Source organism: Eurosta solidaginis, chromosome 1 (genome assembly GCF_040869045.1).
Source record: "Eurosta solidaginis isolate ZX-2024a chromosome 1, ASM4086904v1, whole genome shotgun sequence".
Taxonomy (NCBI): Eukaryota; Metazoa; Arthropoda; class Insecta; order Diptera; family Tephritidae; genus Eurosta; species Eurosta solidaginis.
Window position 1 is genome coordinate 18148892 of NC_090319.1, and position 72089 is coordinate 18220980.

Below are 72089 nucleotides of genomic sequence, written 5' to 3' on the forward strand. Positions count from 1 at the left end.
TGTCATTTAGTTCTTTTTTTTACTCAATTACAAAAATAAAATGCATTAGACAGAAAACAAAATTTTAAACAGATAACTTGATAAGCAGGCTAACGTGAATAGCCCATATATTAAATTTTCTCCTTGCGGACGGGGCCGCGGGTAAAGGCTAGTATCTAATCTAATCTAATCTAATCTAATATCTAATATATATTATAAATGGGAAAGTTTGGATGTTAAGATGTTTGGATGTTTGGATGTTTGGATGTTTAGATGTTTGGATGTTTGGATGTTTGGATGTTTGGATGTTTGGATGTTTGGATGTTTGGATGTTTGTCCAGACGTTTGTCTTTGTGACTCAATAACGCAAGAACGGCTGGACCGATTTTGGATGAAATTTTGCACACATATAGCCAATAGTCTAGAAGGATCTACTAGCTATATATTTTTCAAAAGGGGCGTGGTCCCCGCCCCCTAGGAACAGTTATAATTTAATTATTATATTTTTTCGTCTTTGCGACTGAATCACGCCAGAATGGCTACACGGATTTTGATGAAACTTTGGACACAGACAGTAGTCTACTAGAGAAATTTTTTTCGAACATGGAAAGAGGGGTGGGGTCCCACGACCCCTTCGAGAAATTATTTTTCAATAATTTTTACACATTATAACTTTACGTATACTGGCCTTCACCAATATCACAGACTCAAGGGGTCAAATAAGTCGAGGGCTTACAAAGTAAGCAGTGACACCCTCCGCCCGCCCCCCCCCCCCCCTTTATCCCCCTCTGGTGTAAAATCTATAAATTGTTATAACTCAATATAAATTTTCTCCTAAATCAATAGTTTTTGGTATCTGGTACATACAGAACGAGATCTAGACAATTTTGGAGGAACGATCAGTGGTCCTCTCCTCTACTCCCGCCATCCGCCATCCATCAATTGTTTTTATTAGCACGCTTTTATTAGCTTTAACTGTATGTTTCTATGTAACTTTTTATTCGCTCCAATGCGCCTGCTGCCTTATTAACATGTTTTTATAATTAGCTTCACCTTATTTGTAATCCCGTAAGGGTCATATCCGGACCCTCGGGATCATTTCTGGATGGTTTTCGGGATCGGTCCGGGATTACGCCGGGGTAATTTCGGGACTTTTTCGGGACTATTTCGGGATCATTTTGAGACCCTTCCGGGATCATTTCTGTATAGTTTTCGGGATCCGTCCGGGATCCCGTCGGGGTTATTTTGGGACATTTTCGGGACTATTCCGGAATCATTTCGGGACTATTTCGCGATCATTTTGGGACCCTTCCGGCATCATTTCTGGATGGTTTTCGGGATCCGTTCGGGATCCCGTCTGGGTACTTTCGGGATCATTTGCGTACTTTCGAGAGATAAATTCTTGATGGTTTCGGGGATCATTACGGGACTTTTTCGGGGTCAGTTTGAGTCCTTTCCGTAATCATTCCTGGATGGTTTTAGGGATCCGTCCGGGATCCCGTCGGCGTCATTTTGGGACTTTTGCGGGATCATTTGGGGTCTCTTCCGGCATCATTTCTGGATGGTTTACGGGATCCGCCCGGATCCCGTCGGCGTCATTTTGGGACTTTTGCGGGATCATTTGGGGTCTCTTCCGGCATCATTTCTGGATGGTTTACGGGATCCGTCCGGGATCCTGTCGGGGTCATTTTGGGACTTTTGCGGGATCATTTGGGGTCTCTTCCGGCATCATTTCTGGATGGTTTACGGGATCCGCCCGGATCCCGTCGGCGTCATTTTGGGACTTTTGCGGGATCATTTGGGGTCTCTTCCGGCATCATTTCTGGATGGTTTACGGGATCCGTCCGGGATCCTGTCGGGGTCATTTTGGGACTTTTGCGGGATCATTTGGGGTCTCTTCCGGCGTCATTTCTGGATGGTTTACAGGATCCGTCCGGGACCCTGTCGGGGTCATTTTGGGACTTTAGCGGGATCATTTGGGTCTCCTCCGGCATCATTTCTGGATGGTTTACGGGATCCGTCCGGGATCCTGTCGGGGTCATTTTGGGACTTTTCGCGACTAATACGGGATCATTTGGGGTCTCCTCCGGCATCATTTCTGGATGGTTTACGGGATCCGCCCGGATCCCGTCGGCGTCATTTTGGGACTTTTGCGGGATCATTTGGGGTCTCTTCCGGCATCATTTCTGGATGGTTTACGGGATCCGTCCGGGATCCTGTCGGGGTCATTTTGGGACTTTTGCGGGATCATTTGGGGTCTCTTCCGGCATCATTTCTGGATGGTTTACGGGATCCGTCCGGGATCCTGTCGCGGTCATTTTGGGACTTTTGCGGGATCATTTGGGGTCTCTTCCGGCATCATTTCTGGATGGTTTACGGGATCCGTCCGGGACCCTGTCGGGGTCATTTTGGGACTTTAGCGGGATCATTTGGGGTCTCCTCCGGCATCATTTCTGGATGGTTTACGGGATCCGTCCGGGATCCTGTCGGGGTCATTTTGGGACTTTTTCGCGACTAATACGGGATCATTTGGGGACCCTTTCGGCATCATTTCTGGATGGTTTTCGGGATTCGTCCGGGATCTCGTCGGGGTAATTTGGGGACTTTTTCGGTATCATTTGGGGGCTCTTCCGGCATCATTTCTGAATGGTTTTGGGATCCGTCCGGGATCTCGTCGGGGTCATTTGGGGACTTTTTCGGGATCATTTGGGGGCTCTTCCGGCATCATTTCTGTATGGTTTTCGGGATCCGTCCGGAACCCGTCGGGGTCATTTCGGGACTTTTTCGCGACTAATACGGGATCATTTGGGAACCCTTTCGGCATCATTTCTGTATGGTTTTCGGGATCCGTCCCGGATCTCGACGGGGTAATTTGGGGACTTTTTCGGGATCATTTGGGGGCTCTTCCGGCATCATTTCTGGATGGTTTTCGGGATCCGTCCGGGATCTCGTCGGGGTCATTTGGGGACTTTTTCGGGATCATTTGGGGGCTCTTCCGGCATCATTTCTGGATGGTTTTCGGGATCCGTCCGGGATCCCGTCGGGGTCATTTCGCGACTTTTTCGCGACTAATACGGGAACATTTGGGAACCCTTTCGGCATCATTTCTGGATGGTTTTCGGGATCCGTCCGGGATCCGGTCGGGGTCATTTCGGGCCTTTTTCGCGACTAATACGGGATCATTTGGGAACCATTTCGGCATCATTTCTGGATGGTTTTCGGGATCCGTCCAGGATCCCATCAGGGTAATATCGGGACTATTAGGGGATCATTTGGGGACCTTTCCGGCATCATTTCTGGATAATTTTCGGGATCCGTCCGGGATGCCGTCGAGGTCATTTCGGGACTTTTTCTCGACTAATACGCGACGGGATCATTTGCGGAGCCTTTCTGCATCATTTCTGGATAGTTTTCGGGATCCCGTCAGGGTCATTTCGGGACCTTTTCGGCAACATTTAAGATTGGTTTTCAGGATTCGTCTGGGATCCCGTCAGGGTAATTTCTGCACTTTTCCGAGACTATTTCGGGATCATTTTGGGACCCTCCCAAGATCATTTCTGCATGGATTTCGGGATCTGTCCGGGATGCCGTCAGGGTAATTTTGGGACTATTAGGTGATCATTTGAGGACCTTTCCGGCATCACTTCTGCATGGTTGTCGGTATCCGTTCAGGATCCCGTCGGAATAATTGCGGGACTTTTTCGGGATCATTTGGGGTCCCTCCCAAGATCTTTTCTGGATTGTTTTTTGGGATTCGTCCGGCATCCCGTCGGGGTCATTAGGGATGCGTTCGAGATCCCGTCAGGGTCCTTTCGGGACTTCTTCGGGACTATATCGGGATCATTTCTGGATGGTTTACGGGATCCGTCCAGGATCCCTTAAGGGTAATTTCGGGACTATTAGGTGATCATTTGAGGACCCTTCCGGCATTATTTCTGGATAATTTTCGGTATCCATTCGGGATCCCGTCGGAATCATTGCGTGACTTTTTCGGAATCATTTGGGATCCCTTCCGGCATCATTTCTGTATGGTTTTCGTGATTTGTCCGGGATCACGTCGGGGTTATTTCGGGACCTTTTCGGGGCTAATACGGGATCATTTGGGGATCCTCTATGGGTCGTTTAGTGACTTTTTCTGTTTTATTTCGGGATCATATGGGGTCCCTGCCGGCATAATTTCTTGATGGTTTGCGGGATCCATCAGGGTCATTTCGGGACCATTTTGGGATCATTTGGGGACCCCTACGAGGTCATTTCTGGATCCGTCCGGGATGCCGTAGGAGCCATTTCGGGATTTTTGGTTACTTTTCCGGGATAGTTTTTGGACCCTTCCCGGATCATTTCTGGATCTGTGCGGGATCCCATCTGGGTCAATTCCGCGCTATTTCGGGATCGTTTTGGCACCCTTCCGGTATCATTTCTGTATGGTTTTCGCGATCTTTTCTGGAGTATGTCGGGTTCATTTGGGGACTTTTTCGGGATCATTTGGGGGCTCTTCCGGCATCATTTCTGTATGGTTTTCGGGATCCGTCCGGGATCCCGTCGGGGTCATTTCGGGACTTTTTCTCGACTAATACGGGATCATTTGGGGACCCTTTTGACATCATTTCTGAATAGTTTTCGGGATCCGTCCGGGATCCGGACGGGGTCATTTCGGGACTATTTCGAGATCATTTGGGGTACCTACCGGCATCATTTATGGATGGTTTTCGGTATCCGTGCGGGATCTCGTCGGAGTCATTTGGGGACCTTTTCGGGGCTAATACGGGATCATATGGGGATCCTCTAGGGGTCGTTTCGTGACTTTTTGTGTATTATTTCGGGATCATATGGGGTCCCTTCCGGCATAATTTCTTGATGGTTTGCGGGATCCATCAGGGTCATTTCGGGACCATTTTGGGATCATTTGGGGGCCCCTCCGAGGCCATTTCTGGATCCGTCCGGGATGCCGTAGGAGCCATTTCGGGATTTTTGGTTACTTTTCCGGGATAGTTTTTGGACCCTTCCCGGATCATTTCTGGATCTGTGCGGGATCCCATTTGGGTAATTTCCGAACTATTTCGGGATCATTTTGGGACCCTTCCGGAATAATTTCTGTATGGTTTTCGCGATCTGTCGTGGATCCCCTCGGAGCCATTTCGGAACTTTTTCTGGAGTATATCGGGATAATTTAGGGACCCTTCCTGGGTATTTTCTGAATGGTTTTTGAGATCCGCCCGGGAGCCCGGCATGGTCATTTCGGAACCTTTTCGGGATCATTTTGGAACACCTTCAGGGATCATTTCTGTGTGGTTCTCTGGATACGTCTAGAATCGTGTCGTTGTCATTTCTGGTTTTTTTTGGGAATATTCCGGGAACTTTTTGAGACCCTTTCGGGGCATTTCTGGATGGTTTTCGGGATCCGTCCGCGATAGCGTGGGGGTTATTTCGTAGCTTTTTCTGGATAATTTCGGGATCATTTGGGATCCTATCAGGTTATCAGCTCATTTAGTTCTTTTTTTTACTCAATTACAAAAATAAAATACATTAGACAGAAAACAAAATTTTAAACAGATAACTTGATAAGCAGGCTAACGTGAATAGCCCATATATTTAAATTTCTCCTTGCGGACGGGGCCGCGGGTAAAGGCTAGTATATTATAAATGGGAAAGTTTGGATGTTTGGATGTTTGTATGTTTGGATGTTTGGATGTTTGGATGTTTGGATGTTTGTCCAGACGTTTGTCTTTGTGACTCAATAACGCAAGAACGGCTGGACCGATTTGGATGAAATTTTGCACACATATAGCCAATAGTCTAGAAGGATCTACTAGCTATATATTTTTCAAAAGGGGCGTGGTCCCCGCCCCCTAGGAACAGTTATAATTTAATTATTATATTTTTTCGTCTTTGCGACTGAATCACGCCAGAATGGCTACACGGATTTTGATGAAATTTGGGACACAGACAGTAGTCTACCAGCGAAATTTTTTTCGAACATGGAAAGAGGGGTAGGGGGTCCCACGACCCTTTCGAGCAATTACTTTTTAATAATTTTTACACATTATAACTTTACCTATACTGGCCTTCACCAAAATCACAGACTCAAGGGGTCAAATAAGTCGAGGGCTTACAAAGTAAGCAGTGAAACACTCCGCCGCCCCCTCCCCCCTTTATCACCCCCTCTGGTGTAAAATCTATAAATTGTTATAACTCAATATAAATTTTCTCCTACTTCAATAGTTTTTGGTATCTGGCACATACAGATCGAGCTCTAGACAATTTTGGAGGAACGATCAGTAGTCCTCTCCTTCTACACCCGCCATCCGCCCTCCTTCAATTGTTTTTATTAGCACGCTTTTATTAGCTTTACCTGTATGTTTCTATGTAACTTTTCATTCGCTCCAATGCGCCTGCTGCCTTATTAACATGGTTTTATAATTAGCTTCACCTTATTTGTAATCCCGTAAGGGTCATATCGAGGCCCTTCCGGGATCATTTCTGGATGGTTTTCGGGATCGGTCCGGGATCCCGCCGGGGTAATTTCGGGATCATTTGTGTACCTTCGAGAGATAAATTCTTGATGGTTTCCGGGATCATTACGGGACTTTTTCGGGGTTGTTTGGAGTCCCTTTAGGCATCATTTCTGGATGGTCTTCGGGATTCGTCCGGCATCCCGTCGGGGTCATTTCGGGACTTTTTCGCGACTAATACGGGATCATTTGGGGACCCTTCCGGGATCATTTCTGTATAGTTTTCGGGATCCGTCCGGGATCCCGTCGGGGTTATTTTGAGACATTTTCGGGACTATTCCGGAATCATTTCGGGACTATTTCGCGATCATTTGGGGACCCTTCCGGCATCATTTCTGGATGGTTTTCGGGATCCGTCCCGGATCCCGTCGGGGTACTTTCGGGATCATTTGTGTACCTTCGAGAGATAAATTCTTGATGGTTTCCGGGATCATTACGGACTTTTTCGGGGTTATTTGGAGTCCCTTTAGGCATCATTTCTGGATGGTCTTCGGGATTCGTCCGGCATCCCGTCGGGGTCATTTCGGGACTTTTTCGCGACTAATACGGGATCATTTGGGGACCCTTTCGGCATCATTTCTGGATGGTTTTCGGGATCCGTCCGGGATCTCGTCGGGGTAATTTGGGGACTTTTTCGGGATCATTTGGGGGTTCTTCCGGCTTCATTTCTGGATGGTTTTCGGGATCCGTCCCGGATCCCGTCGGGGTCATTTCGGGCCTTTTTCGCAACTAATACGGGATAATTTGGGAACCCTTTCGGCATCAATTCTCGATGGTTTTCGGGATCCGTCCGGGATCTCGTCGGGGTCATTTGGGGACTTTTTCGGGATCATTTGGGGGCTCTTCCGGCATCAATTCTGGATGGTTTTCGGGATCCGTCCCGGATCTCGTCGAGGTAATTTGGGGACTTTTTCGGGATCATTTGGGGGCTCTTCCGGCATCATTTCTGGATGGTTTTCGGGATCCGTCCGGGATACCATCGGGGTCATTTCGGGACTTTTTCGCGCCTAATACGGGGTCATTTGGGAACCCTTTCGGCATCATTTCTGGCTGGTTTTCGGAATCCGTCCGGGATCCCGTCGGGGTCATTTCGGGACTTTTTCGCAACTAATACGGGATCATTTGGGAACCCTTTCGGCATCATTTCTGGATGGTTTTCGGGATCCGTCCGGGATCCCATCAGGGTAATTTCGGGACTATTAGGGGATCATTTGGGGACCTTTCCGGCATCATTTCTGGATAATTTTCGGGATCCGTCCGGAATGCCGACGAGGTCATTTCGGGACTATTTCGGGATCATTTGGGATACCTACCGGCATCATTTCTGGATGGTTTTGGAATTCGTCCGGGATCCCGTCGGGGTCATTTCGGGACTTTTTCTCGACTAATACGGGATCATTTGCGGACCCTTTCGGCATCATTTCTGCATAGTTGTCGGGATCCGTTCGGATGGTTTTCGGTATCCGTTCAGGATCCCGTCGGAATCATTGCGGGACTTTTTCGGAATCATTTGGGGTCCCTCCCAAGATCATTTCTGGATGGATTTCGGCATCTGTCCGGGATCCCGTCAGGGTCATTTAGGGATGCGTTCGAGATCCCGTTAGGGTCATTTCCGGACTACTTCGGGACTATATCGGGATCATTTCTGGATGGTTTACGGATCCGTCTAGGATCCCTTAAGGGTAATTTCGGGACTATTAGGTGATCATTTGAGGACCTTTCCGGCATCACTTCTGGATGATTTTCGGCATCCGTTCGGGATCCCGTCGGAATCATTGCGGGACTTTTTCGGGATCATTTTTGGTCCCTTCCGGCATCATATCTGGATGGTATTTGGGATTCGTCCGCCATCCCGTCGGGGTCATTTCGGGACTTTTTCTCGACTAATACGGGATCATTTGGGGACCCTTTCGGCATCATTTCTGGATAGTTTTCGGGATCCGTCCGGGATCCGGACGGGGTCATTTCGGGACTATTTCGGGATCATTTGGGGTACCTACCGGCATCATTTCTGGATGGTTTTCGGGATTCGTCCGGGATCCCGTCGGGGTCATTTCAGGACTTTTTCGGGATCATTTAGGGTACCTTCCGGCATCATTCCTAGATGGTTTTCTGGATCAGTCCGGGATCCGGTCGGGGTCATTTCGGGACTTTTTCTCGACTAATACGGGATCATTTGGGGACCCTTTCGGCATCATTTCTGGATGGTTTTCGGGATCCGTCCGGGATCCGGTCGGGGTCATTTCGGGACTTTTTCTGGACTAATACTGATCATTTGGGAGTCCTTCCGCCATCATTTCTGGATGGTTTTCGGGATCCGTCCGGGATCCCGTCGGCGTCATTTCGGGACTTTTTCGGGATAATTTGGGTTCCCTTCCGGCATCATTTCTGGATGGTTTTCGAGATTCGTCCGGGATCCCGTCGGGGTCATTTCAGGACTTTTTCGCCACTAATACGGGATCGTTTGGGGGCCGTTTCGCCATCATTTCTGGATGCTTTTCGGGATCGGTCCGGGATCCCGTCATGGTCATTTCGGCACTATTTGGGGATCATTTGGGAACCTTTCCGGCATCATTTCTGGATAGTTTCCGGGATCCGTCGGGGATCCCTTTAGGGTTATTTCGGGACTATTAAGGGATCATTTGAGGACCTTTCCGGAATCATTTCTGGATTGTTTTCGGTATACGTTCGGGATCCCGTCGGGGTCATTTCGGGAGTTTTTCGGGATCATTTGGGTTCCTTTTCGGCATCATTTCTGGATGGTTTTCGAAATTCGTCCGGGATCCCGTCGGGGTTATTTCAGGACTTTTTGGCCACTAATACGGGATCATTTGGGGGCCCTTTCGCCATCATTTCTGGATGGTTTTCGGGATCCGTCCGGGATCTCGTCATGGTCATTTCGACACTATTTGGGGATCATTTGGGAACCTTTCCGGCATAATTTCTGGATAGTTTCCGTGATCCGTCGGGGATCCCTTCAAGGTCATTTCGGGACTATTAAGAGATCATTTGAGGAACTTTCCGGCATCATTTCTGGATAGCTTTCGGGATTAGTCCGGGATCCCGTCGGGGTCATTCCGGGACTTTTTCTCGACCAATACCGGATAATTTGAGGACCTTTCCGGCATCATTTCTAGATGGTTTTTGGGATCAGTCCGGGATCCCGTCGGGGTAATTTCGGGACTTTTTCTCGACTAATACGGGATGATTTGGGGACTTTTCGGCATCATTTTTGGATGGTTTGATCCGTCCGGGATCCCGTCAGAGTCATTTCCGGCATCACTTCTGGATGATTTTCGGCATCCGTTCGGGATCCCGTCGGAATCATTGCGGGACTTTTTCGGGATCATTTTTGGTCCCTTCCGGCATCATATCTGGATGGTATTTGGGATTCGTCCGCCATCCCGTCGGGGTCATTTCGGGACTTTTTCTCGACTAATACGGGATCATTTGGGGACCCTTTCGGCATCATTTCTGGATAGTTTTCGGGATCCGTCCGGGATCCGGACGGGGTCATTTCGGGACTATTTCGGGATCATTTGGGGTACCTACCGGCATCATTTAAGCATGGTTTTCAGGATTCGTTCGGGATCCCGTCAGGGTAATTTGTGGACTTTTCCAAAATTATTTCGGAATCATTTTGGGCCAAAATGATTCCTGTATGGATTTCGGGATCTGTCCGGGATCCCGGCGGGGTCAGTTAGGGGGCCGTTTGAGATCCCGTCAGGGACATTTCGGGACTTCTTCGCGACTATTTCGTCATCATTTCTGGATGGTTTTCGGGATCCGTCCGGAATTCCGTCGGGGTTATTTCACGACTTTTTCGGAATCATTTTGGGTACCTTCCTTCATTATTTCTAGATAGTTTTGGGGATCCGTCCGGGATCCCGTCGGGGTCATTTAGGGACTTTTTCGGGGACAATACGGGATCATTTTTGGACCCTTCCGGCATCACTTCTGGATGGATTTCGGGATCTGTACGGGAACCCATCAGGGTAATTTCGGTACTTTTTCGGGACTATTTCGGGATCATTTGGGGACCACTCAGGGGTCATTCCATGACTTTATCTGTATTATTTCGGGATCATTTGAAGACCCTTCCGGCATCAATTCTTGATCGTTTGCCGGATCCATCAGGGTCATTTCGGGACCATGTTGGGATCATTTCTGGATCCGTCCAGGATACCGTAAGATTCATTTTGAGATTTTTTTTGTTACTTTTTCGGGATAGTTTTGAAACCCTTCCGGGATCACATTTGGATCCGTGCGGGATTCCATCGGGGTCATTTTCGGCCTATTTCGGAATCATTTTGGGACCCTTCCGGAATCATTTCTTTATGGTTTTCTCTATCCGTTGTGGATCTCTCGGGGTTATTTCGGAACTTTTTCGGAGCTTTTTCTGGACTATGTCGGGATAATTTAGGAACCCTTCCTGGATGGTTTTTGAGATCCGTCCGGGAGCCCGTCAGGGTAATTTCGGAACTTTTTCGGGACTATTTGGGGATCAATTTGGTACCCTTCAGGCATCATTTCTGTGTGGTTCTTGGATAAATCTAGAATCGGGTCGTTGTCATTTCGGGTTTTTTTGGGACTACTTCGGGAACTTTTGGAAACACTTTCGGGGCGTTTCTGGATGGTTTTCGGGATCCGTTCGCGATAGCGTCGGGGTCATTTCGTGCCTTTTTCTGGATAATTTCGTTATCATTTTGGGATCCTATCAGGTTATCAGCTCATAAAGTTATTTTTTTTACTCAATTACAAAAACAAAATGCATTAGACAGAAAAAAAATTTTAAAAAGATAACTTTATAAGCAGGCTAACGTGAATAGCCCACATATTTCATTTTCTCCTTGCGGACGGGGCCGCGGGTAAAGGCTAGTATATTATAAATGGCAAAGTTTGGATGTTTGGATGTTTGTCCAGACGTTTGTCTTTGTGACTCAATCACGCAAGAACGGCTGTAACGATTTGGATGAAATTTTGCACACATATAGCCGATAGTCTAGAAGGATCTACTAGCTATATATTTTTCAAAAGGGGCGTGGTCTCCGCTCCCTAGGAACAGTTATAATTTAATTATTCTATTTTTTCGTCTTTGCGACTGAATCACGCCGAATGGCTACACGGATTTTGATGAAATTTGGGACACAGGCAGTAGTCTACTAGTGAAATTTTTTTCGAATATGGAAAGAGGGGTGGGGGTCCCACGACCCTTTCGAGAAATTATTTTTCAATAATTTTTACACATTATAACTTTACGTATACCGGCCTTCACCAATATCACAGACTCAAGGGGTCAAATAAGTCGAGGGCTTACAAAGTAAGAAGTGACACCCTCCGCCCGCCCCCTTTATCTCCCCCTCTGGTGTAAAATCTATAAATTGTTATAACTCAATATAAATTTTCTCCTAAATCAATAGTTTTTGGTATCTGGTACATACAGAACGAGATCTAGACAATTCTGGAGGAACGATCAGTGGTCCTCTCCTCTACTCCCGCCATCCGCCCTCCATCAATCGTTTTTATTAGCACGCTTTTATTAGCTTTACCTGTATGTTTCTATGTAACTTTTTATTCGCTCCAATGCGCCTGCTGCCTTATTAACATGGTTTTATAATTAGCTTCACCTTATTTGTAATCCCGTAAGGGTCATATCGAGACCCTTCCGGGATCATTTCTGGATGATTTTCGGGATCATTTTGGGACCCTTCCGGGATCATTTCTGTATAGTTATCGGGATCCGTCCGGGATCCTGTCGGGGTTATTTTGGGACATTTTCGTGACTATTCCGGAATCATTTCCGGACTATTTCGCGATCATTTGGGGACCCTTCCGGCATCATTTCTGGATGGTTTTCGGGATCCGTCCGGGATCCCGTCGGGGTACTTTCGGGATCATTTGCGTACCTTCGAGAGATAAATTCTTGATGGTTTCCGGGATCATTACGGGACTTATTCGGGGTTATTTTGGGTCCCTTTAGGTATCATTTTTCGGGATCATTTGGGGCTCTTCCGGTATCATTTGTGGATGGTTTTCGGGATCCGTCCGGGATCTCGTCTGGGTCATTTGGGGACTTTTTCGGGATCATTTTGGGGCTCTTCCGGCATCATTTCTGGATGGTTTTCGGGATCCGTCCGGGATCCCGTCGGGGTCATTTCGGGACTTTTTCGCGACTAATGCGGGATCATTTGGGAACCCTTTCGGCATCATTTCTGAATGGTTTTCGGGATCCGTCCGGGATCCCGTCGGGGTCATTTCGGGACTTTTTCGCGACTAATACGGGATCATTTGGGAACCCTTTCGGCATCATTTCTGGATGGTTTTCGAGATCCGTCCGGGATCCCATCAGGGTAATTTCGGGACTATTAGGGGATCATTTGGGAACCTTTCCGGCATCATTTCTGGATAATTTTCGGGATCCGTCCGGGATGCCGACGAGGTAATTTCGGGACTATTTCTCGACTAATACGGGATCATTTGGGGACCCTTTCGACATCATTTCTGGATAGTTTTCGGGATCCGTCCGGGATCTGGACGGGGTCATTTCGGGACTATTTCGGGATCATTTGGAGTACCTACAGTCATCATTTCTGGATGGTTTTCGGTATCCGTCCGGGATCTCGTCGGGGTCATTTGGGGACCTTTTCGGGATCATTTGGGGCTCTTCCGGCATCATTTCTGGATAATTTTCGGTATCCCATCAGGGTAATTTCCGGACTATTAGGGGATCATTTGTGGACCTTTCCGGCATCATTTCTGGATAATTTTCGGTATCCGTCCGGGATGCCGACGAGGTCATTTCGGGATTATTTCGGGATCATTTGGGATACCTACCGGCATCATTTCTGGATGGTTTTTGGGATTCGTCCGGGATCCCGTCGGGGTTATTTCGGAACTTTTTCTCGACTAATAGGGGAGCATTTTCGGACCCTTTCGGCATCATTTCTGGATAGTTGTCGGGATCCGTTCGGGCTCCCGTCACGGTCATTTCGGGACTATTAGGGGGTCATTTGAGGACCTTTCCGGCATCATTTCTGGATAGTTTTCGGAATCCTTTCGGGATCCCGTCAGGGTCATTTCGGGGCTTTTTCGGGATCATTTAAGGATGGCTTTCAGGATTCGTCCGGGAACCCGTCGGGGTAATTTCTGGACTTTTCCGAGACTTATCGGGATCATTTTGGGACCTTCCCAAGATCATTTCTGGATGGATTTCGGGATTAGTCCGGGATGCCGTCAGGGTCATTTTGGGACTATTAGGTGAGCATTTGAGGACCTTTCCGGCATCACTCCTGAATGGTTTTCGGTATCCGTTCAGGATCCCGTCGGAATAATTGCGGGACTTTTTCGCGATCATTGGGGTCCCTTCCGACATCATTTCTGGGTGGTTTTTGGGATTCGTCCGGCATCCAATCGGGGTCATTGCGGGACTTTTTCTCAACTAATACGGGATCATTTGCGGGCCCTTTCGGTATCATTTCTGGATAGTTGTCGGGATCCGTTCGGGATCCCGTCAGGGTCTTTTCGGAACTATTGGGAGATCATTTGAGGACCTTTCCGGCATCATTTCTGGTTAGTTTTCGGAATCCTTTCCGGGTCCCATCAGGGTCATTTCGGGACTTTTTCGGCATCATTTAAGATTGGTTTTCAGGATTCGTCCGGGATCCCGTCAGGGTAATTTCTGGACTTTTCCGAGACTATTTCGGGATAATTTTGGGACCCTCCCAAGATCATTTCTGGATGGATTTCGGGATCTGTCCGGGATGCCGTCAGGGTCATTTTGGGAATATTAGGTGATCATTTGAGGACTTTTCCGGCATCACTTCTGGATGGTTTTCGGTATCCGTTCAGGATCCCGTCGGAATAATTGCGGGACTTTTTCGGGATCATTTGGTGTCCCTTCCGGCATCATTTCTGGATGGTTTTTGGGATTCGTCCGGCATCCCGTCGGGGTCATTTCGGGACTTTTTCTCGACTAATACGAGATCATTTGCGGGCCCTTTCGGCATCATTTCTAGATAGTTGTCTTTTCAGAACTATTAGGAGATCATTTGAGGACCTTTCCGGCATCATTTCTGGATAGTTTTCGGGATCCTTTCGGGTTCTAGTTAGGGTCATTTCGGGACTTTTTCGGGATCATCTAGAGATGGCTTTCAGGATTCGTCCGGGAACCCATCAGGGTAATTTCTGAACTTTTCCGAGACTATTTCGGGATAATTTTGGGACCTTCCCAAGATCATTTCTGGAAGGATTTCGGGATCAGTCCGAGATGCCGTCAGGGTCATTTTGGTATTAGGTGATCATTTGAGGACCTTTCCGGCATCACTTCTGGATGGTTTTCGGTATCCGATCAGGATCCCGTCGGAATCATTGCAGAACTTTTTCGGGATCTGTCCGGGATCCCGTCAGGGTCATTTAGGGGTGCGTTCGAGATCCCGTCAAGGTCATTTCGGGACTTCTTCGGGACTATATCGGGATCATTTCTGGATGGTTTATGGGATCCGTCCATGACCCCTTAAGGGCCATTTCGGGACTATTAGGTGATCATTTGAGGACCTTTCCGGATTCACTTCTGGATGATTTTCGGTATCCGTTCGGGATCCCGTCGGAATCAATGCGGGACTTTTTCGGAATCATTTGGGATTCCTTCCGGCATCATTTCTGGATGGTTTTCGGGATTTGTCCGGGATCCCGTCGGGGTTATTTCGGGACCTTTTCGGGGCTAATACGGGATCATTTGGGGATCCTCAATTGGTCGTTTCGTGACTTTTTCTGTGTTTTTTCGGGATCATTTTGGGACCATTTCGGCATAATTTTTTGATGTTTTGCCGGATCCATCAGGGTCATTTCGGGACCATTTTGGGATCATTTGGGGACCCTTCCGAGATCATTTCTGGATCCGTCCGGGATGCCGTAGGAGCCATTTCGGGATTTTTTGTTACTTTTCCGGGATGGTTTTTGCACCCTTCCGGGATCATTTCTGGATCTGTGCGGGATCCGATCTGGGTCACTTCCGGACTATTTCGGGATCATTTTGGGATCCTTCCGGAATCATTTCTGTATGGTTTTCGCGATTCGTCGTGGATACCCTCGGAGCCATTTCGGAACTTTTTCTGGAGTATGTCGGGATAATTTAGGGACCCTTCCTGGATATTTTCTGGATGGTTTTTGAGAACCGCCCGGGAGCCCGTCAGGGTCATTTCGGAACCTTTTCGGGATCATTTTGGAACACCTTCAGGGATCATTTCTGTGTGGTTCTCTGGATACGTCTAGAATCGTGTCGCTGTCATTTCGGGTTTTTTGGGACTATTCGGGGAACTTTTGGAGACCCTTTCGGGGCATTTCTGGATGGTTTTCGGGATCCGTCCGATAGCGTGGGGGTCAGTTCGTAGCTTTTTCTGGATAATTTCGGGATCATTTGGGATCCTATAAGGTTATCAGCTCATTTTACAAAAATAAAATGCATTAGACAGAAAACAAAATTTTAAACAGATAATAAGCAGGCTAACGCGAATAGCCCATATATTTAAATTTCTCCTTGCGGACGGGGCCACGGGTAAAGGCTAGTATATAATATAAATGGCAAAGTTTGGATATTTGGATGTTTAGATGTTTGGATGTTTGGATGTTTGTCCAGACGTTTGTCTTTGTGACTCAATCACGCAAGAACGCCTGGACCGATTTGGATAAAATTTTGCAAACATATAGCCAATAGTCTAGAAGGATCTACTAGGATCTAATTTTCAAAAGGGGTGTGGTCCCCGCCCCCTAGGAACAGTTATAATTTAATTATTATATTTTTTCGTCTTTGCGACTGAATCACGCCCGAATGGCTACACGGATTTTGATGAAATTTGGGACACAGACAATAGTCTACTAGCGAAATTTTTTTCGAACATGGAAAGAGGGGTGGGGGTCCCACGACCTCTTCGAGCAATTACTTTTTAATAATTTTTACACATTATAACTTTAAGTATACTGGCCTTCACCAATATCACAGACTCAAGGGGGAATATGGTTCGACACGAATTTAAATTAGCACGAGCATATAACTAGATCGAAGCTTAAGTTAATACCGCTAAATTTCGCAATATATAGAAGTAGAAATAATATACCCAGAAAACAATTGTGGCTATTAAACGATGCGTACTTTATGTCACGTTTAACGTATTTAAACCCAGTCTGGAGCAGATGTGCAGAAAATGAGATAAATGAGTTACAAATACTTCAAAACAAAATAATAAAAAATATCCTGATACTACCTAGAATAACTCCCACTATCAGGCTTTATGAAAATAGGTTAGACGTTTGTTTAGGCCCAATGCCTAACTTTTATCTGATTGACGGCGCCCCTCCCTAACGTTTTAATAATATTTCCAGCCACCCACACTCACGCCGCATTTGTGTGCATGCATGCACATGCATGCGTTTCATACGCATGCACGTGTGTGTGCGGGTTGTCAGCACCCATGCACGTATATGTGGGGGCTGTTGTGTGTGTGGCTTGTTTTCCCCTCCTTAATACCAGAGGACTTTTTCGCGGCTTAGCGGTTGTCCTCAACGGGATAACCGGTCTCTTTCTCGATTGACCGCCAACCAGCACACATCGCAAGGATCACCATCGTCACTTAAAGCACCAAGGTAATATTGTAACCACAGTGTATATTTTCCTTCACTCTAAATTAAATATTATATTATAACGAGGAAATTCCTCTTTGTGTTCTTATTTATTTCTTTTGAGCGCACCATCCACTCCAAGATCGACCCTTGTGCGCCTACCCACTGCCGGTTTACGACGCACTCAGGCCGAACAATGGTCCTTCGAGCCGGATCACTGGCTCGTATGGAAGTTTCATTAGACGACTAAGCCGTCTAAGGGGGGAGTATGTTTAAGCGACTTAAACTATGAACATTTTTCGTTCGTTTATTTCAGTAGCCATTGAGTGTGCTTGTAATTCTCAACTGGTTAGTGAAATATTCTAAAGACATAGTTTGAGGTTTTTAATTAAAATCGAGGTTCTTCGGATGGTGTGCTAATACATCAGAGCCCAGTGCTCGCCTCCATATCACTCTTTGAAGGGGTTCTTCAAATAGAAGATGAGGTGGCTCATTAGAGCGAAACCTCAGAGTGCCCAACGCTCGCCCCAAATTAAATAAATAGAGGTTCTTCGGATGGTGTGCTAATACATCAGAGCCCAGTGCTCGCCTCCATATCACTCTTTGAAGGGGTTCTTCAAATAGAAGATGAGGTGGCTCATTAGAGCGAAACCTCAGAGTGCCCAACGCTCGCCCCAAATTAAATAAATAGAGGTTTTTCTTGTAGAAAATGGGGTGCCAATACCTCAGAGCCGTCCCGTGCTCGCCTCCATATCACATTTTAAAGGGTTCTTCAAATAGAGGATGAGGTGGCTCAGTAGAGCGAAGCCTCAGAGCCCCCCAGTGCTCGCCCCCACATTAAATAAATAAAAGGTGTACTGATGCTATGCATCCTCCCATGACTTAAACACACCAATAACACTAAAACCACCCAACTCAATAAATGGAATACATTAAATCAAAAACCCCATAAACTCAATACAGTCCATTAATAATAATAATTTATAAATTTAAAAAAAGGAATGCTTGGTGGGAGTTGAACCCGCAACCCCGGGCGTTTGGTCGGGTACGTCAGCCACTGTGCCACGACTCATACGCTTACAAGCACATAAAATTACTCATTTATAACTCTTATTAAACTGCTCGCCCTCAATTGCCCAAAGCTTAGACAACGTTAGAAAATAAAGTATTCTACAGACACTGCTTATTGTTTTCAAAATCAAAAACAATCTGATTAAACATAGTCTTGACTTAAATTTCGCAGGAAATCTAAGCTATAACTTTAGAAATACTCTGTATATAAAAACTTGTTTTTTCCGTACTCAAAGAAGCACAAATTTAATTCGTAGCTATGGTGCTAGAATGTTTAATAAATTGCCCGACAATGTTAAAACATGTTCCAATTATTTGCATTTCAAGAGGCAAGTTAAAAGCCTCTTGTTACTAGATTATAACTTTAGCCTGTAAAATACAAATATATGTAATTTTTATACTCAGTTGAGCAGAGCTCACAGAGTATATTAAGTTTGATTGGATAACGGTTGGTTGTACATATATAAAGGAATCGAGATAGATATAGACTTCCATATATCAAAATAATCAGGATCGAAAAAAAATTTGATTGAGCCATGTCCGTCCGTCCGTCCGTCCGTCCGTCCGTTAACACGATAACTTGAGTAAATTTTGAGGTATCTTGATGAAATTTGGTGTGTAGGTTTCTGAGCACTCATCTCAGATCGCTATTTAAAATGAACGATATCGGACTATAACCACGCCCACTTTTTCGATATCGAAAATTTCGAAAAACCGAAAAAGTGCGATAATTCATTACAAAAGACCGATAAAGCGACGAAACTTGGTAGATGAGTTGAAGTTATGACGCAAAATAGAAAATTAGTAAAATCTTGGACAATGGGCGTGGCACCGCCCACTTTTAAAAGAAGGTAATTTAAAACTTTTGCAAGCTGTAATTTGGCAGTCGTTGAAGATATCGTGCTGAAATTTGGCAGGAACGTTACTCTTATTACTATATGTACGTTTAATAAAAATTAGCAAAATCGGAGAAGGACCACGCCCACTTTTAAAAAAAAAATTTTTTTAAAGTAAAATTTTAACAAAAAATTTAATATCTTTACAGTATATAAGTAAATTATGTCAAGATTCAACTCCAGTAATTATATGGTGCAACAAAATACAAAAATAAAGGAAAATTTTAAAATGGGCGTGGCTCCGCCCTTTTTCATTTAATTTGTCTAGGATACTTTTAACGCCATAAGTCGAACAAAAATTAACCAATCCTTTTGAAATTTGGTAGGGGCATAGATTTTATGGCGTTTACTGTTTTCTGTGAAAATGGTTGATGTCACGCCCGCATGGCCGTTAACACGATAACTTGAGCAAAAATCGATATATCTTTACTAAACTCAGTTCACGTACTTATCTGAACTCACTTTATCTTGGCATGAAAAATGAACGAAATCCGTCTATGACCACGCCCACTTTTTCGATATCGAAAATTACGAAAAATGAAAAAAATGCCATAATTCTATACCAAATACGAAAAAAGGGATGAAATATGGTAAGGTAATTGGATTGCTTTATTGACGCGAAATATAACTTTAGAAAAAACTTTATAAAATGGTTGTGACACCTACCATATTAAGTAGAAGAAAATGAAAAAGTTCTGCAGGGCGAAAAAAAAAACCCTTAAAATCTTGGCAGGTATTACATATATAAATAAATTAGCGGTATCCAACAGATGATGTTCTGGGTCACCCTGGTCCACATTTTGGTCGATATCTGGAAAACGCCTTCACATATACAGCTACCACCACTCCCTTTTAAAACTCTCATTAATACCTTTAATTTGATACCCATATCGTACAAACTCATTCTAGAGTCACCCCTGGTCCACCTTTATGGCGATATTTCTAAAAGGCGAACACCTATAGAACGAAGGCCCACTCCCTTTTAAAAATACTCATTAAAACCTTTCATTTGATATCCATATCGTACAAACAAAGTCTAGAGTCACCCCTGGTCCAGAAAGGCCCACTCCCTCTTAAAATACTCATTAATTCCTTTCGTTTGATACCCATATTGCACAAACGTATTCTAGAGTCACCCCTGGCCCACCTTTATGGCGATATCTCGAAAAGGCGTCCACCTATAGAACTAAGGCCCACTCCCTCTTAAAATACTCATTAACTCCTTTCGTTTGATACCCATATTGCACAAACGAATTCTAGAGTCACCCCTGGTCCACCTCTATGGCGATATCTCGAAACGGGGTCCACCTATAGAACTAAGCCCCACGCCCTTTTAAAATAATCATTAACACCTTTCATTTGATACCCATATCATACAAACAAATTCTAAAGTTACCCCTGGCCCACCTTTATGGTGATATCTCGAAAAGGCGAACACCTATAAAACGAAGGCCCACTCCCTTTTAAAAATACTCATTAACACCTTTCATTTGATAACCATATCGTACAAACAAAGTCTAGAGTCACCCCTGGTCCACCTTTATTGCGATACCTCGAAAATGCGTCCACCTATAGAATTAAGGCCCACTCCCTCTTAAAATACTCATTAAAAACGAATTCTAGGGTCACCCCTGGCCCACCTTTATGGCGATATCTCAAAACGGCGTCCACCTATGGAACTAAGGATTACTCCCTTTTAAAATACTCATTAACACCTTTCATTTGATACCCATATCGTACAAACGAATTCTAGAGTCTCCCCTGGCCCACCTTTATGGCGATATCTCGAAAAGGGGTCCACCTATAGAACTAAGCCCCACGCCCTTTTAAAATAATCATTAACACCTTTCATTTGATACCCATATCATACAAACAAATTCTAAAGTCACCCCTGGTCCACCTTTATGGCGATATCTCGAAAAGGCGAACACCTATAAAACGAAGGCCCACTCCCTTTTAAAAATACTCATTAACACCTTTCATTTGATACCCATATCGTACAAACAAAGTCTAGAGTAACCCCTGGTCCACCTTTATTGCGATACCTCGAAAATGCGTCCACCTATAGAATTAAGGCCCACTCCCTCTTAAAATACTCATTAACTCCTTTCGTTTGATACCCATATTGCACAAACGAATTCTAGAGTCACCCCTGGCCCACCTTTATGGCGATATATCGAAACTGCGTCCACCTATGGAACTAAGGATTAGTCCCTTTTAAAATGCTCATTAACACCTTTCATTTGATACCCATATCGTACAAACGCATTCTAGAGTCACCCCTGGTCCATCTTTACGGCGATATCTCGAAAAGGCGTCCATCTATAGAACTTAGGTCCACGCCCTTTTAAAATACTCATTAATACCTTTCATTTGATACCCATATCGTACAAACGCATTCTAGAGTCAACCCTGATCCACCTTTATGGCTATATCCCTAAATGGCGTCCACCTATAGAACTATGGCCCACTCCCTCATAAAATACTCTTTAATGCCTTTCATTTGATACACATGTCATATAAACACATTCCAGGGTTTCCCTCGGTTCATTTTCCTACATGGTTATTTTCCCTTATGTTGTCACCATAGCTCTCAACTGAGTATGTAATGTTCGGTTACACCCGAACTTAACCTTCCTTACTTGTTTCTTATATGTTTTTTATAAAAAAAAAATTAAAAAAAATAAAAACACAGTGAATAAGTATGTTAAAATAATTCGGCGGTGTACTTAACGCAGTTGACAGCGTAGGCAGCAAGTATGCATACATGTTAAGCTATCTTCTCATACAAAATGTATTTTTTTCGAGAAAACATTGTATTATTTTTAAAATACGCCATCAATAAAGAAAACAAGTAAGGAAGGCTAAGTTCGGGTGTAACCGAACATTACATACTCAGTTGAGAGCTATGGAGACAAAATAAGGAAAATCACCATGTAGGAAAATGAACCTAGGGTAACCTTGGAATGTGGTTGTATGACATGTGTATCAAATGGAAGGTATTAAAGAGTATTTTAAGAGAGAGTAGGCCATAGTTCTATGGATGGACGCCATTTAGGAATATCGCCATAAAGGTGGACCAGGGCTGACTCTAGAATTTGTTTGTACGATATGGGTATCAAATGAAAGGTGTTACTGAGCATTTTACGAGGGAGTGGGCCTTAGGTCTATCGGTGGACGCCCTTTCGAGATATCGCCATTAAGGTGGACCAGGGGTGACTCTAGAATGTGTTTGTACGATATGGGTATCAAATGAAAGGTGGTAATGAGTATTTTAAAAGGGAATGGGCTTTAGTTCTATAGGTGAACGCCTTTTCGAGAAATCGCCATAAAGGTGGACCAGGGGTGACTCTAGAATATGTTTGTACGATATGGGTATCAAAGGAAAGCTGTTAATGAGTATTTTGAAAAGGAGTGATCCTTAGTCCATAGGTGGCCGCCGTTTCGAGATATCGCCATAAAGGTGGACCAGGGGTGTCTCTAGAATGTGTTTGTACGATATGGGAATCAAATGAAAGGTGTTACTGAGCATTTTAAGAGGGAGTGGGCATTAGGTCTATAGGTGGACGCCTTTTCGAGATATTGCCATTAGGGTGGGCCAGGGGTGACTCTAGAATGTTTGTACGATATGGGTATAAAACGAAAAGTGTTACTGAGCATTTTAAGAGGGAGTGGGCAATAGGTCTATAGGTGGACGCCTTTTCGAAATGTCGCCATTAGGGTGGGCCAGGGGTGACTCTAGAATGTGTTTGTATGATATGGGTATCAAATGAAAGATGGTAATGAGTATCTTAAAAGGGAGTAATCCTTAGTTCTATAGGTGGACGCCTTTTCGATATATCGCCATAAAGGTGGACCAAGGGTGACTCTAGAATGTTTGTACGATATGGGTATCAAACGAAAGGTGTTACTGAGCATTTTAAGAGGGAGCGGGCATTAGGTCTATAAGTGGACGCCTTTTCGAGATATCGTCATTAGGGTGGGCCAGGGGTGACTCTAGAATGTGTTTGTACGATATGGGTATCAAACGAAAGGTGTTACTGAGCATTTTAAGAGGGAGTGGGCATTAGGTCTATAGGTGGACGTCTTTTCGAGATATCGCCATTAGTGTGGGCCAGGGGTGACTCTATAATGTTTGTGCGATGTGGGTATCAAACGAAAGGTGTTACTGAGCATTTTAAGAGGGAGTGGGCATTAGGTCTATAGGTGGACGCCTTTTCGAGATATCGCCATTAGGGTGGGCCAGGGGTGACTCTAGAATGTGTTTGTACGATATGGGTATCAAATGAAAGGTGGTAATGAGTATTTTAAAAGGGAGTAATCCTTAGTTCTATATGTGGACGCCTTTTCGAGATATCGCCATAAAGGTGGACCAAGGGTGACTCTAGAATGTTTGTACGATATGGGTATCAAACGAAAGGTGTTACTGAGCATTTTAAGAGGGAGTGGGCATTAGGTCTATAGGTGGACGCCTTTTCGAGATATCGCCATAAAGGTGGGCCAAGGGTGACTCTAGAATGTTTGTACGATATGGGTATCAAACGAAAGGTGTGACTGAGCATTTTAAGAGGGAGTGGGCATTAGGTCTATAGGTGGACGCCTTTTCGAGATATCGCCATTAGGGTGGGCCAGGGGGACTGTAGAATGTTTGTACGATATGGGTATCAAACGAAATGTGTTACTGAGCATTTTAAGAGGGAGTGGGCATTAGGTCTATAGGTGGCCTTTTCGAGACATCGCCAATAGGGTGGGCCAGGGGTGACTCTAGAATGTTTGTACGATATGGGTATCAAACGAAAGGTGTTACTGAGCATTTTAAGAGGGAGTGGACATTAGGTCTATAGGTGGACGCCTTTTCGAGATATCGCCATTAGGGTGGGCCAGAGGTGACTCTAGAATGTTTGTACGATATGGGTATCAAACGAAAGGTGTTACTGAGCATTTTAAGAGGGAGTGGGCATTAGGTCTATAGGTGGACGCCTTTTCGAGATATCGCCATTAGGGTGGGCCAGGGGTGACTCTAGAATGTGTTTGTACGATATGGATATCAAATTAAAGGTATTAATAAGGGTTTTAAAAGCGAGTGGCCCTTAGATGTATATGTGAAGGTGTTCTCGCGATATCGACCAAAATGTGGACCAGGTGATCCAGAAAATCATCTGTCGGGTACTGCTAATTTATTTATATATGCAATACCACTAACAGTATTCCTGCCAAGATTCCAAGGGCTGTTGATTTTGCCTTGTAGAACTTTTTCATTTTCTTCTACTTAATATGGTAGGTGTCACACCCATTTTACAAACTTTTTTCCAAAGTTATATTTTGCGTCAATAAACCAATCCAGTTACCATGTTTCATCCCTTTTTTCGTATTTGGTATAGAATTATGGCATTTTTTTCATTTTTCGTAATTTTCGATATCGATAAAGTGGGCGTGGTTATGGTCGGATTTCGGCTATTTTTTATACCGAGATAAAGTGAGTTCAGATAAGTAGGTGGGCTAAGTTTAGTAAAGATATATCGGTTTTTGCTCAAGTTATTGTGTTAACAGCCGAGCGGAAGGACAGACGGTGGACTGTGTATAAAAACTGGGCGTGGCTTCCACCGATTTCGGCCATTTTCACAGAGAACAGTTACCGTCATAGAATCCATGTACCTACCAAATTTGAGAAGGATTGGTAAATTTTTGTTCGACTTATGGCATTAAAAGTATTCTAGACAAACTAAATGAAAATGGGCGGAGCCACGCCCATTTTGAAATTTTCTTTTATTTTTGTATTTTGTTGCATCATATCATTACAGGAGTTGAATTTTGACTTAATTTACTTATATACAGTAAAGATATTAAATTTTTTGTTAAAATTTGAATTAAAAAATTTTTTTTTTTAAAAAGTGGGCGTGCTCTTCATCCAATTTTGCTAATTTTTATTTAGCACATATATAGTAATAGTAGCAGCGTTCCTGCCAAATTTCATCATGATATCTTCAACGACTGCCAAATTACAGCTTGCTAAACTTTTAAATTACCTTCTTGTAAAAGTGGGCGGTGCCACGCCCATTGTCCAAAATCTTACTAATTTTCTATTCTGCGTCATAACGTCAACCCATCTGCCAAGCTTCATCGCTTTAATTGCCTTTGGCAATGAATTATCGCATTTTTTCGGTTTTTCGAAATTTTCGATATCGAAAAAGTGGGCGTGGTTATAGTCCGATATCGTTCATTTTAAATAGCGATCTGAGATGAGTGCCCAGGAATCTACATACCAAATTTCATCAAGATAGCTCAAAATTTACTCAAGTTATCGTGTTAACGGACGGACGGACGGACGGACGGACGGACGGACGGACATGGCTCAATCAAATTTTTTTTCGATCCTGATTATTTTGATATATGGAAGTCTATATCTATCTCGATTCCTTTATATATGTACAACCAACCGTTATCCAATCAAACTTAATATACTCTGTGAGCTCTGCTCAACTGAGTATAAAAAATAAATAAGTCGAGCAGTGACACCCTCCCTCCCCCCCTTTATCAACCCCTCTGGTGTAAAATCTATAAATTGTTATAACTCAATATAAATTTTCTCCTAAATCAATAGTTTTTGGTATCTGGCACATATAGATCGAGATCTAGACAATTTTGGAGGAACGATCAGTGGTCCTCTCCTTCTACTCCCGCCATCCGCCCTCCTTCAATTGTTTTTATTAGCACGCTTTTATTAGCTTTACCTGTATGTTTCTATGTAACTTTTCATTCGCTCCAATGCGCCTGCTGCCTTATTAACATGGTTTTATAATTAGGTTCACCTTATTTGTAATCCCGTAAGGGTCATATCGAGACCCTTCCGGGATCATTTCTGGATGGTTTTCGGGATCGGCCCGGGATCCCGCCGGGGTAATTTCGGGAATTTTTCGGGACTATTTCGGGATCATTTTGGGACTCTTCCGGGATCATTTCTGTATAGTTTTCGGGATCCGTCCGGGATCCCGTCGGGGTTATTTTGGGATATTTTCGGGACTATTCCGGGATCATTTCGGGACTATTTCGCGCTCATTTAGGGACCTTTCCGGCATCATTTCTGGATGCGTTTCGGGATCGGTTCGAAATCCCGTCGGGGTATTTTCGGGATTATTTGCGTACCTTTGAGAGATAAATTCTTGATGGTTTCCGGGATCCTGCCGGGGTCATTTTGGGACTTTTTCTCGACTAATACGGGATCATTTGGGGACCCTTTCGGCATCATTTCTGGATGGTTTTCGGGATCCGTCAGGGTCATTTCGGGACTATTTCGGGATAATTTGGGGTACCTACCGGCATCATTTCTGATTGGTTTTAAGGATCCATCCGGGGTCGTTTCGGAACTTTTTCTCGACTAATACAAGGTCATTTTGGGACCCTTTCGGCATCATTTCTGGATGGTTTACGCTATCCGTTCGAGATCGCGGTCATTTCGGGGCTATTTCTGAATCATTTGGGGTTCTTTTGGCATCATTTCTGGATAGTTTTAGGTATCCGTCCGGGATCCCGTCGGGGTCATTTCGGGATTTTTTCGGAACCATTTGGGGTCCCTTCCAGCATCATTTCTGGATGGTTTTCGGGATCCGTCCGGGATCCTGGCGGGGTCTTTTCGGGACTTTTGCAGGATCATTTGGGGTCTCTTCCGGTATCATTTCTGGATGGTTTTCGGGATCCCGTCAGGGTCATTACGGGATAATTTGGGGTACCTACCGGCATCATTTCTGGATGGTTTTCGGTATCCATCCCGGATCCCGTCGGGGTCATTTCGGGACTTTTTCGGAACCATTTGGGGTCCCTTTCGGCATCATTTCTGGATGGTTTGCGGTATCCGTTCGGGATCGGGGTCATTTCGGGGCTATTTCTGAATCATTTGGGGTTCTTTTGGCATCATTTCTGGATGGATCCCGTCGGGGTCATTTCGGGACTATTTCGGGATCATTTGGGGTACCTACCGGTATCATTTCTGGATGATTTTCGGTATCCGTACGGGACCACGTCAGGTTGATTTCGGGACTTTTTCGGGATCAGGGTAATTTCTGAACTTTTCTGAGATTATTTCAGTATCATTTTGGGACCCTTCCAAGATCATTCCTGGATGGATTTCGGGATCTGTCCGTGATCCCGTTAGAGTCATTTAGGGATCCGTTCGAGATCCCGTCAGGGTCATTTCGGGACTTCTTCGGAACTATTTCGGGATAATTTTTTGGTGGTTTTCGCGATCCGTCCGGGAGCCCGTCTGGGTCATTTCGGAACTTTTTCAGGGCTAATACAGGATCATTTGGGGACCCTTACGGCATCACTTCTGAATGGATTTCGGTATCTGTACGGGAACACATCAGGGTAATTTCGGGATCATTTGGAGACCCTTTAGGCTTTTTCTGTATTATTTCGGGATCATTTGGGGACCCTACCGAGGTCATTTCTACCCTACCGAGGTCATTTCTGGATCCGTCCGGGATGCCGTAGGAGTAATTTCGAGATTTTTTTGTTACTTTTTCGGGATAGTTTTGGGATCCTTCCGGGATCATTTCTGGATCCGTACGGGATCCCATCGGGGTCATTTCCGGACTATTTCGCGACTAATACGGGATCATTTGGGGTCCCTTTCGCCATCATTACTGGATGGGTTTCGGGATCCGTCCGGGATCTCGTCAGGATCATTTCGGGACTATTTGGGGATCATTTGAGAATCTTTCGGGCATAATTTCTGGATAGTTTCAAGAATCCCTCGGGGATTCCTTCATGGTCATTTCGGGACTATTTCGGGATAATTTTGGGGTACCCACTGGCATCATTTTTGGATGGTTTTCGGGATCCGTCCGGAAGCCCATCTGGGTCATTTCGGAACTTTTTTAGGGCTAATACGGGATGGTTTGGGGACCCTTCCGGCATCACTTCCGGATGCATTTCGGGATCTGTGCGGGAACCCATCAGGGTAATTTCAGGACTTTCTCGGGACTATTTCGGTATCATTTGGAGACTCTTTAGGAGTAATTTCATGACTTTTTCTGTATTATTTCGGGATCATTTGGAGGACCCTTCCGGCTTCAATTCTTGATGGTTTGCCGGATCCATTAGGGTAATTTGGGGACCCTTCAGAGGTCATTCCTGGATCTGTCCGGAATGCCGTAGGAGTAATTACGAGACTATTTTGTTACTTTTTCGGGATAGGTTTGGGACGCTTCCGGAATCATTTCTGGATCCGTGCGGGATCCCATTTGGGTAATTTCCGGACTATTTCGGAATTATTTTGGGACCCTTCCGGATTCATTTCTGTATGGTTTTCGCGATACGTCGTGGATCCCCTCGGGGTCATTTCGGAACTTTTTCTGGACTATGTCGGGATAATATAGGAACCCTTCCTGAATATATTCTGGATGGTTTTTGTGATCCGTCCGGGAGCACGTCAGGGTCATTTCGCAACTTTTTCGGGACTATTTCGGGATCATTTTGGTACCCTTCAGGGATCATTTCTGTGTGGTTCTCTGGATAAGTCTAGAATCGTGTCGTTGTCATTTCGGGTTTTTTTTGGTTTATTCCGGGAACTTTTGAAGACCCTGTGGAGGCATTTCTGTATGGTTTTAGGGATGCGTCCGCGATAGCTTCGAGGTCATTTCGTGGCTTTTTATGGATAATTTCGGGATCATTTGGGGATCCTATCAGGTTATCAGCTCATTTATTTCTTTTTTTACTCAATTACAAATATAAAATGCATTACACAGAAACCAAATTGTAAACAGATAACTTGATAAACAGGCTAACGTGAATAGCCCATATATTTCATTTTCTCCTTGCGGACGGGGACGCGGGTAAAGGCTAGTATATTATAAATGGGAAAGTTTGGATGTTTGTCCAGACGTTTGTCTTTGTGACTCAATCACGGAAGAACGGCTTCACGGATTTGGATGAAATTTGGCACACATATAGCCAATAGTCTAGAAGGATCTACTAGCTATATATTTTTCAAAATGGGGGAGGTCCCCGGCCCATAGGAACAGTTATAATTTAATTATTATATTTTTTAGCCTTTGCCACTGAATCACGCCAGAACGGCTACACGGATTTTGATGAAATTTGGGACTCAGACAGTAGTCTACTAGCGAAATTTTTTTCGAACATGGAAAGAGGGGTGGGGGTCCCACGACCCCTTCGAGCAATTACTTTTTATTAATTTTTACACATTATAACTTTACGTATACTGGCCTTCACCAATATCACAGACTCAATAGGTCAAATAAGTCGAGGGCTTACAAAGTGAGCAGTGACACCCTCCGTCCCCCTCCCCATTGGTGTAAAATCTATAAATTGTCATAACTCAATATAAATTTTCTCCTAAATCAATATTTTTTGTTATCTGGCACATACAGATCGAGATCTAAACAATTTTGGAAAAACGAGCAGCGGTCCTTCTCCTCCCCCCATCCGCCCTCCGTCAATTGTTTTTATTAGCACGCTTTTATTTTACCTGTATGTTTCTTTGTAACTCTTCATTCGCTCCAACACGCCTGCTGCCTTATTAAAATGGTTCTACAATTAGCTTCGCCTTATTTGTAATCCCGTTGGGGTCATATCGAGACCCTTCCGGGAACATTTTTGGATGGTTTTCGGGATCCGTCCGGGATCCCGTGTGGGTTATTTTGGGATACTTTCGGGACTATTCCGAGATCATTTCGGGACTATTTCGTGATCATTCAGGGACCTTTCCGGCATCATTTCTGGATGGGTTTCGGGATCCGTCCGGGATCATTTCGGAACTATTAGGGGATAATTTGAAGACCTTTCCGGCATCATTTCTGCATATTTTCCGGGATCCGTCGGGGATATCGACGAGATCATTTCGGGACTATTACGGGATCATTTGTGCATAGTTTCCTTGGTTCGTCCGGGATGCCGTCGGGGTCATTTCGGGACTTTTTCTCGACTAATACGGTATTATTTGGGGACCCTTTCGGCATCACTTCTGGATGGTTTTCGGGATCCGTCCGGGATCATTTCGGGACTATTAGGGGATCATTTGAAGACCTTTCCGGCATCATTTCTGCATAGTTTCCGAGATCCGTCGGGGATCTCGACGGGATCATTTCGGGACCTTTTCGGGATCATTTGGGGTACCTACCGGGATAACATCTGGATGGTTTTTGGTATCCGTCCAGGATCCCGTCGGGATCATTTCGGGACTTTTTCGGGATCATTTGGGGTCCCTTCCGGCATCATTTCTGGATGGTTTTCGCTATCGGTCCGGGATCCCGTCGGGGTCATTTCGGGAATTTTTCTCGATTAATACGGGATTATTTGGGGACCCTTTCGGCATCATTTCTGGATGGTTTTCGGTATCCGTCCGGGATCCCCTCAGGGTCATTTCGGGACTTTTTCGGGATCATTTGGGGTCCCTTCCGGCATCATTTCTAGATGGTTTTCGGTATCCGTCCGGGATCCCGTCGGGTTCATTTCAGGACTTTTTCGGGATAATTTGGGGTACCTTCCGGCATCTTTTCTAGATGGTTTTCGGGATCCCGTCGGGGTGATTTCGGGACTTTTTCTCGACTAATTCGTAATCATATGGAGCCCTTTCGGCATCATTTCTGTATGGTTTTCGCGATCCGTCGGAATCCCAGCAGGGTATTTTCCGGACTATTAGGGGTCATTTGGGGACCTTTCCGGCATCATCTCTGGATGTTTTTCGCGATCCTTTCGGGATCCCGTCGGGGTCATTTCGGGACTATTTCGGGATCATTTGCAGTACCTTCCGGCATCATCTCTAGATAGTTTTCGCGATCCTGTCGGGGTCACTTCGGGACTTTTTTCGGCGGATACGGTCTCATTTCGGCATCATTTCTGGATAGTTACCGGGATCCGTCAGGAATATCGTAGGGGCCATTTCTGGACCTGGCGGCCACCGTGGTGTGATGGTAGCGTGCTCCGCCTATCACACCGTATGCCCTGGGTTCGCACCCCGGGCAAAGCAACATCAAAATTTTAGAAATAAGGTTTTTCAATTAGAAGAAAATTTTTCTAAGCGGGGTCGTCCCGCGGCAGTGTTTGGCAAGCGCTCCGGGTGTATTTCTGCCATGAAAAGCTCTCAGTGAAAACTCATCTGCCTTGCAGATGCCGTTCGGAGTCGGCATAAAACATCCCGTCCGGCCAATTTGTAGTGAAAATCAAGAGGAGCACGACGCAAATTGGAAGAGAAGCTCGGCCTTAGATCTCTTCGGAGGTTATAGCGCCTTACATTTATTTTTATACTCAGTTGAGCAGAGCTCACAGAGTATATTAAGTTTGAGTGGATAACGGTTGGTTGTATATATATGTATATATATAAAGGAATCGAGATAGATATAGACTTCCATATATCAAAATAATCAGGATCGAAAAAAAATTTGATTGAGCCATGTCCGTCCGTCCGTCCGTTAACACGATAACTTGAGTAAATTTTGAGGTATCTTGATGAAATTTGGTATGTAGGTTCCTGAGCACTCATCTCAGATCGCTGTTTAAAATGAACGATATCGGACTATAACCACGCCCACTTTTTCGATATCGAAAATTTCGGAAAACCGAAAAAGTGCGATAATTCATTATAAAAGACCGATAAAGCGACGAAACTTGGTAGATGAGTTAAACTTATGACGCAAAATAGAAAATTGGTAAAATCTTGGACAATGGGCGTGGCTCCGCCCACTTTTAAAAGAAGGTAATTTAAAAATTTTTGCAAGCTGTAATTTGGCAGTCGTTGAAGATATCATGATGAAATTTGGCAGGAACGTTAATCTTATTACTATATGTACGCTTAATAAAAATGAGCAAAATCGGAGAAGGACCACGCCCACTTTTAAAAAAAAAATTGTTTTTAAAGTAAAATTTTAACAAAAAATTTAATATCTTTACAGTATATAAGTAAATTATGTCAAGATTCAACTCCAGTAATGATATGGTGCAACAAAATACAAAAATAAAAGAAAATTTAAAAATGGGCGTGGCTCCGCCCTTTTTCATTTAATTTGTCTAGGATACTTTTAACGCCATAAGTCGAACAAAAATTAACCAATCCTTTTGAAATTTGGTAGGGGCATAGACTTTATGGCGTTAACTGTTTTCTGTGAAAATGGGCGAAATCGGTTGATGTCACGCCCAGTTTTTATACACAGTCGTCCGTCTGTCTTTCCGCATGGCCGTTAACACGATAACTTGAGCAAAAATCGATATATCTTTACTAAACTCAGTTCACGTACTTATCTGAACTCACTTTATCTTGGCATGAAAAATGAACGAAATCCGACTATGACCACGCCCACTTTTTCGATATCGAAAATTACGAAAAATGAAAAAAATGCCATAATTCTATACCAAATACGAAAAAAGGGATGAAATATGGTAAGGTAATTGGATTGCTTTATTGACGCGAAATATAACTTTAGAAAAAACTTTATAAAATGGTTGTGACACCTACCATATTAAGTAGAAGAAAATGAAAAAGTTCTGCAGGGCGAAATAAAAAACCCTTAAAATCTTGGCAGGTATTACATATATAAATAAATTGGCGGTATCCAAAAGATGATGTTCTGGGTCACCCTGGTCCACATTTTGGTCGATATCTGGAAAACGCCTTCACATATACAACTACCACCACTCCCTTTTAAAACTCTCATTAATACCTTTAATTTGATACCCATATCCTACAAACTCATTCTAGAGTCACCCCTGGTCCACCTTTATGGCGATATTTCGAAAAGGCGAACACCTATAGAACGAAGGCCCACTCCCTTTTAAAAATACTCATTAACACCTTTCATTTGATACCCATATCGTACAAACAAAGTCTAGAGTCACCCCTGGTCCACCTTTATTGCGATACCTCGAAAATGCGTCCACCTATAGAACTAAGGCCCACTCCCTCTTAAAATACTCATTAACTCCTTTCGTTTGATACCCATATTGCACAAACGAATTCTAGAGTCACCCCTGGCCCACCTATATGGCGATATCTCGAAACGGCGTCCACCTATGGAACTAAGGATTACTCCCTTTTAAAATATTCATTAAAACCTTTCATTTGATACCCATATCGTACAAACGCATTCTAGAGTCACACCTGGTCCATCTTTATGGCGATATCTCGAAAAGGCGTCCACCTATAGAACTTAGGCCCACTCCCTCTTAAAATACTCATTAACTCCTTTCTTTTGATACCCATATTGCACAAACGAATTCTAGAGTCACCCCTGGTCCACCTTTATGGCGATATCTCGAAAAGGGGTCCATCTATAGAACTAAGCCCCACGCCCTTTTAAAATAATCATTAACACCTTTCATTTGATACCCATATCATACAAACAAATTCTAAAGTCACCCCTGGTCCACCTTTATGGCGATATTTCGAAAAGGCGAACACCTATAGAACGAAGGCCCACTCCCTTTTAAAAATACTCATTAACACCTTTCATTTGATACCCATATCGTACAAACAAAGTCTAGAGTCACCCCTGGTCCACCTTTATTGCGATACCTCGAAAATGCGTCCACCTATAGAACTAAGGCCCACTCCCTCTTAAAATACTCATTAACTCCTTTCGTTTGATACCCATATTGCACAAACGAATTCTAGAGTCACCCCTGGCCCACCTTTATGGCGATATCTCGAAACGGCGTCCACCTATGGAACTAAGGATTACTCCCTTTTAAAATATTCATTAAAACCTTTCATTTGATACCCATATCGTACAAACGCATTCTAGAGTCACACCTGGTCCATCTTTATGGCGATATCTCGAAAAGGCGTCCACCTATAGAACTTAGGCCCACTCCCTCTTAAAATACTCATTAACACCTTTCATTTGATACCCATATCGTACAAACGCATTCTAGAGTCACCCCTGGTCCATCTTTACGGCGATATCTCGAAAAGGCGTCCATCTATAGAACTTAGGGACCCTTTACGGGTCATTTCGTGACTTTTCTGTATTATTACGGGATCATATGGGGACCCTCTCGGCATCATTTCTGGATGGAGTTCGGGATCCGTCCGGGATCCATCAGGGTTATTTCGCGACTTTACGGGAATATTTCGGGATCATTTTGGGACCCCTCCGGGATAATTTCTGGATGAGTTTCGGGATCTGTCCGGGATCCCATCGAAGTTATCTCGGGACTTTTTCGGGATCATTTGGGGACCCTTTAGGGGTCATTTCGTGACTTTTTCTGTATTATTTAGGGATCATTTTGGAACCCTCTCGGCATCGTTTCTGGAAGTATTTCGGGATTCCGTCCGGGATCCCATCAGGGTAATTTCGGGACATTTTCGGGACTATTTCGGAATCATTTTGGGACCCACCCGGGATAATTTCCGGATGATTTTCGGTATCTGTCCGGGATCCCGACGGAGCTTTTCGGGACTATTCCGGACTATTTCGGGATCATTTGCCGACCCTTCAGAGATCAATTCTGGATGGTTTACGGGATCCGTTCGGGATCCCGTCAGTGTCATTTCGGGGCTTTTTCGGGACTATTTCGGAATCATTTTGGGATCCCTCCTTGATAATTTCTGCATGATTTTCGGGATCTGTCCGGGATCCCGTCGGAGTTATTTCGGGACTTTTTCGGGACTTTTTCTGGATTATTTCTGGATTATTTTGGGACCCTTCCGGAATAATTTCTGTATGATTTTCGGGATCTGTCCGGGATTCCGTCGGAGTTTTTTCGGGACTCTTTTTGGACTATTTCGCAATCATTTGCGGACCCTTCAGAGATCAATTCTGGATGGTTTTCTGGATCCCGTCAGGGTCATTTCACGAATTTTTTCGGGACTATTTCGGAATCATTTTGGGACCACTCCTGGTTAATTTCTGGATGATTTTCGGGATCTGTCCGGGAATTTTATTATCATCTTGGAACCTTCCGGGAGCAGTTTAGATCTCTTCGCAACCGGTAGTTCAGCATACATGCCTTTTTAAATTATGAGCTTTTATGGCCGTGGATTTGCTGCTAATTATTCGTAATTAAAATTCGGTATGTTTTATCTTCAATCTAACACAGCATTTTCGTTCTATTTTTGAGTTTTTTAAATGAATCATGTAACGAACTGTTATAATTATAATTAGACTTTTTGTAATATTTTAACCAACTATGTAAATACCCGAAAAAGCAACACTATTTTCATATAAAAAGTTCACTTTGGTTTTAACGAATTGTAGTTTCACTCCTTTGTTCTATGAGTAGTAATTCATTCACCCCTCTCATATCAGTTAATTTAATTTAAAAACGAAATGTGTTTTTTTTTTATTCGAAAAAACTGTATTGTACTATTCATGAAAGCGTGCCTTTCAGCTTATCTCCTCATTTAGTTCTTTTTTTTTTTAAATAAATTACAAAAAGAAAATACATTAGACAAAAATAATTTTTAAACAGATAACTTGATAAGCAGACTAACGTGAATAGCACATATATTTTATTATCTCCTTGCGGACGGGGTCGCGGGTTACTAGCCTTTACCCGCGACCCCGTCCGCAAGGAGATAATAAAATATATGTGCTATTCACGTTAGCCTGCTTATCAAGTTATCTGTTTAAAAATTATTTTTGTCTAATGTATTTTCTTTTTGTAATTTATTTAAAAAAAAAAGAACTAAATGAGGAGATAAGCTGAAAGGCACGCTTTCATGAATAGTACAATACAGTTTTTTCGAATAAAAAAAAAAATACATTTCGATTTATGATGGTATATATAGTATATATATATAGTATATATATATTTTTTTTTTGCGATTTCGGCCCCATTTTAACAGCTAGAAGCTTCAAATTTCACCAAGTGCTTACGTATATAGCATATATTGTTGTCTGAAAAAACATAGAGATCAGTGGTATATATATTATATACTTCATATAAACTGTTATTTTTGCCCCTTTTTTAGGGCTACAAGCTTCAAAATTCATCAAATTTCATCAATTAGTTACGTTTACGTCATATATTGTTGAAATACGTGATTCGTAGTCATAGTTTTTACACGCAGACCACAAAAACATGAAACTTTGCATCCTCACCCAAAGTACCTATCTGTTTTTATACTCAGTTGAGCAGAGCTCACAGAGTATATTAAGTTTGATTGGATAACGGTTGGTTGTACATATATAAAGGAATCGAGATAGATATAGACTTCCATATATCAAAATAATCAGGATCGAAAAAAAATTTGATTGAGCCATGTCCGTCCGTCCGCCCGTCCGTCCGTCCGTTAACACGATAACTTGAGTAAATTTTGAGGTATCTTGATGAAATTTGGTATGTAGGTTCCTGAGCGCTCATCTCAGATCGCTATTTAAAATGAACGATATCGGACTATAACCACGCCCACTTTTTCGATATCGAAAATTTCGAAAAACCGAAAAAGTGCGATAATTCATTACAAAAGACAGATAAAGCGACGAAACTTGGTAGATGGGTTGAGGTTATGACGCAGAATAAAAAATTAGTAAGATTTTGGACAATGGGCGTGGCACCGCCCACTTTAACAAGAAGGCAATTTAAAATTTTGCAAGCTGTAATTTGGCAGTCGTTGAAGATATCATGATGAAATTTGGCAGGAACGTTACTACTATTACTATATTTATGCTAAATAAAAATTAGCAAAATTGGATGAAGAACACGCCCACTTTTTAAAAAAAAATTTTTTTAAATTCAAATTTTAACAAAAAATTTAATATCTTTACTGTATATAAGTAAATTAAGTCAAAATTCAACTCCAGTAATGATATGATGCAACAAAATATAAAAATAAAAGAAAATTTCAAAATGGGCGTGGCTACGCCCATTTTCATTTAGTTTGTCTAGAATACTTTTATTGCCATAAGTCGAACAAAAATTTACCAATCCTTCTCAAATTTGGTAGGAGCATAGATTCTATGATGGTAACTGTTCTCTGTGAAAATGGGCGAAATCGGTAGAAGCCACGCCCAGTTTTTATACACAGTCCACCGTCTGTCCTTCCGCTCGACCCTTAACACAATAACTTGAGCAAAATCCGATATATCTTTACTAAACTTAGCCCACGTACTTATCTGAACTCACTTTATCTTGGTATAAAAACTGGCCGAAATCCGACCATAACCACGCCCACTTTATCGATATCGAAAATTACGAAAAATGAAAAAATGCCATAATTCTATACCAAATACGAAAAAAGGGATGAAACATGGTAACTGGATTGGTTTATTGACGCAAAATATAACTTTGGAAAAAACTTTGTAAAATGGGTGTGACACCTACCATATTAAGTAGAAGAAAATGAAAAAGTTCTACAAGGCGAAATCAACAGCCCTTGGACCCTTGGCAGGAATACTGTTAGTGGTATTGCATATATAAATAAATTAACAGTACCCGACAGATGTATTTCTGGATCACCTGGTCAAAATTTGGTCGATATCGCGAGAACGCCTTCACATATACATCTAAGGGCCACTCGCTTTTAAAACCCTCATTAATACCTTTAATTTGATATCCATATCGTACAAACACATACTAGAGTCACCCCTGTCCCACCCTATTGGCGATATCTCGAAAAGGCGTCCACCTATAGACCTAATGCCCACTCCCTCTTAAAATGCTCAGTAACACCTTTCGTTTGATACCCATATCGTACAAACATTCTAGAGTCACCCCTGGCCCACCCTAATGGCGATATCTCGAAAAGGCGTCCACCTATAGACCTAATGTCCACTCCCTCTTAAAATGCTCAGTAACACCTTTCGTTTGATACCCATATCGTACAAACATTCTAGAGTCACCCCTGGCCCACCCTAATGGCGATATCTCGAAAAGGCGTCCACCTATAGACCTAATGCCCACTCCCTCTTAAAATGCTCAGTAACACCTTTCGTTTGATACCCATATCGTACAAACATTCTAGAGTCACACCTGGCCCACCCTAATGGCGATATCTCGAAAAGGCGTCCACCTATAGACCTAATTCCGACTCCCTCTTAAAATGCTCAGTAATACCTTTCGTTTGATACCCATATCGTACAAACATTCTAGAGTCACCCTTGGTCCACCTTTATGGCGATATCTCGAAAAGGCGTCCACCTATAGAACTAAGGATTACTCCCTTTTAAAATACTCATTACCACCTTTCATTTGATACCCATATCGTACAAACATATTCTAGCGTCACCCTGGCCCACCCTAATGGCGATATCTCGAAAAGGCGTCCACCTATACACCTAATGCCCACTCCCTCTTAAAATGCTCAGTAACACCTTTCGTTTGATACCCATATCGTACAAACATTCTAGAGTCACCCTTGGTCCACCTTTATGGCGATATCTCGAAAAGGCGTCCACCTATAGAACTAAGGATTACTCCCTTTTAAAATACTCCTTACCACCTTTCATTTGATACCCATATCGTACAAACACATTCTAGAGTCACCCCTGGCCCACCCTAATGGCGATATCTCGAAAAGGCGTCCACCTATAGACTTAATGCCCACTCCCTCTTAAAATGCTCAGTAACACCTTTCGTTTGATACCCATATCGTACAAACATTCTAGAGTGTCCCTTGGTCCACCTTTATGGCGATATCTCGAAAAGCGTCCACCTATAGAACTAAGGATTACTCCCTTTTAAAATACTCATTACCATCTTTCATTTGATACCCATATCATACAAACACATTCTAGAAACACCCCTGGTCCACCTTTATGGCGATATCTCGAAACGGCGTCCACCTATGGAGCTAAGGATCACTCCTTTTCAAAATACTCATTAACAGCTTTCATTTGATACCCATATCTTACAAACATATTCTAGAGTCACCCCTGGTCCACCTTTATGGCGATTTCTCGAAAAGGCGTTCACCTATAGAACTAAAGCCCATTCCCTTTTAAAATACTCATTACCACCTTTCATTTGATACCCATATCGTACAAACACATTATAGAGTCACCCCTGGTCCACCTTAATGGGGACATCTCGAAAAGGCGTCCACCGATAGACCTAAGGCCCACTCCCTCTTAAAATGCTCAGTAGCACCTTTCATTTGATACCCATATCGTACAAACAAATTATAGAGTCAGCCCTGGTCCACCTTTATGGCGATATCCCTAAATGGCGTCCATACATAGAACTATGGCCTACTCTCTCTTAAAATACTCTTTAATACCTTTCATTTGATACACATGTCATACAACCACATTCCAGGGTTACCCCAGGTTCATTTTCCTTATTTTGTCTCCATAGCTCTCAACTGAGTATGTAATGTTCGGTTACACCCGAACTTAGCCTTCCTTACTTGTTTATTTTATATTTATCTTAAAAATCGTTTAGGTATGTAGATCTGTTCACTATATATTTCTTATCTTATACATCCGATTATTCGGAGATTACGAAAGGGATAAAGTTATTGTTCAGCCCCATTCATGAAAGGTATGAAGTCCCGTCCTTACTTGTTTTTTTTTTTTTTTTTTTTTTGTTCGCCATATCCATAACCTAAAAATATTTAAGTTAGAGAATTTATAAACTTTTTGTATTTATTGTTTGTATCCAGTTTTGACTAAGAGACTTATTGTTTGTAGTTTTTTGCGTTTTCTTAATTTTTATGAAAATTTCACGGTTTTTAGGTTAAGGCACCAAGGTTAGGTTAGGTTGAACTGGCCGGTCCATAAGGACCTCTCATAGACTAATTGAGTCCGTAGAGTTACCAGAGGTTTGTTTTAACGACCAAACTGAAAACTCCTATCAAAAACCAGGACCTATGGTATAAAATAACTCCGTCCTCTTGACAAATACTAGAAGCTTCCTAGGACTTAAGCCACTTGCTGTTTCTAGATCTGACAGCTGTATCACTCCTAATAGCTGGAGTCTTAGCCTGGCATGTGCAGGCCACGAGCACAGAACATGCTCGATCGTTTCCTCCTCCAACCCGCACTTCCTACATCTGCTATCACTGACCAAGCCTAATTTAAAGGCATGTGACGCCAGAAGGCAGTGTCCAGTCAGAATACCCGTCATGAATCTACAGTCCTCTATTTTTAATGATAGAAGCAACTTTGTTGGTCTAAGGTTGTAAGACCTACACATAATCTTCGACACTTTACAGCCACGCGCTTTAACCCACAACCCCGCCAATATAAACGTTAACACGGTTGTAGCTTAAGCTATTCTCTTCCAGGGTTTCTACTGCTTTGGTTACGGCTACTATTTCTGCTTGGAAAATGCTACAGTAATCCGGCAGCCTGTAGGATCTGTTTATTTCCGGGTCAGCACAGTATACCGCAGACCCTACTGCTTCCGCTACACATGTATCGCCTCGTCTGCCATTTGAGCACCCTTGCGCCAACCGTCCACCTCTATTGTGGGCTTAAGATCGCCCTCGAAGCGCAGATAGGGAATTAGGTAGTCTGTTCGTCTTGTGATTGATGACGCTATACATAATGGCCATATGGTCGGCGCTCAATCTGCCCTGACAGCTTACTGTCTAAGATGATTCCTAGATATTTTGTGCAAGGATTCTGCTGTACGGTACCCTCCTAACTTAGGGTTGATCCAATTTATGACCTTGTACCTCTTTGTAAACGAGACCATATCCGTCTTCTCCGCGTTGACTTTCAACCCGAGATTTGATGCCCAGGTATGAATATCCCGAAGCGCCCGATTCATCAAAGAGCTAATCTTTGGAAGGCACTTTCCATTTATGACAACTTCATCTGCGTATGCCGTAGATTTTACGGCTCCCTCATCGAATCGCCTGAGCAGTTGTTTGATGACCAGCGTCCACAGCAGAGGTGATAGCACCCATCCCTGCGGCGTGGCCCTGTCCACTGATTTCGTTGCCTCGTACAATCCCCATTTAACATGCAGCCGATCTATCTCGTTACGGCTGGAGGTACTTTAATGTAATTAAGACCATCCATAATCGCCCATTTAGAAACATTATTTAAAGCCCCGGCAATGTCTAAGAAGACTCCTATAGCATATTCCTTATACTCCAGGGCCTTCTCCGTGCTTATTACCACCCTATGCAATACGGTGTCTACCGACTTGCCTTTGGTTTACACCTGTTGTGTTTTGGTGAGCAGTTTTTCATCCACGTTGGACTTAAACTTAGAAAACGTCTTTACTGCCCATTCGATCTTGGTATCGGTCACTAAGTCCGGCATTATCCGCTCCGTGATCGAAGTGTGAGTGCTGTCTGCTGACACTTCTAAACCATCTATCGATGGGAAATGTGTATCGAGAAGCACCTCAAGGGATTCCTCACTATTACGTGACCATTCCCCGTTCTTCTCTTTCTTTATTAGTCCCTGGACTATGGTTTCGCTTGCTAGGACTTTTCTCAACCATGCTGTTTCGCTGGACACTCTATATCCTTACAGAAACTTTTCCATGAGATTCTCTTCGCCCTGGAAATTTCTCACTGGTAGATCCTCAGTAGATCCCTGTTTTCATCCCGACACGCTTCGCTTTCCGCGGTATTTGCTAGCTTAAAGATTTCTTTTATCTGTCTTCTTAGAAGACTTAGCTCATTGCTCCACCATGGCGGCTTTGCTTTTCTCTGAATCTTCTTAAAGGGCAAGCTTTGTTATACGCAGTCATAAGCGTCCTTGTTAGGAATTCATTAGACTCATCCAGGTTCTCCACATTGGCAACCTCTTTGGGTTGTCCCAGTTTTGTTTGTACCTTTTTCTGGAATTTAGTCCAGTTCGTTGACCTGGGTTTCTAAAGGTTGCTCTTTTCTCTACCCTCTTTAGGGGGATGCTAAAGCTGATATACGCATGGTCGGAGAAGAATGGTCTCTCAAGAACCATCCAATCAAATCTTGATATATCACGTTCGGAGCTCAGTGTAATATCCAAAACATTGCTGGATGTTGAGCCAAAGTATGTAGGGACATTTCCCTTGTTGGCTATCTGCAAATTGGTTTGCAGGATGTAACAAAATAGAGATTCACCTCTCTCGTTCGTAGCTGCTCGTCCCCACGCGTTGTGGTGCACATTTCCATACGCGCCTACGACCAACAGCCTTTTGTGCCCTTCGTCCTGTACTAGCCTCTTGCACTCCATCGGTGGAATCTCCGCAGCATATGCCATGTAGAAGGATGCCAGGATAACTGCCTTCTTATTCCTTTTCTCAACGGCCACTACTACGATGTCTTCAGTAGTGTAATTAGGCAGCATATAACAATGCAGCTGTTTGCTTACCTTTACTACAGCTCGCACCCGTCCTTCCGCTTACGCGTTGTAAACGCCAAATCCGCGCGCTAAGTCCAGAGATCTTTCCTCCCGATGAGAGCCATGGCTCTTGGATCAGCACCACGTCAAGCGAACCCCCCTGAAGGAAATCCTGTTAGGAGGAATTCGCTCGACGCCACTTTACTGTGTTGGAGGTTTATATGTAGAACTCGCAGCACTATTGGGCTGTTTGTCCCCCTCCAGCACCTCCGTCGTGACGTCGTCGTCCTCCCCTTCCCCTTTTGGTTTAGAGTATTGGAGGCCCCTTCAGCCTCTCGTAACTGTTGTGTCGGGTGTACCTCTGTGCGACTCGCAGCACCATTTGGCTGTTCGTCCTCTTCTAACACCTTCGTCGTGACGTCGGCTGCCACCACCTGTCTTAAATCTTTTATGCTTTTGAGGTCCTTTCGACTTCGCCCACTTCTAGCGTGTTAGGCTTTTCATCCTCGGGTCTTCCTTTCCTGAGTCGCGTATAAATTTTGCCTGTACCAAAGGACATTTTTCCAAGCTGCGTGTACAATATATCCTCCGTCTGGTTGTTTATTTGGAAGATGTAGAACTGACCTCCCTATGTAGGCCGAGATACAGTAAGCACCTTCCGATTGAGACTAAGGTTAAGATAAGATTGAGACTAGCGTCACCAATTCTGTGGTCGCCCCTAAAACCCCACCTTGCGGCACTCTTCTGTTTACGGGTTTTGTTGCCTAGATCCTATTGAGACGTGATCACTCTACAGCTTAACATCGAGCCAATCCATTTTTTAAAGGCAGGATGAACTTCAATTGAGTTAAAACTGTCCGTGTTTTCTCATTTCGAGACATTTTTGAAGGCTCCAGAAAAACACATAGACCATATTCTTGATGTTCCAGGGCTTTCTCTATATTTATGACCATCCTATGCAATGCAGTATCGATTGGCTTGCCTATGGTGTAAGTATGTTGTGCTGAAAAGATTAACTCTTCATTCATATTTGATGTCCGCACAGAAATTTTTCCAAGAAAATCTCTTCGACCTGTTGATTTCACGTTTAAAGATCCACTACTGATCCTATATTCGCCCAGCACTCCTTGCTTTCCGCAACTTCTACCAACTTACGAATCTCTTTTACCTGCCTGTAAGAAAAATCAACTCCTTACTCCACCATAGTGGCTTTAATTTGCTTTTGAATATTCTCAGAGTTGTTGCACTCTACCAACTCCTCAAAGGTGGTAACCTCTTTTGGCTGCCCCAAAACCTCCTGCTACACATTTCCGAATTTTGTACCAATCCGCTGCCAATGAGTTTTAAGAGAAGAGTGTTAATTTTTAGTCAACTCGTAATCGGTGAAATAGAATTAAATATATGAGTTTGGTTGAGGTCAGTAAAGAAAGTAACAACTTTATTTATCACACATTCGATAACCAAAGCTTTTTATTAAATCGCAATCACCAAAATTTCTTTGTAATAATACCATAAAAACATCGCCATTTCGACTGCTGAGTGGAATTTCAACCTATCTCATGCACCATTTCGAAAACGTGCTACCTCTGCATAGATTTAAAATGTTTTGACGTGAGTTGGGGCATTTATACAAAAAATTCTGTAATGGGGCTTTCAGCCGAGATAGAGCGATGTAAAACTCAGCAGTCATATATGTAATACTCCGATATTGCTATAACAATATGTGCGCTATAACTTTTTAATTCACGAAGTATTTTGATTGTAGCAGTTTAGGTTTTACAATAAAAAATTATAATTTAGGTACATCTCCTCATGGAAAAGAAAAACGAAAACATTCATTTATTTATTTATTTATTTATTAACATGAACTGACACAACAATTTAAAACAAAATTATCTTAAAGTGTTAGTCACGTGTTATACAATTTAACTTTTTAGGTGTAATTAATTAAACAGAAAGAAAGGATAAAAGTAGTAGCATATATATATATATAGAATGAACATTTTAATAGAAATATATCAGCACCTCTCTGTACTATTAATTTAGAAGCATTGCGTACTTTTATGACAGTATTTCATTTATTACAACACTTATGGACATCCAGTTATTCGCTTTATAAATGAATGGGGGGCACTGTCAGCAGATAAATCTGTATATGCCATAAAAAAAGATTTGGTACCAGATCCTCCCACAGCACAAAGAGCTCCATCCACAACGCCAGGTGCTCCCATTTTTGCACCATATATGTAAAATTTTTTTGGTAGAGCAGTTTGCGAAATCTCTATTGTTATAGTTCTTAGCGAATACCCATTGACATCGTATATAAGTTCCTCCTTCGATAGTATCGTTTCGGAATTAAGACAGAGATCATTCGTAAATTCACGCCATAGATTAATTTTGATTGGCATGCCCGGTTCTAATACCTTTTTGCAAAGTCCTATTATGCTCACTGAATCTGGGATAAAGGCAGGGTCCACTCTTATTATACTTAAATCAAATTCAGCAGGAAATGTTTGAGGAAATATTGTGCGGGTTTGCCGTTTATTCTTTGGACCAGCTTCAATTCTGAGGTTTTGCAGATCTGCTCTGTTTAGGCATTCTCCAGCTGTAACTACGTGTTCCATTGTAACCAATGAGCCAACACAAACAAATAAATTGGCTTGATATATTGCTACCACATATGATTGATCTTCTACATTGCTAGATCCGCCAATTTGCATGCGGAATTCCGCATCCGTGTAGGTGAAACAGAAGTTAAGCGCGACCAACAGGATCGTAAAATTATTTCGCAAATTCATGTCAGATTATGACTTATTCAGGCGTTTGTCAAATACTAAGTAAATCAAGATATGTTTTGTGAGCGCTATTTATACATTAGTGGATTGTGTGCATAAAAAATAAGTAGAAATTTCTAGATTTTAGGAAATGAGCACAAAAAAATTATTTGGCTGATTTCAAAAGAAAATGTTCATGCCATTTGTTTATATATTTACACAGTTTAAGTGTGCTGCACTGAAAGAAAAATACTAGTAAAATCAACCGAAATAAGGGTAAATTCAATCGAAATTTCTGTCAATTTTTATCCATCGCAATAAGATGTTGAATCAACTGCGCACAAATCGTTGATTCGCTTAGAAAAATATTCTTCTAATTGAATAACCTTATTTCTAATATTTGATGTTGCTTTTCCCGGGGTGTGAACCCAAGGTCTTCGGTGTGGTAGGCGGAGCGCGCTACCATCACACCACGGCGTAAATATGTGAATACATAAATACGCATGCTTACTACATATGCATACATATGAATATAGAAATGAAAATAGTAGTCACAAAACTGATTCTCAATTCTTTCAGTTGCAGCTCAGCTCATTCTCAATTTCTTCTCTCGCATGTAGTTGCCATTCGAACAAAACGTGTAGTATAAATGTTTGACATAACATTTTAAAAAGAGAAGTTGTAAGTTATAGAAAAGTAATGAATCAACTCGCTGGAAGGTAATTCACCACTGGAGTAACTTTACATGTAATTCGGCAAGTTTAATGTTCGTAACACTTTAAGTTGAAACGATTCCAAAACATCTCAAACTTTTTTTTTGTCGGAAACATCAACATTAAAAAAGGATGTTTTTTTTGTTATCTTAATAAATTCGTTCGCGTGAGTGAAAATTCGTAAAAACTTGAACAAACTGTTACTAACTTTGAAAAAATCCTGTTCGTTCAAACAAAACTTTTACAACAAAAGCAATTTTGCATTTCGCTTGGACGAGAAGTTGCAAAATTGTACCCGATAAATAGGTGTCCCGGTATCTCATAATTTTTTGCACAGTAAATTCAAAAACGGGTTTTTTCGTTTTGTATTGATAACTGAAAAACTATTTTTTTATTGTTTTCCCATTTTGTGTGTTTTTCGATTTGATGGTTTTCTTATTTTAGTGTTTTTTTTTAACAAGTGGCACCATCCTCATAAGTGCAGAGTAGAGGGCACAGAGAGCGTAAAATTCTATTTGAAATTTGCTCATGTATTGACAGTTGATCGCGTTGAAATGACCTGTAAGATCAGTTGTGTTAACAGAAAAATCAGTTAGATTGACCAGGAATCTCTCAATTTTACAGAATTTTGTTAACTTAAGGGCGAAAATTCCTCTTCTGTTGAAATGACTAAACTAATTTGTTCGTTTGACAAAGAACTCGGTCGAATTAACCATAAATCGATCAATTTCACCGAATATCCGTTAAGTCAAGAACAATAGAACCGATTTGTTGATTTTACTAGCACCATTTTTTTCAGTGCATTGAATTGAGAAAGGCTATGTGATATAATGTTTGTATTTTTATTGAATAAACACGGAAAAGTACTAAAGGCACACTAATTAGTTTTATCTGTTTGTATTTTTAATGAATAAAGACGGAAAAGAACAAAGGGCACACTAATTAGTTTTATCTGTTTACAAACTGCTTTTAAGTATAAAGTACTACGTGATAAATTTTGTTGACGCGATTTATACCTAATTGGGTCTTGTGGATAAAAAATAAACAAAAACTTTTTGTTATAGATTTCAGTAATAGTACAAAAAAACATCTGTTTTTTTAATTAGTTGAACAAACAGTTTTTTTAAGGTACTTATGCATATTTCCGCGAAATGAAATGCTTTAGTTTTTCAAAAGAAAATTTCCTAGTAATGAGTTGTTTATATATGTTAATAGAGTTGAATTGTGTTATTAATTAGATATGTGCACAATAGCTTTTGCCGCTAAATACAAATATGTTTTCAGTTCGTACGCATTATTACTTCCCTGTAATTTACTTTTAACATTGATATATATTGTATATAGCAATTCAGCTACTTGTATACATATTGTAACGAATTTGCTGCAAATCTTCTTATTTGCCCTTTTGCTAGGTTCGTATCGCTAAACTGTTGAATAAATAACTCCAATATTGAATAATGGAAAAAAAATGGCCTTTATTAAAATACTTCACAATAACACTCAAACTGTGCAACGAATAACTTAATAACCAAACTGATAGCTTAAATGAAACTGACTTTCAAAATAATACTGCTATTGCTCGCTAGATATCGTCTTAGTCGTAACTGCTTGACAACTCAAATCAAACTGAATTACTTCTTACTCGCCTGCCCCGCTTTTATAGTTTACGCTGCATACTTCTAGGCTCTTCGATTTCCAGAACTTACTAGTTATTTCGGCTACAAAATCGCCAGCCACAACTACGTGCAAAAATTATTGCCCTCTCTTGTGACAACTGAGATAAGATATATGCATGTGTTTGTGCATTGCCGCTCCGCTGCTCGTATACGTACATATGTGTAGACGCAATTATTTATTCGTTTATGTAGATACATAATGATTGAATTATTGATGTGAATGTTTGTAGTTTACAGTCTCTCACGCATACATAGGCGCATAAGTAAATGCATCTGTGTGTGACATCTCTTTCGGCTGCCTTATATATGTGTATACATGATTTGATTATTGACGTAAATACTGCTTGGCATGGCCTTAGCATCGCCTTAGTGATTGTACAGCTCAGCGATGCCAATATCCGTGACACTGCCCTCCACCTAAGTCTGATCGTCCCGATCAGACAAATTTCTCGATCTAAACGCTGCTAATCTCTCCAAATGAACCACTTTCATTTTGGTTCGTGGTTTGGTAGTGGATTGTATGCGGTACATTACATCGTTGATCCGTTTTACAACTTTGTATGGGCCTTCCCAGTTACACTGCAATTTCGGGGACAAACCTTTTTTTCGTTGTGGGTTGTATAGCAGCACCAAATCTCCTTCCTGAAACCCTTGCGAATTAATTGCTTTATCGTACCTCGCTTTTATCTTGTCACTCATAATCTTTGCTCGTTGCCTTACCAGATCGTGTATCTCTCTCAGCTCTTCTTCTAAGACATCAGCGGATTTCTTGACATTCCTCTCCGCATCGGCATCTATCCCATACTTCAAATCAGCTGGCAGTCGAAGGTCATTGCCAAAAATTACCTTTGCAGGAGTTTGGCCCGTTGTGTCATGTACTGCCGATCGGTAGGCCATCAAGAATAATGATATGTGTGTATCCCTGTCCTTATGGTACTTGCCGACTACTTTCCTTAAATGCTCCTCCAATGTTCTATTGAAAGGTTCCACCATACCATCGTACTGAGGATGCAATGCAGTTGTCCGTGTTTTTCGAATGCCCAACTTCTTGCACAGTTCTTGGAACACAGCTGATTCAAAATTCCTGCCTTGGTCAGAATGTAACTCCATTGGTACACCATACCTTGCAACCCATTCGTTTTTAACCACTTCTGCTACTGTTTCTGCTTCTTGGTTTGAGATTGGGTATACCTCTGTCCATTTACTGAAATAATCCATAACCACCAGTACGTATTTGTTTCCGCGGTTGCTAGTAGGAAATGGACCTGCGACATCCATGGCGATCCTTTCGAATGGTGCACCTGAAATATATTGCTTCATCTGGCCACGACTTCGGGTTTTGGGCCCTTTCACTCTGTTGCATACCTCGCAATTGGCAATCCACTCGGCGACCGACTGACGGCAACCAACCCAATAGAATCTCTGCTGAATTTTCTCGAGTGTCTTCGTGATTCCAAGATGGCCTCCACTTGGACCATTGTGCAACTCGCTGAGCACGTCAGGAATCCTCTTTCTGGGAACAACTATCAGTTTCTTCTTGCATTGACCATCCTCACTCTCCCATACTCAATGCAAGCAACCGGATATCAATTCCAAACTGTTCCACTGTGCCCAATATGACTTCGCAATGGGACTCTCTGCTGACATATCCGCTCTGCTTGGTCTTTCGTTTCGTTCGAGCCCTTGCATAACATGTGACAGATCTGTATCTTCTAGCTGACACTTTCTTAGTTGTTCCTTTTCCCATTCATCCGTACACGTTATAGTCATTAGCCGGACATCTGTAATGTCTTCTCTAGCCTCGGCCTTTGAACAGTGCTTGCATTCCAAACTACATGGTCTTCGTGACATTGCATCAGCATTTCCATGGGTACTACCTTTTCGATGCTCAATGGAAAAGTCATAGCTTTGTAGTCGCTCGATCCACCGTGCCAATTGTCCTTCCGGATTACGGAACTGCAGAAGCCATTTCAACGCTGCGTGATCTGTCCTGACACGGAATCGCTGGCCGTAGAGGTATTTGTGAAAATGTTTAATGCACTCTACCAATGCCAACAGCTCTCTCCGCGTAACACAGTAGTTCCTCTCTGGTTTTCCAATCGAACGGCTGTAATATGCAACTACCTTCTCCTGTCCATCGACCAGTTGTGATAAAACGCCTCCTATAGCATATCCACTTGCATCTGTATCTAGAATAAATGTTGCTCCTGGAATCGGATATGCTAACATTGGGGCAGTGCACAAACGCTCCTTCAATGTTTGGAAAGCCACTTCTTGCTCCTTCTTCCATTCAAAAGCTTTGATTTTTCTTGTAAGCTCATGGAGGCTATGGGCTACGCTGGAAAAATTTGGTACAAATCGGCGGTAATATGTGCACAGCCCAAGAAAACTTCTCAATTCATGTAGGTTCTGTGGTCTTGGCCAATCCTGTACAGCCTCTATTGCAGATGCCCTCTGTCGTTACCTTGTGACCCAAATAATTGACTTCCTTTTTAAACAGCGCACACTTTTTTGGACTTAACTTCAGACCAGCGCCAGCTATTCTCTGGAAAACTTCCTCTAAGTGCTTAAGATGTTCATCAAAGTTCTTGCCCAATACGATGATGTCGTCCAGGTACACCAAGCATGTTTTCCAATGTAGTCCTTTCAGTACCTGGTCCATGAGTCTCTCAAAAGTAGCTGGTGCATTACAAAGTCCAAAAGGCATCACTGTAAATTGCCAAAGACCATCACCGACACTGAAGGCTGTTTTCTCTTTATCTTCCTCCTTCACCTCCACTTGCCAGTAGCCGCTTTTCAAGTCCAGCGTGGAAAACCATTTCGTACCAGATAGCGAGTCCAGAGTGTCATCAATTCTTGGCAATGGGTAGCTATCCTTTTTCGTTACGTCATTCAACTTCCGGTAGTCCACGCAAAACCTCATTTTTCCATCCTTCTTTTTTACAAGTACTACCGGTGAGCTCCATGGACTAGCTGATGGTTCGATGACGCCGCTGTCGCTCATTTCTTGAATGATTTGACTCACAACTTCCCGCTTCGCCAGTGGAACACTACGTGGAGCTTGACGGATCGGCCTCGCATCTCCAGTGTCAATTTGATGCTTCACAACGTTGGTGCGGCCTGGTTTAGAATAATCCTGGTCAAATATGTTCGCGTACTTTAGGAGCAGTTGTTTTGCCTTACTCTGAAATGCTTCCTCTAGCCCCTGTGTCCATGCCGTGATGTCATTTGAAAGATCAGTATTACTAGCTGAAACGTGTTCCTGGGGCTGTTCACAGTTAATAACTACTTCAGCCTCTTGGCATCTTCCCAAAATAGCTCCTTTAGTCAGTTTGAGTGGTGACTTGAACTCATTGAGTACTCTTACCGGAATACGTCCATCTTGTTTTGTCATAGCCAGGGTTTTTCCTACAAGTATGTTTAGTGCTGATTTGTTTGCTGCTTCGACAACCCACAATTTGTTTGTCCCACAATCTCCATCAACCTTTGCCCAGATGACTGCTTCGGATTTTGGTGGTATTCGCTGACTCTCTCCCACCAGCACTCGTTTACTGCTGTAGCCTCTCTCGTAGCCAAAATTAAGTGGCACATCCATGTTCTTATATCGCATCGTCTTGCTTTGCATATCGATCTTGATGCCTTGGTTGATTAAGAAGTCCACTCCAATTATGATTTCATCAACAATACCTGCCACTATAAAATTGTGAAGTACCGAGACGTTCCCAATTGCTACTTCACATTCTACTTCTCCAATTACCTGGGTGTCCTCTCCCGTGGCTGTACGTAATCTTGCTCCAAGCAATGGTCTTATCTTCTTGTTGACTAAATCTGATCGAATGATGGAATGGGATGCACCCGTATCTACAGTCAGTAAACGTTCCTTTCCATCCACATGTCCTCCGACAGTAAGATTGCTTGACCTTCTTCCAATTTGCGAGATAGAGATTATGGGGCATTCAATTGAGGGAGCCAGCTGTCGCCCCTTGCAGCTGACTCGCTTTAGTTTAACGATTGAGTGGATTTGGAGATTTGCTCGTCTCCTTCAGCTCTGCGTTTACGCCCACCCACATTGTTGGAACTATTGGAATTGCTACTGCAATGACGTGCAATGTGACCTGGATTACCGCACTTGAAACATTTCATAACTCCGGCATTTTTCTGTTGTGATCCCTTCAGAGCTTCCAAAATTGTATCTACCCACTCTGGCCTTTCTACTTCCACACGATGAGCTTTGTATGCTGGTTTACTCAATAATGACGCCGTTTCCTGAGTCAATGCATGGGATACCGTTTCAGAAAATATTTGCTTTGGGTTCGCGTATGTGGCTCGCTCGTTTCGACGTCCCTTATGCCATTTATAAAGCTCTGAATCTTCACTCTTTCCGTGTATTCCACGGGTGCATCCGCATTTGCAAGATGAGCCAATCTTTCAATGTCCGAAGCAAACTCCTGCAAAGTCTCGTTAGCTTTTTGGTAGCGGTTTTGCAATTCTATTTGAAATATCTGTTTCCTGTGTTCGCTTCCGTATCGCCGTTCTACAGCAGCCATCAATGCGTCATAACTGTTCCGTTCGTACTCTGGAATAGTCTGTAAGATTTCGGCAGCTGGTCCTTTCAATGCTACGAAGAGTGCGGCAACTTTATCTTCCACATTCCAGTTGTTCACTGCTGCGGTATTCTCAAACTGTAGCTTAAAGACCTGGAAAGGAACAGAACCGTCAAAGGATGGTGTTTTTACCTTTGAATTACTAGTTGAGACTGCTGGGCGATTCAGTTGCAACTGCTCTATACGTCTTCTCAAAGCATCCACCTCGGCCTCGATTTTTTCTTCAAACTGTAAAATTTTTGTATCTTGCGCCTCCAACTTCGAGGATTTCGGATATCCGTGCCTCTTGTGCTTCAATCTTCGCTGTTATACGGTTCTCCTGCGATTCCAGCTGAGATGACATTTGCGACGACATTTCGGATATACGCGTTTCTTGTGCTTCCATCTTCGATGTAATCTGTGTCGACATTTCTGACATACGCGTTTCTTGTGATTCCATCTGGGATACCATATACGTCTTCTGTTCTTCTAGTTGAGATGACATATACGTTTTCTGTTCTTCTAGTTGTGATGACATATTTGCGGATATTTGTGATGACATTTCTGTTATACGTGCCTCTTGCGCTTCCAGTTGGGATGCCAATTGCGACGACATTGATGCTACTGTCGATGTTTGTGCAGATATTGCAGCCAATATCATGTTCAAGTCTGTGCTCGTAACTGTCTGCGATGTTTCGTTTTTCTCTTCAATTTTTGTTGTTGTTTCGTCCCCATCAGGATAAAAGACAAACTCGTCCACATCAATTCCTTGCGACTCCATTACCTCTCGTAGCCGTGCTTGAAGTTCGATCTTATTGCCGGTTGTATTTAATCCACGGTTCTCCAACTCCTTTTTCAGTTGCTGGATCTTCAATTCACCGAACTTTGCCATGTCCTTGTTGTCCTCTGGAATTTATTCAACAATTCCTCTTCTGACACCAATTGTAACGAATTTGCTGCAAATCTTCTTATTTGCCCTTTTGCTAGGTTCGTATCGCTAAACTGTTGAATAAATAACTCCAATATTGAATAATGGAAAAAAAATGGCCTTTATTAAAATACTTCACAATAACACTCAAACTGTGCAACGAATAGCTTAATAACCAAACTGATAGCTTAAATGAAACTGACTTTCAAAATAATACTGCTATTGCTCGCTAGATATCGTCTTAGTCGTAACTGCTTGACAACTCAAATCAAACTGAATTACTTCTTACTCGCCTGCCCCGCTTTTATAGTTTACGCTGCATACTTCTAGGCTCTTCGATTTCCAGAACTTACTAGTTATTTCGGCTACAAAATCGCCAGCCACAACTACGTGCAAAAATTATTGCCCTCTCTTGTGACAACTGAGATAAGATATATGCATGTGTTTGTGCATTGCCGCTCCGCTGCTCGTATACGTACATATGTGTAGACGCAATTATTTATTCGTTTATGTAGATACATAATGATTGAATTATTGATGTGAATGTTTGTAGTTTACAGTCTCTCACGCATACATAGGCGCATAAGTAAATGCATCTGTGTGTGACATCTCTTTCGGCTGCCTTATATATGTGTATACATGCTTTGATTATTGACGTAAATACTGCTTGGCATGGCCTTAGCATCGCCTTAGGGATGGTACAGCTCAGCGATGCCAATATCCGTGACAATATATTTGCATGTATGTAATATATTACAGTTCGCTTATGGAAATTTTAGCTCAGCCGTATATAAGAACATAACGGTCCTTACTAAATTGTTCTTTAATTGATACAGAAAAAGTCGAAGAGACGAGAAGTTCGCAAATATTTTTAAAAGCGCTACGTATCGTTAATTAAAATACGTAAATTACTATACGTGAATAAATTGTTACATAAATTGTTACACGGCTTAAAAATTGTGTCATTAATTTAAAATCGTCTCATCGTGACAAATCTTTTAAAAATATTTTATACACGTGAATCATCGATCCGTAAATCGAAATGACATAAGGGTACATTTGCAAAAATTGTAACAGGAAAGACAATAACCACATGGTACCGAGCGACTCGTGTGACCAGTGGTTTCACTACGATTGTGTCGTAGTGAATAATGAGATTGCAAATGTTAGCTGGAATTGTAATACATGCGGACCCGCGCAGCCAGCTTGTACTGCAACGAACACCATCACTCCTCCGATAGAACGTAGCGAAACATCCACAGCAATTTCGGGACAACCGCAAGCCTCATCATCACCGAGTGTTCGCACATCAGAGTGTACTTCTCCGCCTGCGATAATCACGGGCTTGCACCAACCATCATATGTACCCACCTCGGCGTTGGTAAGTAATATTATAGTTTCTATGGCTTCAACTGCCGTAACTTCGACGGCATATCAAGCAATCCCTGCAATATTACCATCAACAGCAACGTTTACGACGGTTGAGCAAGGTGGTTCATACCAAAATAAGCTAAATGCGGCAGCAACGTTGTTTACATCCAACGAACAAGATTCAATAGCAGCACAACCAGTTGGAATTGCCATTGCGTCAAAAAGCTATGAAAGTTATATCCACCAACAAATGCTGCAATTGGAACTTTTAGAGGAATAAAAGAAAATTGAGCAAAAATTCTTGCAAAGAAAATACGAGATTTTAAGTTAAAGTGGTGTTTCATTAGGCGGAAATGCCTTTAATACAACGGCTCCAACCCCGTCGCAACTTTCGGCAAGACAGGTAATCCCGGAAGAATTGCCAAGTTTTATTGGGAATCTAGAAGACTGGCCAATATTTATAAACAACTATGAAAATAGCACCGAAGTTGTCGGGTATTTAGAATCTAATGCGCTTGCAGAAGAGCCTCAAGGGCAAAGCATTAGAGATGGTGCGTTGCAAACTTTTATTACCGTCAATGGTGCCGGAGATTATTCAAACGTGCTTCGGTCGACCAGAGTATATACTGGAATCACTTATCGAAAAAGCCAGGCTTATGCCACCACCAAGGGAAAAAGTAGATTGCCTTATAGAATTTGCCTTGTGTGTACGGAACATTTGCTCTACAATGGAAGCCTATGTTGGTGCAAGAACTTGTGGATAAACACCGTAACCAACACAAACTGAATTGGGCTATGCAGTCCCGCGGCGATCGGGTGCCCGAAATAAAGGCGTTCAGTGACTGGGTTTTCAAAATCGCGGAAGAAGCAAGCAAAGTAGTTCCACCATGTACTTCAAAAAAAAACGCCTCGATTAATATGCATACACAATCAGTGCAAAAGCCTACTCATGACAAGACATTATGTTTCGCATGCAAGAGTGACAACAACAAAATTCAGGTTTTAAAAGTTGACCATAGAACGCACGTGGGACGTGGTAAAGCAAAATAAATTATGCCGTTAATGTCTTAATGGCCACCGCCACAAGTGCACCTTTAATAGAGAGTGCATAAAAATACGCCTTCAGCACCTATTGTTTCACGAGCCGTTCCGTCATCGATGAAGAGGTTTCATGTTGTTTCCACATTATTCCTGTGCGCGTATATTCCAAATAAAAATGCACACAGACATATGCCTCCTTAGATGAAGGATCCTCCATTACTTTAATGGAACAAAACATTTATGATTCGCTCAATCTGTGCGGGGAACCAGAAATGCTATGCCTTCACTGGAGGGGTGAAAATATGCGGGTCGAAAACGACTCGATGAGAACGTCGATAGAAATACTGAATGCATATGACGGTGCTAAATACAGTATAGATGAAGTGCATACTGTCCAACAACTTCGTTTGCCTATCCAGTCACTAAATATGGAAAAAATCGTGCAAATGTTTAAGCGGGCTTCCAATCAAATCCTACAAAAACCTAAAACCAACTATCCTTATTGGAACTAACTGTTGGAAGCTGGCCGTGCCATCGAAAATCAAAGCAGGGAATTGGCTCGGAGCGATTGCCACCAAGTGTCGCTTTGGGTGGGCCACACAAGGAACCATCGCGTCCTACCCCGGCACGCACCATTTAAATATACATCTGCGCCATTGTAAAAAAGATTACGAAAGTCTGCATGAACAGGTGAAAGAGTATTTCAACCTCCAAAACTCGCAGAAAAAAACATTGATGTCGCCGAAGATTGGAGAGCGATTCAAATATTGAATTCCACTTGTCGACAAGATGGCGCGCATTATGAAGTAGGTTTATTATGGAAGCAAGATGTTTGAAAGCTACCTAATAGCTACGACAACGCACTTAAACGTTTTTCATGTATGCAAAAGAAATTAGCCAAAGATGCGAGCCTGCGACAAAGTATGCAAGAAAGAATAAGCAATTTCCTGGACAAAGGGTAGCCAAAAAAGCTATCGCCAGAAGTAATATACAGCCCAATGGATCGTGTGTGGTACTTCCCTATTTTTATTGGTCTCAATCCAAACAAACCTTGTTTGGGACGCGGCTGCAAAGTCCAAGGGAATTGCAATCAATGATTTAATTGCCAGTGGCCGAGATATGTTGAACTCCCTTACTGATGATAATTGCCTTCAGAACCGGAGAAGTGGCAATTTGCGGGAAAATAGCTGAAATGTTCCATCAGATAAAAGTCAGAGATGCCGACATGCACGCCCAATGCTTTCTATGGAGCGATAATCAAGAGGAGTTGAGCAATCGGGAGGTATATAATGAAAGCATTAACATTCGGCATTAATTGCGCGCCATGCATCGCACACTACGTTCGCGACGTAAATGCCAGGAAATATGAGGAGACGGCTCCACGGGCGGCCGAGTCTATACAGAAGTTCCGCTATGTGGATGATTTCATTGACAGCGTAGATACGGAAGAAAAGCTGTGCAACTCGCTGCACAAGTCAAAAGTATTCACGCTAACGCAGATTTCATATCCTTAATTGGACGTTGAATTCACCCCTTGTGCTTAGAGAACTCGGAGAAGAAGCTGTTGACGCTCAAAGTCGAGACGGAATGGGTCACAAAGAAACAGTATTAGGGCTTTTTTGGGAACCAAACAACGATGTTTTCAAATTCATTTGCAGATTTTCTAAAATGCGGCGCGACATCTTGCAAAACGAGATAGTACCGACAAAGAGGGAAGGGCTCCAAACTTTGATGTCAATTTTCGATCCCCTCGGCTTCCTAGCGAACTACACAATTGTGCTAAAGATATTGCTGCAAGAAGTGTGGATGTCCTTCGTTGGCTGGAATGACTAGATGACCCCCTGCCACCTGAGATCAATAGCCAATGGTTTATTTGGAAGACGTTGTTGCCAGCAATATCAAACACATCGATTCCTCGATATATGAACTCAGCTCGATAACAAAGTCGAAGCCATTATCGTTGCCCCCAAATCAAAGGTGGCTCCATTGAAACCAATGTCGATACCGAGGCTAGAATTGCAAGCTGCAATAATTGGCGTAAGATTGGCAACTTCTGTCACTGCCGCAATGAGAGTTCCAATACACGCTCGGTTCCGGTGGTCAGATTCGAAAACAGTTCTACAGTAGTTACGCATGGACCCTAGAAATTCCAAACAAAACTTCATGCATCGCATAGGCGAAGTTCTCGAAACAACGAACGCTACTGAAAGGCGCTGGGTACCTACGAAATTGAACCCAGCTAATCTCGCTACAAAGTTCACTTTGCAGCTGAGCTCCGAGTTTTGGCTATATGGACCACAGTTTCTAGCCTTTGATCAATCAGAGTGGCCAGTATGTAAAGACCTGGGTACGGTTGAACGCACCGAGTTGCGTCATTGCGTTTTACATACCACCAAATATACTCCAGTTAGTCCCGTCCTCGACGAAGAAAAATTCTCAAGTTTCCCACGTTTATATCGCGTAGTGGCACAGTACTCACGTTCGTAAGGAAGCTGAAAGCGACTATCAATAAAGTTATCGCACCCTCCGTTGACTATGAGACAATCCAGAACGCTAAAAGGATACTTATAAGCGAAGCTCTACTGAGTGAATACTTCCCTAAAATATAAACACTCAAGTCCGGTAAGATGATCGAGAAAGACAGTAAACTAATATCTTTAAATATTTACATAGATAAGGACAACATACTCAGAACACGAGACAGAGCCGAAAGTTTGGGGTAACGTTATCATCCTACCTACTGGGCACCACGTCACCGTCTTAATAGTTAATCACTATCATCAGAAAAACCATCACTTGTTTCACAAAACAACGATTAACTCCATTCGAGAAAATTACTACATTCCTCGGCTTCGCGTCCTCTACCGAAAAGTAAGACAATAGTGTCAGGGCTGTAAGAACGATGGTGCTAAGCCAAACATTCAATAAATGGCACTGCTACCAGCTACACGCTTGGCGAGCTTCGACCGCCCATTCACTTTCGTCGGTATAGATCTTTTCGGTCCAATGTACGTATCAGTCGGAAGGCATCGAGAAAAAATACGGGGTGCCATATTTACTTCTTTGACGGTTCAGGCTGTCCACTTAGAGGTCACACAGAGTGTATGTAGCATCATGCATATTGTCTATGCAAAATTTTATCGCCAGACGAGGAAAGGCCCGCTAAATTTATACAGATAATGGTACTAATTTTAAGGCGGCAGAAAAGGCCTATAGGTTAGATGCAACAGTAATTGAAAATGCGCAAGCGAAGTACGACGACATAAAGTGGCGATTCAACCCACCTGCAGCGCGACGTATGGGGCGTGCTTGGGAGAGATTAGTGTGTTCAAAAAAAGTAGTACTTAATGTCATCTGCCCGTCTTTCAAATGCAACGATGAAACGCTCAGGAGCGCATTATGTGAAGTCGAGCTCGTTATAAACCCTCTTCCACACATATTTGTGTCACTTGAAAATGCGGATGACGATGCCCTTACCCCAAATCACTTGTTATTGGGATCAACAGATGGTCATAAACCTGTTTTCGACGAAATTCATGATTTACGTCAGCGCTGGCATAAAACTCAAGAGTTCGCTAATAAGTTCTGGAAGCGGTGGATGAAGGAATATGTTTCGATCTTACAGCGAAGAGCGAAATGGTTCAACAAGCGTTCACCAGCTGCAGTCGGGGATGTCGTCGTCATTGTATATAGCAATTCAGCTACTTGTATACATATGTTTGTATGTATGTAACATATTACAGTTCGCTAATGGAAATTTTAGCTCAGTGGTATAAAAGACCATAACGGTCCTTACTAGATGCTTCTTTAATTAGTACAGAAATAGTCGAAAGTACGAAAATATTTTTAAGAGCGCTACGTATCATTAGTTAAAATACGTAAATTACTATACGCGAATAAATTGTTACATAAATTGTTATACGGCTTAAAAATTGACAATAGCCGTATTTTTAATGAATACATACAGAAAAGAACAAAGAGTCCTCTTAATTAGTTTTATCTGTTTCCAAACTGCTTTTTAGTATAAAGTACTACGTGATAAATTTTGTTGACGCGATTTATACCTAGTTGGGTCTTGTGAATAAAAAATAAACAAAAACTTTTTGTTACAGTATTAGTGTAATTGTGCACTTGAAATGATTTTCTACCAAAACTCATGAATTTATATTTATTTAGGTTGTGGCTCATATCATTAATATTTCACTCACTAAACTATCGAGATCTTCTTGAAGGAGCAATCTCTCTTCCGGAGTGAGTATAGGTTTAAAAAGCTTTACGTCGTCAGCATACATCAAAATCTTGGAATGAGTTAACGCGCTTGGAAGATCATTATTAAATAGCAAAAATAGCAAAGGACTAAGGTGACTACCTTGCGGTATGCCAGAAGTAACCCTAATGAATTGAGATTCGCTTTTTTAAATAACACCTTTTGTTTCCTTCCTTTTAAGTAAGAGGAAATCCAACTCAGAAGTTGAGGTGGAAACCCTAAGTTAAGTGAGAATATTGTGGGAAGCCTTATCGAAAGCCTTGCTGAAATCCGTGTAAATTACATCGGTATGCAGGTTATTTCTAAAGTTTCTGGAGACATGAGTAGTAAATTCGAAGAGGTTCGACTCAGTTGATTTGCCTTTGCAGAAGCCATGCTGAGCTGGGCTAATGATAGGAGAAACTGAATGAGCTAGTTGTTTAGTTATAATGCATTCGAAAAGTTTAGGTATTTCGCTAAGTTTTGCAATTCCTCTATAGTTTGCAACACATGATTTACTGCCTCTTTTGCACAGTGGTATAATAAAAGACTTTTTCCAGAAACAGGAAAATACACCTTACTTTATAGAAGCATTAAAAATATTCGTTAAGGGCCGATACAAATATTTCGCGCAACTTTTTACAACAACAGAAGGAATGCCGTCGGGACCACCGCAAAGCTGTGGCGAGCTAAAAAGAACATTCGGTTGCACGGGCACGCAATTTTGTGCGTAGTTTGATTTAAAGAAATCAGCAAACATATCGGCAACTGTGGCATCGTCCCTCGAAACCAATTCTTTAAATTTCATGACAGACGGGAACCCAATAGTCTTGCGTTTAGTGTTGACAAAATTGAAGAACGACTTGGGATTATAGGAAAGTTGCAGCTTAATCTTATTAATGTAATCTTTGTAACACTCTTTGTTCATAGAATTATATTTATGGCGTAGAATAGAATATCTCCTATAGTCATTTGGAAGTCCAGATTTTTTATATCGCTTAAACCAACGCGTTTTCTGATTTTTCAAGCAGTTTGGTTCCTTGGTGCACCAACCAGTATTTACTGAAACTCTAACGCTATTAGTTTGGGGGATACAAGCACGGAATATGAGGTGTAAAGCACTAGTGAAATGATAAACGCTCTCGTCAACATCTCCACTGCAATCGGGCCAAACTATTACGGAAAACTCATTTCTTAACTTCCAGAAGTCAGTTTTCCTAACCAAAAACCTAGCAGCAGACGAATTATTATAGGTGTTACATTGTTTTGGAAGGCTAAAGGTTTCAGCAATTAACTCCAATGCAGGGTGATATACATCTTCAGGCAGTACCAACGGGTCAGTTCGGACTAAAGAGAATCTAGAATTATCACTGATATATATTAGGTCCAAGCATTTACCAAACTTATTCAGAATGCCGTTAACCTGCAAGGTTGTTTAAGAACTCGTTAAAGATTTCTCGAGAAGAACAGGGAACCAAGCATCCATCAATCATATTCCACGTTACACACGGTAAATTAAAATAAGTAAGTTAGGCTAAGTTCGGGTATAACCGAACATTACATACTGAGATCTTTGGAGACAAAATAAGGGAAAATCACCATGTAGGAAAATGAACCTAGGGTAACCCTGGAATATGTTTGTATGGCATGGGTATCAAATGGAAAGTATTAAAGAGTATTTTAAATGGGAGTGGGCCATAGTTCTAAAGGTGGACGCCATTTCGGGATTTCGCCAAAAAGGTGGACCAGTGGTGACTCCAGAATGTGCTTGTACAATATGGTAATCAAACGAAAGATGTTAATGAGTATTTTAAATGGGAGTGGGCCATAGTTCTATAGGTGGACGCCTTTTCGAGATATCGCCATAAAGGTGGACCATGGGTGACTCTAGAATGTGTTTGACCGTATGGGTATCAAATTAAATGTATTAATGAGGGTTTTAAAAGGGAGTAGCCCTTAGTTGTATATGTGAAGGCCTTTTCGAGATATCGACCAAAATGTGGACCAGGGTGACCGCTAATTTATTTATATATGTAGTACCACGAACAGAATTCCTGCCATGCTTCCAAGGGCGTTTTATTTCGCCCTGCAGAAATTTTTCAGTTTATTCTATTTAATATGTAAGGTGTCACACCCGTTTTACAAAGTTTTCTCTAAAGTTATATTTTGCGTCAATAAACCAATCCAATTACAATGTTTCATCCCTTTTTTAAACGGTTTGATTCATATTTGGTATAGAATTATGGCATTTTTTTTTTTAATTTTTCATAATTTCCGATACCGAAAAAGTGGGCGTGGTCATAGTCGGATGTCGGCCATTTTTTACACCAAAATAAAGTGAGTTCAGATAAGTACCTGAACTAAGTTTAGTAAATATATATCGATTTTTGCTCAGGTTATCGTGTTAGCGGCCGAGCGGAATGACAGACGGTGGACTGTGTATAAAAACTGTGCGTGGCTTCAATCGATTTCGCCCATTTTCACAGAAAACAGTTATTGTCATAGCATCTATGCACCTACCAAATTTCACAAGGGTTGGCTAATTTTTTTCGACTTATGGCATTAAAATTATTCTAGACAAATTAGGGCGGAGCCAGGCCCATTTTGAAATTTTCTTTTATTTTTGTATTTTGTTGCACCATATCATAACTGGAGTTGAATGTTGACATAATTTACTTATATACTGTAAAGATATCAAATTTTTTGTTATAATTTGACTTAAAAAAATTTTTCTTTTTAAAAGTAGGCGTGTTCGTTATCCTATTTTGCTAGTTTTTATTGAGCACACATATAGGAATAGGAGTAACGCTCTTGCCAAATTTCATAATGATATCTTCAACGACTGCCAAATTACGTCTTGCAAAACTTTCAAATTATGTTCTTTCAAAAGTGGGCGGTGCCACGCCCATTGTACAAAATTTTACTAATTTTCTATTCTACGTCATAAGGTCAACCCACCTACCAAGTTTCATAGCCTTATCCGTCTTTGGTAATGAATTATCGCACTTTTTGGGTTTTTCGAAATTTTCGATATCGAAAAAGTGGGCGTGTTATAGTCCGATTTCGTTAATTTTAAACAGAGATCTTATATGACTGCCCGGGAACCTCCATACCAAATTTCATCAAGGTACATCAAAATTTACTCAAGTTAGCGTGTTTACGGACGGACGGACAGACGGACGGACGGACGGACATGGCTAAATAAATTTCTTTTTTCGCCGAGATCATTTGGATATATAGAAGCCTATATCTATCTCGATTAGTTTATGCCGTTACGGACTACCGTTATACGAACAAAGTTAATATACTCTGTGAGCTCTGCTCAGCTGAGTATAATCACCAAGAACTCCAATCAAGTCAGGAGAAGTAGCCAAAGAAGTCACAGATATTATAATCGAAGCGTGTTTGTTTTATAACTTTAGGTCAGATTGCGGAGGAACCTAGCTAATAGTAATGTATAAATGCATGGATAAGAGATTGATACCAACGCAAAGAAATTCGATTTCGTCAGCTTCAGAAGTTAGAATTTCTTCAGCAAATAGGCTAGCATTTACGGCGATTAAGACACAACCACCGACTTTACTTTGACGATCTTTTCTAAAAATTTCCTATCTATTACATAGAATTCCAGAGTTGAGCACGTGAGGTTTTAGCCAGGTTTTGGTAAATGCCAGTACCTTAAAGGTAAGGTCATGGCTGCTAAGAAAAAGATATATTAGTTTAGTGTTCAAGCCCCTCACGTTCTGGTAATAGATTTTGATGCCAAGGTCTACAACTAGTTTTTTGAGGCAGCAATAGATAGGTCGTGGAGTGCCAGCGACATTTCGAGACCTAGACATAAATTGGTGGACTAATGCTCCATCCGGCCAGAAAGACTTATCCAAAAGCATCTCAAAACAATCTGCAGAAACATCTATCTGGAAAGAAGACATCATCTATCATGGTCAAATATAAATTTTCTTATATGCAGTTTGTTCGGCTTTATTTTCGGCGATATAAAATGATTTATAACGTCTGCGGTTGTATCACTTGAGAAGCGGAATACAAAGATAGCTTTTCTGGGACGAACAACTATAAGTTGTCTTCCAACCGTTATATCCGCATTCTTAAGGCTTGGTAAATTATGAGTTGATGTAGCAATCAAAGTTTTCGTATCTTCTGAACCGCTGGGTTGTAACAGCTGATTTCCAAAAGTTATGGACAAAATAGGAGCAGATGATGTCGACGGCGTCATCGTTAACGCCGTCGTAGAAGGCGTAGGTAGTGGGGGATAACCCTGATTAACATCATTTCCAAGGCTAAGGGTAGAGACAGGAATAGGTAAAGCAGAAGATATTGAGTTCGAGGAAGAAACAGGAATAGGTACACTAGAAGAGGAAGAGGTTGAATTCAAGACCAGGGCGTCATCCGCAAACTACCGCATTTTAGTAGGTTGCTTCCCTTTTCTTGCCGGTGATGTCTTTAACATTTAAAAGATTTAAATGCCGCTTCGTAAGTCTGAAATTTTTGGTTGATGACCTCAAGCCCCTTACCGACTTCAAGAAAACCGTTTATTGCTGTTTTAAAGGGTCTGAAAAGATCCAACTCAGTAGACCCACACTGTGGACAGGACCAGCGAACCCCTTTACCCTCATCCAAAGCGTCAGCCACTCTTACAGTCAAACCAGCAAATTTCATATGCCCGCGAATATGACATAACCAACATGCTACAAAACGCTCAGAGTCGCTCTTCACATTAAAATTTTCAAATACATAAGAAGTTGCCATTATAGTCGTCGTCTTAAAAATATTAATTAGATATGTGTATAATAGCCGTATTTTTTATGAATAAATACAGAAAAGAACAAAGGGTCCACTTAATTAGTTTTATCTGTTTCCAAACTGCTTTTTAGTATAAAGTACCACGTGATACATTTGGTTGACTCGATTTATACCTAATTGGGTCTTGTGGATAAAAAATAAACAAAAACTTTTGGTTATAAATTTCAGTAATAGTACAAAAAAACATGTGTTTTTTTAATTAGTTGAACAAACAGATTTTTTAAGGTACTTAGGCATATTTCTGCGAAATAAAATGCGTTCAGCTTTAACAAAACACTTGCTTTAGTTTTTCAAAAGAAAATTTCTTAGTAATTAGTTGTTTATATATGTTAATAGAGTTGAATTGTGTTATTAATTAGATATGTGCACAATAGCTTTTGCCGCTAAATACAAATATGTTGTCAGTTAGTACGCATTATTACTTCCCTTTAATTTACTTTTAACATTGATATATGTATATTGTATATAGCAATTCAGCTACTTGTATACATATGTTTGCATGTATGTAATATATTACAGTTCGCTTATGGAAATTTTAGCTCAGCCGTATATAAGACCATAACGGTCCTTACTAAATTGTTCTTTAATTGATACAGAAAAAGTCGAAGAGACGAGAAGTTCGCAAATATTTTTAAAAGCGCTACGTATCGTTAATTAAAATACGTAAATTACTATACGTGAATAAATTGTTACATAAATTGTTACACGGCTTAAAAATTGTGTCATTAATTTAAAATCGTCTCATCGTAACAAATTTTTAAAAATATTTTATAGACGTCAACCATCGATCCGTAAATCGAAATGACATAAAGGCACAGCTGCAAAAATTGTAACAGGAAAGACAATGACCACATGGTACAGCGCGACTCGTGTGACCAGTGGTTTCACTACGATTGTGTCGTAGTGAATAATGAGATTGCAAATATTAGCTGGAATTGTAATACATGCGGACCCGCGCAGCCAGCTTGTACTGCAACGAACACCATCGCTCCTCCGATAAAACGTAGCGAAACATCCACAGCAATTTCGGGACAACCGCAAGCCTCATTATCACCGAGTGTTCGCACATCAGAGTGTACTTCTCCGCCTGCGATAATCACGGGCTTCCACCAACCATCATATGTACCCACCTCAGCGTTGGTATGTAATATTATAGTTTCAATGGTTTCAACTGCCGTAACTTCCACGGCACATCAAGCAATCCCTGCAATATTACCACCAACAACAACGTCTACCACGGTTGCACAAGGTGGAACGTACCAAAATATGCTAAATGCGTCAGCAACGTTGTTTACATCCAACGAACAACATTCAATAGCAGCACAACCAGTTGGAATTGCCATTGCGTCAAAAAGCTATGAAAGTTGTATCCACCAACAAATGCTGCAATTGGAACTTTTAGAGGAAGAAAAGAAGAGTGAGCAAAAATTCTTGCAAAAAAAAATACGACCTTTTAAGTCAAAGCGGTATTTTCCCGAAAGATTTGCCAAGTTTTAATGGGAAGGATGGCCGCTATTTATAAGCAACTATGAGAATAGCACCGAAGTTGCCGGGTATATAGAATATAATGCGCTTGCAGAAGAGCCTCAAGGGCAAAGCATTAGAGATGGTGCGTTGCAAACTTTTATTACCGTCAATGGTGCCGGAGACTATTCAAACTTGCTTCGGTCGACAAGAGTATATACTGGAATCACTGATCGAAAAAGCCAGGCGTATGCCACCACAAAGGGAAACACTAGAGTGCATTATAGAATTTGCCTTGTGTGTACGGAACATTTGCTCTACAAATAAAGGCGTTCAGTAACTGGATTTTCAAAATCGTGGAAGCAGCAAGCAAAGTAGTTCCACTATGTACTTCAAAAAAAAAGTGTCTCGATTCATATGCATAAACAATCAGTGCAAAAGCCTACTCATGGCAAGACATTATGTTTCGCATGCAATAGTAACAACAACAAAATTCACGATTGCGACGATTTTAAAAAGTTGACTATAGAACGCACGTGGGACATGGTAAAGCAAAAGTGCACCTTTAATAGAGAGTGTGGCATTGACAATTGCAAATCAAAGCATCATGCGCTGCTACATAAAAATACGCCTCCAGCACCCATTGTTTCACGAGCCGTTCCGTCATCAACGCCGCCAAAAACAAACAAGCAGTTGGTGAATACACATACAGACATCGATGAAGAGGTTTCATGTTGTTTCCACATTATTCCTGTGCGCGTATATTCCAAATACAAATGCATTTATGATTCGTTCAATCTGTGCGGGGAACCAGAAACGCTATGCCTTCGCTGGAGTGGTGAAAATACGCTGGTCGAAAACGACTCGATGAGAACGTCGATGGAAATATCGAAAGCATATGACGGTGCTAAATACAGTATAGATTAAATGCATACTGTCCAACAACTTGGTTTGCCTACCCAGTCACTAAATATGGAAAAAACCGTGCAAATGTACCCGTATTTACGTGAGCTTCCAATCAAACCCTACAAAAACGTAAAACCAACTATCCTTATTGGAACTAACTGTTAGAATCTGGCCGTGGCAACGAAAATCAGAGAAGGGAATTGGCTTGGACCGATTGCCACCAAGTGTTGCTTTGGGTGGGCCATACAAGGAACCATCGCTTCCTACCCCGGCACGCACCATTTAAATATACATCTGTGCGATTGTAAAAAAGATTATGAAAGCCTGCATGAAGATGTGAAAAAGTATTTCAACCTCGAAAACTCACAGAAAAAAAATTTGATGTCGCCCGAAGATCGGAGAGCGCTTCAAATATTGAATTCCACTTGTCGACAAGATGGCGCGCATTATGAAGAAGGTTTATTATGGAAGCAAGACGTTGGAAAGTACCTGATAGCTACAAAGGAAATTAGCCAAGGATGCGAACCTGCGACAAATTGTGCAAGAAAGAATAAACAATTTGCTAGCCAAGGGATACTCAAAAAAGCTAACGCCAGAAATAATACACACCCCAATGGATCGTGTCTGGTATTTGCCAATTTTTATTGCTCTCAATCCAGCCAAGCCCGGAAAAGTACGCCTTGTTTAGGACGCGGTTGCAAGGTCCAAGGGAATAGTTCTCAATGATTTAATTGCCAGTGGCCGAGATCTGTTGAACTCCCTTACTGATGATAATTGCCTTCAGAACCGGAGAAGTGGCAATTTGCGGGAAAATAGCTGAAATGTTCCATCAGATAAAAGTCAGAGATGCCGACATGCACGCCCAATGCTTTCTATGGAGCGATAATCAAGAGGAGTTGAGCAATCGGGACGTATATAATGAAAGCATTAACATTCGGCATTAGTTGCGCGCCATGCATCGCACACTACGTTCGCGACGTAAATGCCAGGAAATATGAGGAGACGGCTCCACGGGCGGTCGAGTCTATACAGAAGTTCCGCTATGTGGATGATTTCATTGACAGCGTAGATACGGAAGAAAAGCTGTGCAACTCGCTGCACAAGTCAAAAGTATTCACGCTAACGCAGATTTCATATTCTTAATTGGACGTTGAACTCACCCCTTGTGCTTAGAGAACTCGGAGAAGAAGTTGTTGACGCTCAAAGTCCAGACGGAATGGGTCACAGAGAAACAGTATTAGGGTTTTTTTGGGATGCAAATAACGATGTTTTCAAATTCATTTGCAGATTTTCTAAAATGCGGCGCGACATCTTGCAAAATGAGATAGTACCGAAAAAGAGGGAAGGGCTCCAAACTTTGATGTCAATTTTCGATCCCCTCGGCTTCCTAGCGAACTACACAATTGTGCTGAAGATATTGCTGCAAGAAGTATGGAGGTCCTTCGTTGGCTGGAATGACTAGATGACCCCCTGCCACCTGAGATCAATAGCCAATGGTTTATTTGGAAGACGTTGTTGCCAGCAATATCAAACACGACGATTCCTCGATATATGAACTCAGCTCGATAACAAAGTCGAAGCCATTATCGTTGCCCCCAAATCAAAGGTGGCTCCATTGAAACCAATGTCGATACCGAGGCTAGAATTGCAAGCTGCAGTAATTGGCGTAAGATTGGCAACTTCTGTCACTGCCGCAATGAGAGTTCCAATACACGCTCGGTTCTGGTGGTCATATTCGAAAACAGTTCTACAGTAGTTACGCATGGACCCTAGAAATTTCAATCAATACGTCATGCATCACATAGGCAAAGTTCTCGAAACAACGAACGCTACTGAAGTGCGCTGGGTATCTAGGAAATTGAACCCAGCTGATCTCGCTACAAAGTTCACTGTGCAGCTGAGCTCCGAGCTTTGGCTATATGGACCAAAGTTTCTAGCCTTTGATCAATCAGAGTGGCCAGTATGTAAAGACCTGGGTACGGCTGAACGCACCGATTTGCGTCATTGCATTTTACATACCACCAAATATACTCCAGTTAGTCCCGTCCTCGACGTAGAAAAATTCTCAAATTGCCCACGTTTATATCGCGTAGTGGCGACAGTACTCACGTTCGTAAGGAAGCTGAAAGCGACTATCAATAAAGTTATCGCACCCTCCGTTGACTATGAGACAATTGAGAACGCCAAAAGGATGCTTATAAGCGAAGCGCAACTGAGTAAATACTTCCCTAAAATACAAATACTCAAGTCCGGTAAGATGATCGAGAAAGACAGTGAACTAATATCTTTAAATGTTTACAGAGATGAGGACAACAACTCAGAACACGAGACAGAGCCGAAAGTTTGGGGTAACGTTATCATTCTATCTACTGGGCACCACGTCACCGTCTTAATAGTTAATCACTATCATCAGAAAAACCATCACTTGTTTCACAAAACAACGATTAACTCCATTCGAGAAAATTACTACATTCCTCGGCTTCGCGTCCTCTACCGAAAAGTAAGACAATAGTGTCAGGGCTGTAAGAACGATGGTGCTAAGCCAAACATTCAATAAATGGCACTGCTACCAGCTACACGCTTGGCGAGCTTCGACCGCCCATTCACTTTCGTCGGTATAGATCTTTTCGGTCCAATGTACGTATCAGTCGGAAGGCATCGAGAAAAAATACGGGGTGCCATATTTACTTCTTTGACCGTTCAGGCTGTCCACTTAGAGGTCACACACAGTTTGTATGTAGCATCATGCATATTGTCTATTCAAAATTTTATCGCCAGACGAGGAAAGGCCCGCTAAATTTATACAGATAATGGTACTAATTTTAAGGCGGCAGAAAAGGCCTATAAGTTAGATGCAACAGTAATTGAAAATGCGCAAGCGAAGTAGGACGACATAAAGTGGCTATTCAACCCACCTGCAGCGCGACGTATGGGGCGTGCTTGGGAGAGATTAGTGCGTTCAAAAAAAGTAGTACTTAATGCCATCTGCCCGTCTTTCAAATGCAACGATGAAACGCTCAGGAGCGCATTATGTGAAGTCGAGCTCATTATAAACCCTCTTCCACACATATTTGTGTCACTTGAAAATGCGGATGACGATGCCCTTACCCCAAATCACTTGTTATTGGGATCAACAGATGGTCATAAACCTGTTTTCGACGAAATTCATGATTTACGTCAGCGCTGGCATAAAACTCAAGAGTTCGCTAATAAGTTCTGGCAGCGGTGGATGAAGGAATATGTTTCGATCTTACAGCGAAGAGCGAAATGGTTCAACAAGCGTTCACCAGCTGCAGTCGGGGATGTCGTCGTCATTGTATATAGCAATTCAGCTACTTGTATACATATGTTTGTATGTATGTAACATATTACAGTTCGCTAATGGAAATTTTAGCTCAGTGGTATAAAAGACCATAACGGTCCTTACTAGATGCTTCTTTAATTAGTACAGAAATAGTCGAAAGTACGAGAATATTTTTAAGAGCGCTACGTATCATTAGTTAAAATACGTAAATTACTATACGCGAATAAATTGTTACATAAATTGTTATACGGCTTAAAAATTGACAATAGCCGTATTTTTAATGAATACATACAGAAAAGAACAAAGAGTCCTCTTAATTAGTTTTATCTGTTTCCAAACTGCTTTTTAGTATAAAGTACTACGTGATAAATTTTGTTGACGCGATTTATACCTAGTTGGGTCTTGTGAATAAAAAATAAACAAAAACTTTTTGTTACAGTATTAGTGTAATTGTGCACTTGAAATGATTTTCTACCAAAACTCATGAATTTATATTTATTTAGGTTGTGGCTCATATCATTAATATTTCACTGACTAAACTATCGAGATCTTCTTGAAGGAGCAATCTCTCTTCCGGAGTGAGTATAGGTTTAAAAAGCTTTACGTCGTCAGCATGCATCAAAATCTTGGAATGAGTTAACGCGCTTGGAAGATCATTACTAAATAGCAAAAATAGCAAAGGACTAAGGTGACTACCTTGCGGTATGCCAGAAGTAACCCTAATGAATTGAGATTCGCTTTTTTAAATAACACCTTTTGTTTCCTTCCTTTTAAGTAAGAGGAAATCCAACTCAGAAGTTGAGGTGGAAACCCTAAGTTAAGTGAGAATATTGTGGGAAGCCTTATCGAAAGCCTTGCTGAAATCCGTGTAAATTACATCGGTATGCAGGTTATTTCTAAAGTTTCTGGAGACATGAGTAGTAAATTCGAAGAGGTTCGACTCAGTTGATTTGCCTTTGCAGAAGCCATGCTGAACTGGGCTAATGATAGGAGAAACTGAATGAGCTAGTTGTTTAGTTATAATGCATTCGAAAAGTTTAGGTATTTCGCTAAGTTTTGCAATGCCTCTATAGTTTGCAGCACATGATTTACTGCCTCTTTTGCACAGTGGTATAATAAAAGACTTTTTCCAGAAACAGGGAAATACACCTTACTTTAGAGAAGGATTAAAAATATTCGTTAAGGGCCGATACAAATATTTCGCGCAACTTTTTACAACAACAGAAGGAATGCCGTCGGGACCACCGCAAAGCTGTGGCGAGCTAAAAAGAACATTCGGTTGCACGGGCACGCAATTTTGTGCGTAGTTTGATTTAAAGAAATCAGCAAACATATCGGCAACTGTGGCATCGTCCCTCGAAACCAATTCTTTAAATTTCATGACAGACGGGAACCCAATAGTCTTGCGTTTAGTGTTGACAAAATTGAAGAACGACTTGGGATTATAGGAAAGTTGCAGCTTAATCTTATTAATGTAATCTTTGTAACACTCTTTGTTCATAGAATTATATTTATGGCGTAGAATAGAATATCTCCTATAGTCATTTGGAAGTCCAGATTTTTTATATCGCTTAAACCAACGCGTTTTCTGATTTTTCAAGCAGTTTGGTTCCTTGGTGCACCAACCAGTATTTACTGAAACTCTAACGCTATTAGTTTGGGGGATACAAGCACGGAATATGAGGTGTAAAGCACTAGTGAAATGATGAACCCTCTCGTCAACATCTCCACTGCAATCGGGCCAAACTATTACGGAAAACTCATTTCTTAACTTCCAGAAGTCAGTTTTCCTAACCAAAAACCTAGCAGCAGACGAATTATTATAGGTGTTACATTGTTTTGGAAGGCTAAAGGTTTCAGCAATTAACTCCAATGCAGGGTGATATACATCTTCAGGCAGTACCAACGGGTCAGTTCGGACTAAAGAGAATCTAGAATTATCACTGACATATATCAGGTCCAAGCATTTACCAAACTTATTCAGAATGCCGTTAACCTGAAAGGTTGTTTAAG